This window comes from Spinacia oleracea, chromosome 1 (genome assembly GCF_020520425.1).
Source record: "Spinacia oleracea cultivar Varoflay chromosome 1, BTI_SOV_V1, whole genome shotgun sequence".
NCBI classification, from domain to species: Eukaryota; Viridiplantae; Streptophyta; class Magnoliopsida; order Caryophyllales; family Amaranthaceae; genus Spinacia; species Spinacia oleracea.
The window spans coordinates 71945572-72017660 of NC_079487.1; the positions used below are offsets into that span (position 1 = coordinate 71945572).

At 38.2% G+C, this 72089-nt stretch overlaps 1 protein-coding gene and 1 long non-coding RNA gene across 3 annotated transcripts; both read right to left on the reverse strand.

Moving 5' to 3' along the window:
* Positions 1 to 14422: 14422 nt before the first annotated feature.
* LOC130465941 (uncharacterized) lies at positions 14423 to 17352 on the reverse strand. Its single transcript, XR_008925963.1, has 3 exons — positions 16006 to 17352; positions 14813 to 14887; positions 14423 to 14448 (listed from the first exon to the last, which is right to left on the reverse strand). It is a non-coding gene; the product is annotated as an uncharacterized lncRNA (long non-coding RNA).
* A 10483-nt stretch (positions 17353 to 27835) lies between these two features.
* Positions 27836 to 29821, reverse strand: LOC110779741 (uncharacterized). Of its 2 annotated transcripts, XM_056834218.1 has the most exons (3): positions 29175 to 29821; positions 28803 to 28867; positions 27836 to 28080 (listed from the first exon to the last, which is right to left on the reverse strand). In XM_056834218.1, exons 1-3 carry the CDS (start codon positions 29325 to 29327, stop codon positions 28026 to 28028), a joined length of 273 nt encoding a protein of 90 aa, XP_056690196.1. In that variant the 5' UTR covers positions 29328 to 29821; the 3' UTR covers positions 27836 to 28025. The 2 variants fall into 2 exon arrangements, with proteins under 2 accessions (XP_056690196.1, XP_056690192.1); XM_056834214.1 differs by having other exon boundaries at positions 27836 to 28867.
* Between the last annotated feature and the right edge of the window lie 42268 nt (positions 29822 to 72089).

Consider the following 72089-nt stretch of genomic DNA (forward strand, 5'->3'; position numbering starts at 1 on the left):
GACTAAGTCCAATCATCTTTTTAGATCTATCTCTGTAAATCTTGATGCCCAATATGTACTGTGCTTCTCCTAGATCCTTCATCGAAAAACATTTCCCAAGCCAAATCTTGACAGAGTTCAACATAGGAATGTCATTTCCGATAAGCAATATGTCGTCGACATATAATACTAGGAAAGCAATTTTGCTCCCACTGACCTTCTTGTATACACAAGATTCGTCCGCGTTTTTGATGAAACCAAAGTCACTGACTGCTTCATCAAAACGTATATTCCAGCTCCTGGATGCCTGCTTCAATCCGTAGATTGACTTCTTTAGCTTGCATACCTTTTTAGCATTCTTTGGATCCTCAAAACCTTCAGGCTGTGTCATAAACACAGTTTCTGTTAAAACGCCGTTTAAGAAAGCAGTTTTGACATCCATCTGCCATATTTCGTAATCGTAATATGCAGCGATTGCTAACATTATTCGAATAGACTTTAGCATTGCAACTGGTGAAAAGGTTTCATCGTAATCCACACCGTGGACTTGCCTGTAACCTTTTGCAACCAATCTAGCTTTGAAAACTTCAAGTTTCCCATCCTTGTCCTTTTTCAGTTTGAAAACCCATTTGCTTCCAATGGCTTGGTAGCCATCTGGCAAATCGACCAAATCCCATACTTGGTTTTCAGACATGGAGTCTAATTCAGATTGCATGGCTTCTTGCCATTGCTTGGAGCTAGGGCTCGTCATAGCTTGCTTGTAAGTCGCAGGTTCATCACTTTCAAGTAATAGAACGTCATAGCTCTCGTTCGTCAAAATACCTAAGTACCTTTCCGGTTGAGATCCATATCTTTGCGATCTACGCGGGGTAAAATTTCTAGATTGACCATGATTCTCACCAGATTCTTCTAAAGATCTCTGAGTTTCATCCTGAATGTCATCTTGAGCATTCTCTAGAGTTTGTTGTTCGACTCGAATTTCTTCGAGGTCTACTTTTCTCCCACTTGTCATTTTGGAAATGTGATCCTTCTCCAAAAAGACACCATCTCGAGCAACAAACACTTTGTTCTCAGATGTATTGTAGAAGTAATACCCCTTTGTTTCCTTTGGATAGCCCACAAGGATACATTTGTCAGATTTTGGATGAAGTTTGTCTGAAATTAATCGTTTGACGTATACTTCACATCCCCAAATCTTAAGAAAAGACACATTTGGAGGTTTTCCAAACCATAATTCGTATGGAGTCTTTTCGACAGCTTTAGACGGAGCTCTATTTATAGTGAGTGCAGCTGTATTTAGTGCATGTCCCCAAAATTCTAATGGAAGTTCGGCCTGACCTATCATTGACCTGACCATGTCTAGCAAGGTTCTGTTCCTCCGTTCTGACACACCGTTCCATTGTGGTGTTCCAGGAGGAGTCAATTCTGATAGAATTCCACATTCTTTCAGATGGTCATCAAATTCATAGCTCAGATATTCACCGCCTCTATCAGACCGCAGTGCCTTAATCTTCTTGCCTAATTGATTCTCTACTTCACTCTGAAATTCCTTGAATTTGTCAAAGGATTCAGACTTATGCTTCATTAGGTAGACATAACCATACCTACTGAAGTCATCAGTGAAAGTGATAAAGTAGCTGAAACCACCTCTAGCATTTGTACTCATTGGTCCACATACATCTGTATGGATTAAACCCAATAGTTCATTTGCTCTTTCTCCGACTTTAGAGAAAGGTTGCTTTGTCATTTTGCCAAGTAAACATGATTCGCATTTACCATAATCCTCTAAGTCAAATGGTTCTAGAATTCCTTCCCTTTGAAGTCTTTCTAAGCGTTTCAAGTTTATATGGCCTAATCGACAATGCCACAGATAGGTGAGATCTGAATCATCCTTTTTGGCCTTTTTGGTATTTATGTTATATACTTGTTTGTCGTGATCTAATAAATAAAGTCCATTGACTAATCTAGCAGATCCATAAAACATCTCTTTAAAATAAAACGAACAACTATTGTCTTTTATTATAAAGGAAAATCCCTTAGCATCTAAGCAAGAAACTGAAATGATGTTTTTAGTAAGACTTGGAACATGGAAACATTCTTCCAGTTCCAAAACTAGCCCGGAGGGCAACGACAAATAGTAAGTTCCTACGGCTAATGCAGCAATCCGTGCTCCATTTCCCACTCGTAGGTCGACTTCTCCCTTGCTTAACTTTCTACTTCTTCTTAGTCCCTGTGGATTGGAACATAAGTGTGAGCCACAACCTGTATCTAATACCCAAGAAGTTGAATTAGCAAGTATACAGTCTATAACGAAAATACCTGAAGATGGAACGACTGTTCCGTTCTTCTGATCTTCCTTTAGCTTTGGACATTCTCTTTTGTAATGGCCTATTCCATCACAATAAAGACAGCTTGATGTGGACTTGTCCTGCTTTGATTTAGCATTGCCCTTGGACTTTCCACCTTTCTTGAATGGTCTCTTTCTAGCCTTGAGTAAATCTTTGGCTTCACAGTCCAGTACTATTTCAGCCTTTCTGACAAGGTGAATAAATTCTGCAACTGTTTCTTCTCTTGGTTCACTTAGGTATTGTTGCTTGAAGCGACCAAACCCACTGTGTAGTGAATTGAGCAAGACAGAGACTGCCATCCTTTCGCTTATTGGTGTTCCTAGTAGACTTAGGCGATCAAAATATGAACACATAAGATCCACATGGAACCTCAGTGGGACGCCTACCCTCTGTTTAGTGCGAAGGAGCTGAACATGTGTTTCTTGGACCTCCATCCTATAACACCTGTTGGGAGAACTAACCTTTAGCCCAGACATTGATTCAATCAACTCATGGACGTTCAGGTCCCTGTCCTCCGTACTTCCACGACAGATATCCCTCAGATTCTTGATGAGCGTAAAAGGTTCATAAGCTACAAACCTTCTAGCCCAATCATCAGGGATATTGTTCAGCATGAGACTCATAACCTTTTTGAGATCCGCATCCCAGGCGTAAAATCTCTCAGGGGTCATGTCTCTGGCATAGTAGCTTGGCATGGGATGTGATAGTACATACTCAAGTCCATTGAGTTTGACTATTTCAACTAGCTTAGCTTCCCATTCAAGAAAATTTGTCAGGTTCAGCTTGACCATAAGCTCAGAACCCATGATGATGTTTTGATTGTTGTTTGCCATATTAAAACTACAATTGAAAAGAATAAACAAATAAATAACCATTCACAGTTTCTCTTAATAAACTTAAATTCTAGCATACATGCATAATTCAATGTTTATTAAGCATTTTATTCAAGTTATGTGTTCCGGCAGGTGTGAATAAAATGATTCCAAGATCCTAAAATCATTGAAGAACTAAGCACAGTTTGTCGACTTAATCCTAGAACATCTTAGGTAAGCAAAAGCCTTTTGCTAATAGTCTAGAAACTATTCTTGGTTGATAGGTACGTCTAAGAACTTATTAGGTAAACCTATCGAATTTGCCACGACATAAAAGGACTCCTTACGTATATCGTTGAGTTTCACCAAAACTAACATGTACTCACAATTTTTTGTGTACCTTGCCCCTTTAGGACCAATAAGTAACACCTCGCTGAGCGAAAAACTATTACTAGATTGATGTAAAGGATATCCAAGCAAGTGTATATTTTGGCATGGCACCTTTTAACTCAATTTTTAAGTTTGGAACTTAAGGCTCTTACTATGTTGGTTAGATTTTAAGTGAACTAAAATCCTTAATCATGCAACATAATCAAGCTTTTGATCTCATGCATTTTAAGACATATTTAAAGCAATAAATAACTTAAAACATGCATAAGATATTTGTGATCTAGTATGGCCCGACTTCATCTTGAAGCTTTGACTTCAAAGTCCGTCTTGAAAATCTCCGTGGGAGGCACCATTTTCTTCAAATAGGATAAGCTATAACTAATTACAACTATTTGATGGTACGCAGACCATTTTGAATTGAAAAATAACTTTGGTGCTTTAGACCAATTACATTCAAATTAATGGTACGCAGACCATATTTTCTATCCTATTTGGGCCATACTAGTCACTTCATAACCTGCAAAACAGTACATATACAATATATACCATTCACCCATTCATTATCATGAATGGCCCACATAGCTGGTTAGTAAAACACATTATGCATCACGTAAACATTTGCAGCAATTAATCAAGGGCACCAATAATCTACCAATTATTCAGTCCTTATTAATTCTAATCGAGTTGTTTTAACCTTAAGGATTTGTAGACCTAATCAAGAGTTTATGACTAAAAAGCGCTCCCACTCAAACCAATAAATTCATATGCTTTACTAATTTTAAACATAAAATTGTATTTCTAGTCTAACCGGAAACATACAAATTTAATTAAAATTTAAAGCTCATATAAATTTATAATTGAATCCAAAAATTTAATTTAATTTCAGTCGCATTTAAATTAATTCATGATTTTAATTTTAGTAAAATAATTAGAATAAATTCCATTTATTATAATTATAATATTCAAAATTAAAATCCAAGAAATTAATTCAAATTATTAATTTTAAAATTAATTAAAATTACGTGAACTGAAATTTTCAAATTAAACATTCAAAACGATCTAATCGTGACGCAAACACCCTATGCGTTGCACGCCCATGGGCCGTACGCACGCAGCCATTGCTGGCTATGTGCGCGCAGCTCATGCGCTCGTCGCATAGCTGCTGCTGTCCTATCGCAAGCCTCCGCACAGCGCCCCATCGCACGCGAGCTATCGCTCGCAGTGCGCGCGCGCGAGATCGCTCGCTGGGCGCGCTGGCTCGCTCGCTGTGCGCGCGAGCCATCGCTCGCTGGGGCGCGACATCGCTCGCTGGGCGAGCGACATCGCGCGCTGCGCGCGCGAGCCATCGCTCGCTGGGGCGCGACATCGCTCGCTGGGCGAGCGACATCGCGCGCTGCGCGCGCGAGCAGTGCTGGGCGCAGCGCTCGTGGCACGCGAGCTTGCGCTCGCTGCGCGCGAGGCTGCGCGCACTTGTGCGAGGCAGCGCGCGTTGTGGCGCAGCTCGCTTGCTGCCCACACGCGACTACCTTGGCTCGCCCTTCGCCCATGCCCATTCGTTCATTGCTCGTGGCACACGACACAAGGTAGGGCTGCTGCCTTGTGCTCGTGCACTACGCCCTTGCTCATTGCATTCGTGCCGCACGGGCGACGAGCTCCCTTGCTCGTCGTCGCATGCCCGCATTATACAACACCCCTTAAGGGTAACACGAAGCGTCCATTGCTTCGTGCGTGCAAGTTATTTGAACGAATCGCATAAAAATTTAAAATTTATATTTAAAATTAATGACAAATTAATAAATATTATTAATTTCATAATTTTAGGGCGAAAAAATCGAAAATTTATTATCCAATTGATTTCCGATTGTTATGGATTCAAGTCTAGGTCATAAAAATTTAAAATTTATCGTAAATTTACAATTTTTATGGTGGTTTTTAATCATAGGTTTCTAATTAAATTACAATTAATTATGAAAATCAAATTAATTCTAAATTATTCTAATTTTCAACAAATTAATCATAATTACAAATTAGATTGCATAATTAACAAGACTAGGCATTCAAACTTGTTAAACATATGCAGTAGGTCAATCAAAAATTCAAGATTTATCAACAGGAATCGCAAATATTTAATTTAACATCTTAAATTTACGAAATTTTGCATTCGAAAAACTAAAACCTTCGAAAAGTCATAGCTAGGCTTCGAATTTGAGAATTCTGGGTTCGGCAGAAAAATACTTTTTTGTCAAAATTTTAGAATGCCTTTTACATGCGGAATTGACACAAAAATCACTCAATTCGGATGAGTAATGAAGAAACTGCCGAAAAAACTGCGAACATATAATTAAATAAACGCAATTTGCAATTAATTAACAATTACGAAAATTAATCACCCCTTTTAATTCTTGCAAATTTGTAATATTTAACCATGTTCATGCAATTTAGATTATGAAAATAATAAGGGGCTCGTGATACCACTGTTAGGTTATGATACATATGACATTACATAGATCATGCGGAAACAACCATTAACCCAGGACAACATATTATTTACACATAATCATATAGCATAATTTAGATGCATACTCTTTGTTGCGTGCCCTCCCTAGCTGCGCCCGAACCGAACAAGAACAAGTCTTTTAGGACTCCAAGTGTCGTCCCTCCGTAGATAGTCCACAGCACGTCCGGATCCGCCTTAAGATTGACCAACTAGAATCGCCCTTAAGGTACTAGAAAATTTCGGCACTTTTGGAGCAAGATGTGTTTTAATTTTCTCTCAAAAAACTCACTTTTGAATACTTTGAAACTTGTGTATAAATTATGACCCCTAGGCCTTTATTTATAGAGTTATGGAAAAGGAATCGTAATCCTAGTAGGATGCGAATTAATTGGAATTAGAATCCTACATGAATTCTATTTAATTAATTTATCCAATTAGGAATAGAAATTTAATCATACACTGACTCTTGTAGATTCAGGAATCACGCATGAGCACAAACTCACACACACACGGCAGCCACAAGGGCTGCCCATGCGTGTGCGAGCAGCAGCCCCGCGCAACACGGCCCACGCAGCCGTGGCCCTTGGCGCGCGCTGGGCCTGCCTTGCGGTAGGCCTGGGCGCTGCCTTGGCTGGGCTTGTGGCGCGCATGCTTGCTGGGCGATGGCCCCGGCTTCGTGCTGGGCCTTCGTCCGGCAAGCCTCGTCCGATGCTAATTCGTACGATACGCTTCCGATTAAATTTCCATTTCCGGAATCTATTTCCGATACGAACAATATTTAATATTTCCGATTCCGGAATTAATTTCCGTTTCGAACAAATATTTAATATTTCCGTTTCCGGAATTATTCTCCGATTCCGGCAATATTTCCGATTCTGACAATATTTCCGTTTCCGGCAATATTTCCGATTCTGGTAATATTTCCATTTCCAATAATATTTTCCGATACGTACCATGTTTCCGTTTCCGGCAACATCTACGACTTGGATAATATTCATATTTCCGATACGATCCATATTTCCGTTTCCGGCAATATCATCGTTTCCGGAGTATTCATTTCTTGCCTGTGACGATCTTAGCTCCCACTGAAACCAAGATCCGTCGGTTCCGAATATTCATAGATGGAGTATTTAATGCCATTAAATACTTGATCCGTTTACGTACTATTTGTGTGACCCTACGGGTTCAGTCAAGAGTAAGCTGTGGATTAATATCATTAATTCCACTTGAACTGAAGCGGCCTCTAGCTAGGCATTCAGCTCACTTGATCTCACTGAATTATTAACTTGTTAATTAATACTGAACCGCATTTATTAGACTTAACATAGAATGCATACTTGGACCAAGGGCATTATTTCCTTCACTTTTGTCATGTCGATTCCTCCCTTCTCCCTCCAACGAGCTGTTAGGCGTTGGCTAAGAGCCCTTACTCCTACAGAAAAGGCTTTGTTGAAGGAATACCATTTAGAGGCACTTTTTGGCTTACAACAAATTAATATTGATTATAACTTTCTGTATGCAGCCCTGAGCTTTTGAGATTCCGATCACCATGTTTTTGGCTTTCGGGGCAATGAAATATGTCCTTTGCCAGAGGAATTTGCTGCGATCCTTGGTTATCCTACTAATGCTACTCCTGCCACCCCTGGCACCATTGAAGAGGGTAAAACAACCATAGGGGCTTTCCTAGGACTAGATGCTAACATGCTCGCTGAGATTGTTGTAGGTGATGAGGTTAATTTGGCAAAGCTTGTAAAACATCACTTTAGGCCTAGTAAAAATATGACCGAACAGAAATTGAACATTCGAGCCCTTTTATTTTGCTTGTTGAATCATTATTTGCTGTCGAATAACAATGGTGAGTTCGGTGACATAAGGTTGATCCCTTTGATTAGCCAGATGGAAAGTTGCTATTCTATTATGCCGTTGGTTGTCGCCGAGACTTTTCTGAGTGCGGATGAGTTGAAGAAGAATGCCAAATCTGAATATTTTAAGGGGAGCCCCCTATTGCTGCAGGTAATCGACCTTTCCTTTGCGCACATATATATTTTTTTACATATTTTTACTCGTCCTGCCTGGAGCTGAGTTTCAGCGCCCAGGGCTGGGCGTTAGTATTTTCGGCGCCTGGTCCTGGGCGTTGAAACTGCGCCCCAGGTTTCGTTTGTTTATTTGTTATTTTTTTTTATCTGATCGTACCCATTTTTTGCAGATTTGGCTCATGGAACGACTTAGGCTTTTAGAAACTCCTGGCGATCCTAAGAATTATCGCCCTATAGCCTTGGGTAACCAAAAGTATTTGCACCGAGGCCAGGACGAGGCCGAGTGGGCTTCCTTTTTTACTCATGGTATCTGTTCTATTAAGTGGGTGGTACCGTGGTGGGGTTCGACTACTATGACCGGGGGTTCTGATGTGTCGGTTTATGTTTCTTTGTTGGGGCTATCTCGGCCCATTTATATCTTTCCTTACCGAGTCATGCGTCAATACGGCTTAAGGCAGACTATCCCCTTTTCCGATACAGTACCACCTAAAGTAGCGGCCTTTTCACAAGCACGGGTTCAAGCATGGGCTAAGTATTATGATGGTCTCCCGCGTTGGGCCGTGGCTACAAATGGCTTTGTGGGTCTTTCTGAAAACTACAAGTTGTGGATGAGTTCCGATGATAAAGCTGTGAGGACCGAGGCTCGAAATGGAGAGCCGGCTGAGCTTTTGATACCACGTATTCGGGTTAGGTATGAGGGCCGTGATTCTGCCAATCCTCGCACCCATGGTATTAAGACTGTGAAAGCTCGTCCTGATCGAAAGCGAAAGGAAGTTCCTCCCCGTTCCATTTCTAGGCCTAAGAAGATGCCTAACATGAAGGGGCCTGCTGTTGCTAAAAGAAATGCAAGCTCTCGCGGAGATCGTCGCCGGAACAATGTATGGGTTAGGAAAGCTCAACTGCTAGTAGAACCAGTGACTAATCCAGTTGATGTTGATAATCCTTCCCCCACCATTGTCTGTGCCCTTGAGGCTGAGCAGGCTAAAACTGTTCAAACTGAGAATGTTTCTGAAGCCTCGGCATCTTTGGAAGTTAGTGTCCAGGAGCCGGTTCTTATGGAGATTGATATAGGGGCAGTGCAGAAACCTGTGGAGGTGGACCCCGCGAACATTGCCCTCTACAAGACTTTATTTGATGATCCGGAAGAACTAGAGTAGTGTAGTTCTTGCTAGGGTGTAGGTGCCCTTTATTTATTTCAGTTGCGTTTGTTTTTCATTCCTTAGCACTTTTGTTTTCCTTCTTATCATTTTTTAATAAAGGCGTTTTTTTTTTTATTTTTACTTTCATTTTTTGCTTCTCCTCTTTTTTCATTTTATATATGTCTAACACTTTTGCACAGCGTATATATGTTTTTTACTTGATTGCACCGAATCCATAAATAGGATTGCCTACGTATCTTTGTTAGAATCAGGTCGCGCGTAGTTCTAGCTAGAATAAATTCTAGGATGCCGAATTTTAATAGATATGCCCTGAGGTGGAAACATATTATTTAATTGGTAAAATGAGTGAAGTATTATCATTATTTTAGTCTGATGTTTTTGCCGTAAGCCGCGTATCTGTACATAGAAATGAAATTCCATGTGTTTTTTGTACGGCTATTTTTTGTACGCATATCTGAATTTTTTGTACGCATATTTGAATACGTGTTGTACCCCCCCCCCAAGTGTTCGTTATTTTTCCGTTATGTGCGGATAAAATGACGAGCACTTCTGGAAAAAATTAGGCAGGCAGAGAGTTTCAACGCCCAGGCTGGGGCGTCAAAGATTTCGGCGCCCATCCCTGGGCGCTGAAAATGATTTCTGGGCGGTTCTTTTTTGACGCTTTGCTTCACATGTTCTTGCATTTATTTCTTTTCTCTTTGTTTTGTGTTTTACTTTTTTACTCGTATTAAAATCAATTTTGACGCTATTTCGAAGGCTTTTTTGACTGTTAGCGTGAGACGCATTTTTGTCCGGATTAATTTTTTCTATTCGTGACTCGAAACGGTTTTGAGAATGGGGTTAGTGTGTGGAAGATATGAAGATCTTTGTGTAGGCTTTTTGAGTGGGCTGAGGTGCGTGTTGATGCGGGGGGCGGTGTTTATTTTTTATGAGTTTTTTTCTTGAGCAACATTTGTATTGTTTGAATTTGATTTCCTTTTTGATTTCTTTGGGTTGCATGGCTTAGAACCTCATGTTGTGGCAATATGATAGTGTGGCTTATTTTGGGGATTTTTTTTTGGATGAGTTTTGATGTCACGATTCAAGACCGAGTGGGCCTTGTTTATTGGGCCTAGAGTGGGCCGCCTCTTTGTTTTTGTATTTGCAAGTACGTTTGGTGCTTATTTAGTGTTAGAATAAAAGTTTTTAGGAGAAATCTTACGCCTTTATTAATTTGGAAAGTAAGGAAAACACACTGAAACAAAATTAGCCTATATTCTAAGGGGTCTTAGGACCATCTAAAGCCTTTATTTTTTTTTCAATCTAAAGAACTACTAGGCGCTTTTTTACTAAGGTGCTCTATATGGCTCAAGCCCTGGGTTTAGTCTCGTAAAACTTTGGTCCTTCGCCGGTACTCATCTTGAATTCTATTCCCTTTGTGTTGACCCACTGACATGTCTTCACCCATCCGTTCTCGGCCTCTTCTAGTGTTGATGCAGGAGAGATTAACCGGGTTAGATCGAAACCTTCATCTTGTAAAGCTATGGTAGTCATCATAGTCTCGTCCTCCATAGGCCTCGATTCGTTAAAAAATGTCCATAGAGCCTGGTTGTCCAATATTTCAGCTTTTTTGGTCTTGGTGAGGTGAAGTGCCTCATCCAAGGTGTGGCAGTCATGGAAAATTTCAAATCCGGGTTTTAGCAAGCCATCCTGAACGAAGGGTTCAGGGAAATCACAACATGGGTGTTCTTCTCCTTCCCGAACGAACATTTCGTTAAGGGTTCTTTGATACGGGGGAAGAAGGGTGGTTTGTTTGGCCTTGTTAAGGCGTAGCCCAGACAAGCGGTCAGCAATATCTTCCTCCGTTGGTTCATAGCCTTGGCCAAAGGGAGTAGATTTGTTGGGTAGAGGATGGAACGTGCATTCCTTCTTCCTTATGCCCAATGGGGTTCCTGGGAAATAACCTTGAGCTAACAGCATTTTAGGGATGACTCGGGATGCGTGCGGGTCTAGGAATGCTGGATCATAGTCCTCGATGAACTGGATGGCTTCTTCCATTTGAAAACCGTAAAGGTCGTCTGCGGTTTCGGCCGTTCCAACCATAGTACAACTGATGTCGAGAGGAGGGGCGCGGATTTCCAGAATTACCCCGTTATGGTTAAGTTTAACCATTTGGTGCAAGGTAGAAGCCACACCTCCTAAGTCATGGAGCCAAGGGCGCCCCAAGAGGAGGTTGAAAGTGGGTTTGATGTCGATTATTTGAAACTCCGTGGTGCGTGCCACAGGCCCGGTTTGGATTGTAAGGTTGATTTTTCCCAACACAGGCCTTCGAGAGTTATCATAAGCTCGTACTCCTTGCGTGGAGGTTTGGAAGTCATCGTTTCCTAGCCCCAAGCAATGGGCGGTTCGCAATGGGCAAACATTAACTGCCGAACCGTTATCTACGAGCGCTAGGGGGATGTTTTGTCCCTTGCATCCAACCACTAGATAGAGGGCCTTATTGTGGGCACCTCCCTCTTTGGGCAAGTCTTCGTCAGTAAAAACTATTGCTTTTTCTCCAGCATCTCTTGTGACGTGGTTAATCAATGAGTCAGGTGTGATATCCGTAGGCACTGAGATGAGGTCAAGTGAGCGAATAAGTTTTTCGCGATGTTCCTTTGAAGTACACATGAGATCCCAGATGGTAATCTCGGCCTTAGTTCTTTTCAATTGCTTCAAGAGAGGATTTTCAATGACTTCTGCGACGGTGGCGTACCGTCCATTCTCAGGAGTTTGTTTGACTGGGATATCGTCCACGGGAGGTGGGTGAATATCCGGTTGGTATATCCTTCCGGATCGGGTGAGATTTTCGACTTTGGGTTCCTGAGGGGTGGTGTCAATGAGAGCATACCTGGGCCAAGTTTCGGTAAAGAGGTCCTGGCCCGATACTTGAGATAGGTAGACATCTTCAGCATCATCATCCCACACACCACACACTTCTCTCTCGATTCGATCCATAGGGACCACAGCGAGTGGTGCACCTTGAGGTGTGATGTACACCGTAGGGTTGAAGTTCTCATTTTCTGGTTGGTCGAGAGAGATGTGACAAGAGGCGAGTGGGCTCTTGTTGTTGTTGGGTTTGGCAACGTTAGGGAGAGGTATTACTTCATCCTCTATCATGTCCTGAATCGTGTTTTTTAGATTCCAGCAGTTTTCAGTGTCATGCCCATTTCCTTGATGGAATTTGCAGTAAGTACCTTCGACCTAATATTTTCTCTTGACAGGAGGGTCACGGGTGGGGCCTACAGGCCTCAACTTTCCTTGATTGGTTAGTCTTTCGAAGGCTTGTACCAAAGTTGACCCGAGTGGGGCAAACTTTCGGTCTCGGACCCATCTTCCAGGGCTTCTTTGGGCGGGAGTCTCCTCTACGGCATGGACTTCTTGGGCTTGAGATGTGTTGCCCCTGTTGTAGGTGTTGCTTTTGTATGCGGGCTTGCTTTGTATTGTTTTTGCGAGATCATCCTCGATATTTATTCCCACATCATAAACTCTTTTGAAAGTGTCAAGTCCCAGGTACCTAAGGTGTTGTCTGTAAGCCGGGTCCAGGTTGTCAATGAATTTTTGGACCAATTCTGTTTCGGGAGGCCTATTGATTAGTTGGGCCGCCTGGTCCCTCCATCTAGCAAAGTAGGTTGTGAAACCTTCATTTTTCTTTTGGAAGAGGACTTCCAGCTCGCGCATGGTGACTTGAAAATCCATGTTCGACAAGTATTGCTTGATGAAGACATTGACAAAGTCTTCCCAAGTTGGGAAGAGCTTAGGGTCCTGGTGGTAGTACCATTTGAGCGGCACAGGTTCCAAGGACAAAGGAAAGGCAGGCAAATACATGGACTTGTCCACGCCTTTCAAGTTCATGGCATTCACGAAGCTCAACAGATGATCACGGGGATTGTCCGTGGCTTTCAACTTTGGTAAGTCAGATGAACTAAACTTTTCTGGTAGTTTTCCAGGAAAAGGTTCAGGATCGAGGGAGAAGTACTTGCTCCCCATGGTTTGCTGTAGGACCATTTTTTCAATCATCTTCTCGTTATCGAGGTCATTTTTGGCTTGCGCAGCTGCTAAGGCTTCGTTTTCCATTTTCAGTTGGCTCATAAGTTGGGTCATTTGGGCCATCTGGTCTCGCAATTCTTCGATGGACATGTTTGAGGGTGCGAATCGAGGTTGGGGAAGCGAAGATCCTTGAAATGAGGGATGACGGACGGAGCTTGGAGTCACTAAGCCTGGTGTTGGTGATGTATCTTCGAGACGCCATAACCTTTGATTTTCAGATCGGCACCAAGTGGCAGGACCAGCCCTATTCATAAGATAAGCTAATGTTTAGGCCCCAAAGTTTCGAGCATTACTTAGTCTAGACTTTTGACTCTCTCTATTGGTTTTTTCTCTCTTTCTTTTGTTGGTACACTTTTTGGTTTTTCTTTTGGTCATTCTTTGGATTTTCGAAACACTTGCCCGTGTGACATTCATAGTTATTAGCATGTTCGGTTTTGGTGCCGAGCATTGTCATCGTAGGAGGCCTAACAACGACACAAACACTAGTGGAAAAAACCCCTGTTGAGGGGGGCATTTCGGGCTTGTTGAGGCGAACATGGCCCGCTTCAACAGAGGGGGCTTCAAAAGGTCAGAGATCTGTTGAGGCGGGCTTGGCCCGCCTCAAAAAGATATTTGTTGAGGCGGGCATTTGAAAGCCCCCCTCAACAGACAAGTCTGTTGAGGCGAACAACTAATTGCCCCCCTCAACAGACAAGCCTGTTGAGGCGAACATTAAATTGCCCCCCTCAACAGGCAAGCCTGTTGAGGCGAACATTAAATTGCCCCCCTCAACAGACAAGCCTGTTGAGGCAAACATTGTGTTGCCCGCCCCAACTAGCAGTCTTAAATATTAATCAACATCACATAAGCTGGGCTACTACCACTAATATTCTGCTTTAATTTTCTTTGTTAGGTAATAGAAGAACCATAATACTCATAAAATAGACAATTGTAAACAATAAATACTTCATTCACATTAATATTGAAATAATACTGTTTAATGTAATTTTACAATATAAATTCACACAAAAATAATCTTTGAATCTACAATTCTATTTTTACAAAAGGGAGGGACAACACTTAAGCGGCAACATTTTGTTCCTTGACGCTCTTCCTCTCTTACTACTCGTGAAAATAAGGGTCATCCTCTCTTCCTGGATTGTCCACATCTTCTTTCGCCTGCAAGGAAAGATGAATGACTACAATACCCACAACTTTCCCATGACATTGACAATTTATAAACATTTTAGATTGAGACTCCAACATGAAGAAAGTAAATCATGCACCGAATCAACATATGAAGATTTTAAACTTGTCACTTTATGATACACCTTAACGTGTATCGAAGGTTAAACCACGTCACGTGACAAGTTGGCCTCAATGGGACACAGCACATAAGACATACTTACAAGTCTTTTCTATGAATTCTATTAAAAACGGTTGGTTTACATTTACGTGGCCATATTACAGTAACAAGGTACAGTTCTCAGCCATCAAATAGAAGAAGATCGAAAAATTTCACAAAAACGAAAAGACAACTCACTTGCCGTAGTTGTGCATTGACTTCTGAAAGGAGACCTTCATCTAAAGAGTCTTCTTGCTCTCTTTGATTTAACTCCTGGTGAAACGTACAAAGCAAGTTAAGCAACTCAATATCTTCATACTAATCTCTTGAAAAATGCAAATAGTGGAATAAAAAACATAAAACCTCAAGAAACAAGAATAGCTAGATGAACCAGTCAAAAACATACTATAGATAATGCATAGAGTAAAATAAATAAACCCCAAACTCCCAGAGAAGATCTATGCATTATGTACATTTGATTGCAGATATTATGTAAATATGTTCCTAAATTTGAACAATTGAAAAATAAATTTTAGTCATTTACGCAGCTGTCAACCACACAATTCTATAAGAATACATCTGTTATATATAAGAATACTGTGATTTACAGTTGTGACACAGCCACACAATTCTATAAGAAATGAAGGAGCCTCAAGCAACTGGTTGGTCAAGTACTTGCAACGAAGAACATAGATAAGAAAAAGAGTATAGTGACAGTTGAGCCATTCCTGTGTATCAATTTAGTTACATATGCAGGACTATATATCAGTTGAAATTAGTTTATTACGGGAAAAAGAGAGTTTTGAAATGAACTTTTAATTTCTGCTTAAGCTCACGGATAACCTATAGTGCCTACAATTTATACACATTAAGCTAAGAACACAATTACATAAGCAAAAAGCACAAGACCATTCAAGACTAAGATAAAGCTGCAGTTCAGACTTCGGTAATCAAAAGGAAAAACTAAGGTACAAAACTGAACTAAAAGTTTGACAACAGAACAAGTCAAATTCATAAAACAAGAAAATGAAGCTTGTTCAGAGAGCATAAAATTGGGGCGGGCAAAATCTGAGGACAAAATAACCAAAGTAAATTTACGTAATGAGTACACGATAAATAACCAAAGTAAATTTACGTAATGAGTACATGAAATTCGACTAGATTTGGTCGTTACATGTTAAAAGGGTAAAAAAACAAAAAAAACGAAGACAAACACTGATCTATATCTGATATACTATCACTCGCTCTCTCATTTTTAGTGCACTGATAAAAACTATCTCGAAAGAACGTTATGAGTATATCCTGCATTCTGATTTTACAGCTCAACCAAATACCAAGAACCTAACTTCGAAGGGAAGATAATCAAGGGGGAAAAAGTTCAAGTCTCAAACCTTATCCGGAAAAAACCCATCTTAACTGAATTTGTATAAGGAGATGAAATCCCTGTTATTACCGTGTGCTGAATTTCCATATATGCCGAGATATATAAACGGGGGAATGTATAACTCACAATCTTATCACTTGGTTGGCTGGACCTTTCTGGATATTTCTAGCAATTATCATCTGTTGTTCAAATGACGTTTTCTATGCAGCAATACCAAAAAGAAGAACACCATAAGATTCATGTTTAATATTGCATGTTTAAATTCAGCCAAAAAGGATCAACTTAGGAACATCAGAGCAACTGTCACAATATCAAAATATAACCATGTCAATCACAAACAAGTTCTAATACAAGTTCACAATATCAAACCAACATTTGTTCAAGTGTTTTTAAGGTCTAACATCCAACAATTCACGAAACACTAGTGGAAAAAACATATCTTGCCCATTCAAAATCCTACATCAGCAAGGCCACACTATTTCGTGGTTTGGTGTTGAGAACATTATATACTGTAAAATGTTGGAGGCTAGGAGCTCTAATTCCTAGTTGCGGGACTTTAAGAATGTAATCAAAATTGGAAAGACTGTAAATAACAAAATTTGCATTATCCAAACCCAAAGTCTTTAAACATTAAGAAGTTTTTCCCATGATAAAGTAAGCGAATGTGTGATACATTAGACTTAGGCTCTAGCCTATTAATAAGAGCATAAACATGCATGATACAGCACCAGCACTTATATGGTGACCGGTTCCCAGAACAGTTTCACCATGACACAATCCAGAGTTAAGTTTTCTAAGTTAGAAATGCTAGCAACTAAAGACCAAAACACAGACAAACAGGACCAAACCAGAAGTAGTTACAAATTTTGTTTCACCACATCAATATATCCAGTACACTCTGACTTGAAATGTTCTTGTTGAGATTGAGTGAAGATTCTTAAAATGATTAACTCTAAGTACAGCAATCAACTTGGATTTTCTAATCCACCATAAAATGACTAGCACAGAACTCGTAATGTGTTGTTATATTGCCACTAAACATTGTCATGATCTCCATGTATTGCTAGCTTTTTAACACACACCAGACAAAGCGTAAGGAGAGAATAATCAAAGTACTAATAAGTTTAAAACCAACCCTGACAGCCTCAGAAAACATAATACCAAGTTGGCATTTGAATGATAATTAACTACAACAAGATTACAATATATAAGCTACGCTACTATATAATTTCTCAATACAGCTGAATAGCAGGATTTATCTTATAGGGTACACTAGTTGCAGGAACATCTATATGATAACGGCAAAAATTTCAATGCAATAATTTAAACACACATCTGTTATACATGACTGACAACTTACAGCCACAAGCAATCATATACGTGTTTTCCAAATATATTGGGGCCCAGTCCCCGGCCACCCCCCTTAATTACTTATTTTACTTTAGTACTGGTAATTAACTAATTATCACATTGGGGCCAAATTGTTGGGAAAAATGAGGTAGGCCCCACTTCCGTCAGGACAAAATTCCCGATTGGGCGATTACTGTTATTTCTCTATCACTGTTCCTATATGACCCACATCTATAGCGCTTCAACTTCTCATTTGGGATTTAACATCATTCTTCATTGTGGACACAAAGAACACGTCTTGATAAGTATTGAACGCGGTAAGGGGCACAGAGGCTGTCATAGTCTACTCACGTGGGTATGTACGTGTGAGGTGTTTGCTGCAGTACATGAACTAAGGATGGTTCATTTTACCTATGCAAGAAAACAGATGTCACCAAAGTAGTTTTAGCTTCCTTAAGAAGCCTTGTCCACCATATTATCCCTTGTCATGGCATGTTAGTTCACCTTATTTTAGGTCTTTATGACACAGATAGCTAACAGAGACAGCAGATGTTTACAACTTCTGGGTGCTTGCTTCTGTTAAAGATAGTCAAGGAATGCAAAATAACACGCAAAGAACTGAAGATTACTCTAAAAGCTTAATAGCAAGTGTGAGTTACTGAGTCCCTACTTCTCCTTACAGTCCTAAGCCTGAAAGTACCCAATTCAATTCCAGATACTATGATGTCGACTTATTATATTAATATGAATAACGAAGAAATTCAGTATGCAAATTAGAAGCGTAAAAGAGGAAAATTATTGAAATAAACCTTAATTGCGATTATTGCAAATATCGAAACCCCTAACTTAATAAATTTCAAATACAGATCTTCACATTATGCATCGAGGCATCAAAAATTATATTTAACCAATTAAAAACAACATAACATCATATATCTACACTATATACCGAAATGCGGCATCAAAAGTTCAAATTGAACAAATTCAACACTCATAACATCAATTTTTTGCAATAACAACATAAAATTAAGAAAAAAGAAAGCAGAAACGATAGATCTAGAGAGAAGAAAAGAGGTTATACCTGAATACCATGCTCGAGAGAGTAAAGCTACCAGCAAGAATTTTCGACCTGGATATCAGCTTGACCGGTGTGGATTGAAATTCCTTCATTTTCGCTTGAAATTTTTAGATCTAACACGAAGATAAAATGTTGAAAGAGGAGAGAAAAAGAGACGAAATCGAGGGTGTTTATGAAGACACCTTCTTTGAAATTGTAGAGAATGAGGGAGAGGGAGAGGGAGAGGGAGAGAAGATATACCTCCCATGGAAAGGGGCGGATGGTTTGAGGAGTTTTGAACCGGGAGAGAGGAGAGGAGAGGAGAGAGAGAAATGACTCTTTCACGCTAACAGAAGAAATGAGGAGGAGAGAGAATTAAAAGTTGGAGTATATGCGATTATTATCTGTTGAAGCGAACATTTAATGCCCCCTTCAACAATTGCTTTTGAAGCGAACAAAAAAAATGTTCGCTTCAACAACCCTTTATGATGTTTGACCCGCGTTGACCGATTGGTTATTGAAGCGTATTTTTCTATGCCCCCTTCAACAAGGGGGCTGCAATAAAGGTTTTTTCTACTAGTGAAAGAGTTATTTATTTTTATTTTTTAGTCGCTTTTAGAATCGAGTGCCTTTTCATACGCCCTTGCAGCAATTTTTACGAAAAGTTTTTTTTTGCTACGTATATTTTTTTTACGCGGGCACCGAGGCTGCTGCGCCTGACCAAAAGGCCGGGCAGCAACTTCAGCGCCCAGCGAAGGGCGTGAGAAATATTGGCGCGCAGCCAGGGGCGTTTCTTGTTTGCATATAGTTTTTGTTTATGCGACTTTGATTTTGCGTGCTTGCCTAATAACGTCCTTTACGCGTTGTGCAGCGTTTGTGGGATTCGTTACGGGCCATCCCGAGCGTCGCTTATTTTTGTGGCGATCGTTCGGGTTTGCGGAACACATATCTTGGTATAACTCTTTGGCCAATTGGTTTATGAATGTTTGGGCAATTTTTAAGGTCGTTGGTTTTCTAGCATTATTTGTCACACACAATCACATATTTCGCTACACATAACTAACATTACATCATGAGGCAAAATAATAATATGTCATGTAGTTTATGATAGGCTTCTATGGGTAGTATTTGCGCCGGCTTGGTACCGCTTCTATCGCAGATCCAACACATGCCCCGGTCGAGGTAGTGCCTTCAACAGACGAATTTCGCCCAAGAGGCCAATCACGATGTAAGCCAAGGGGGCATGCACCAATGAGAGGGACCTAGTGGGCGAGCGATTGGGTTTGGGACGGGTGTACTACTAGCGAAAGTGCCGAGTGGACAACATTCGAAGCGTATGCACCCCCCGGTTGGCGATGGGTATCCTTAGTCCCAACTCCCGAGATGAAACATCCCAAGGGAGCCAAGATTCGTTATGCGGTTCTGTCCGTTCACATTAATATGCTGATTTTCAGGTCGTCCCAACTTGATGGGGAAATAAACGCGGGGTAGGATCGTTTCACCCTTCGGCTATTTTGATTACCTACGAGCACGAGTATTTCCTTCACTTTCCCCAGTAGAGTCGCCACTGTGGCGGGGGGTCGAAAAAGCACGAGGCTAATGCGTGACCTCGTCCCTCGTGAGCGTGACGTTTCTTTTTGCCAAATCAAGTGTAATTGGATTTCCTGTGAGTTTACACCCAATTGACTAGTAATATAGGAGTCGCCATTTAGTTTTTAACGACAATGAGAAAAACTGACAAAACCCGGTTATCGTGACATAAAGGGAGTGCAATTATGTTTGACCACGACGGCCATAGGTTCTCTTGTGATCCCTGGTGTGGGGATCTCTCAACGTACACCCGCAAGGTAGAGATTGAGGGTTCGGGGGACTGTAACTACCGAGAGGAGTATTCGCTCTTCGATAACTCCAGAGGCAGGATATCCTTACTAGCTCAGCATAAATAATTGAAGGGACATGCGTTAACTATTAAACTAATCTGAATTGATTTTAACAATATGCAACACATAATACTAGATCGATCGCGATTATCTGATTTAGAGTGTTTTAAGGGACCTAGCATGATAGTTCGATTTCCCAAAATATTATCTTTATTAGGTGTGATAGAACAATCAGATTTAATAGTTTAACAATTTATAAAAGGGCGAGGAAAGCAATTAAATCATGCGAAGGGACACATTACGACGCACCCTTGAGAGGTGCGTCACGGTTCTCAGAAAACTAACCACTTTGGCTTTGCTATTTCTCCTTTTATTTAACGAATCTCAAGTTTTCAGGCTTAATTCTTCAGCTACAAGGGACAGGATACGTTCTGTTCGATTTTTGGATCGATTGCGACAGAACGCGGGATCAATTTCGCAGCGTGAGGCTTAGGCTTAGGGGTTGGAGTCAATACTCAGAATATGAATTGTGTGTCCTTTTCACGTCGAATTTGGGGCTGTATTTATAGGAAAGAGTTCGTGGAAAGATAGAATTGTAGAGCTCTAATCCAAGAAGAATTAGGAGAGAAAACGTACCCATGTAATTTCAGCGCCCAGAGCCAGGCGTTGAAAATAGGGTCCGGGCCGTATTTCCTTGTCAGATTTGGACTCGTGGAATACGGAGTGTTTGAGACTTATCCGAGTCTTTTAGCGCGTATTAACTTTATGACGGAATGCGTCTGGGCCCGTTACAAACTCTAGGCTCGTTAGGATTTTAATTAATACGTAACTCTTGTCTTCGAATCATATTAGGAATAGGATTCCTCTTGCAATTTCTATCTCATTTAGGATTTATGTTGGAGTGCAACACCTAATTCTGACAGGTTTCTATCTTTTATGACTTGCCACTTTTAACAACTACCCATCACGACAGTTACTATTTTTAGCAGGTTTCCATAAATAGCAGGTTTCTATAAATAGCAGGTTTTGGGTGAAATGAAAAGGGTGATTGAGATTCGTTATTATATAGGAGATGTGTTGCCAAGTGGAGATTTTATGTTCTCATCATCGAACCTTCTCTTTCGGGAATGGGGACAAAAGTAGGTGTCTACAACCGCTAACATCCTTATCCTATATAATATATGTATGTGTACATATTATGTCAATTGGAATAAGATCATAACTGTCAGTATCTCTCTTCCACTCTCTCCCTTTTCTCCCTATTTTCATAACAACAATAAATTAAAAGAAAAGGGAGGGTTTGTACACCCTAATTCCCAAACTACTTTAATTCGTAAACCGCGAGTTTAGATTTAGACTTGTAGTTTGGAATTTGATGGATGGCAACCATTCTTGGATTTGGAAATTGAAATCATAGAATTTAAGGTTGTATTTCGAATTGAGACTTGGAATTTGAAACGTGTATGGTAAGGTATTGGATCGGAATTGTATTTGACGTTTTGGAATTTGAAATTGAATTCTTGAAAATTGGACTTGAAGGTATCCGAATTATAAATTTGACATGGAAATCCGGCATTACAATGCCATGGATTAGACTCTTTGAAAATGGAATAGGCAAAAGTTTTTGACGTGGAAACTTGACTTGGAAATCTGGCATTACGACGCCATGGATTGGGCTCTTTGAAAATGGTTTTTGAATCGAAATTTTGACATTATAACACCTTTGTTAGATATTATAAGAGGTTAGGCTCTTTTGCGTGAGGCGTGTTTAAGGGTTTTTAAATTAAACGGAGTGGTGCTCCTAAATGTTTACCCTAAATCGGTGATTTATGCATGAGGTTTGATGATGCTCCTAGGAGGTTTGGTTTTCCTAGTTGGAGGCTAAAGGTTTTTAGCAAAGCTAGAACTCGGGGTTAGTCAGTCACGTGTGCAAAGACGTGCACATAATATTCACAAACATGCACGTTGTCACACTAACACGGATATGAATGCGACATGCAAAGTTCTCAACATAAGATCGGTCTAAGTTTTGGATGATGCAATGGTTGGTTTAGGGTGTCAAAAGGGTCCTTGACTAAGAGGGGAGTCCGGAACAAGGCGCCTCCACCCAAGGGACACGTATGTTTGCGAACACCCTCCATGCACAAAAATTCCAGGACCATAATTGGCAAATGCTAAGGTTTGGTAGGATAAGAAATGGACAAACACTTTGGCCGGGGGCGTATGGAGAATGACCAAATCGTTGCCCCCATGGTTTACCTCGAATGTAGAATACATCCGTATGAGGCGAAGGTATAAAAGTTGGTTTTTATAATTTTCAAAGAATTCATGCAATACCTAAACACAATTGAATGAACAAAAGTTTGAAATCAATCATTTCGGTGCTCGTTCTCGAAGTTTGGAAGCTGCTCTTTCGAAGGACAACGTTCGAACTAACCCCCAATTCGAAAACTTAAAGGAAAAATTTATGCTCGTGCCAGTGCAGGCCACTGCGTCAGAGGGAGGCAGCAGCGCCAGGGGCACTTGAACGTGCACCAGACGCTACCAACGGCGCCAGGCGTTTGAGCCCAATGGAAGTTTGCATAGAATCTGTTTGTGCTCGAAAAGTTTGTATAGGACTCCCCATTGGATTCGCCAGATTGTAGGGGTATTTTTTTTGTACTTTGTATATTTGTATATTTGGATTTTCGTAATGTAAGTTTTAGGCATTGGATGATTCCCGTTTACGAACCGCGAGAGACCCAAACTTGGTCCGATTTATCGAGAAGCATGATCATTAGTTTTGGCTTGATTTTTGACAATCTAACCCCCAAAGAGAGCCAAAATCTAGGTTCAAACTAATGAAGTTAATCGATTTAAACATTGCAAAATCAAAATTTATTCATGCAAAATGCGTAAAATGGCCCTACGACTTAGAACGTTGAATTTTGATGGAGTCACCACCAAAAAAAATTAAAGGTCCGGTTTGGAAAGACCATGACTCGGGATAAGACATAAGAATTGAAACCGTATAGAGATTTCGGGTTTGGGAACAAGGCACTTATGTAGAAAGATTGTCAAGTTTTGTTTATTCAAGACAAGGATCGTTTTCGTGTAAGAAAATCTATTCATGACACTACATATATATGGGTTTGGCATGCATTTTTAGATCATTGAATTGCTAATTTGAATGTGATAACTTCGCTTTAAGTACTTCGCTTTAAGTCAAATTAAAGGAACCTATGCCAGTTGTCTAAGAATTATCTTTGTTAAGTGTGATTGAACTTTTATATTTTGTTGATTTAGCATGTTAGGTGATGAAATCAATAAACATGTAAGGAAAATCGTCATAATAGAAATAGGGTGTAAATAAATTACAGATTATACACAACCTAGAATGGACTAGGTGTAAAAATTGAATGAATGATAAAGGTGCAAAATTGTAAAGGTGCAATATTGAAATAAGCAATTAAATAAGAAATACGGCATAAATAATTGAAATTTCAATAATATAACTTGAAAGATGTGATGTTGTAAATCTAAACGAGAAACACTTGTTCAAGTATGACTTGGTTTCTCATGGATTTAACTTTGTAAGAATCTAACTTTAAAATGAGGATGCTCATTTAAAAAGTATAATCGATCTTGAACTTGAATGTTGAACTTGAATATTGAAATTAGGAGGCTAGATATTCAAAGATTAGAACTTTCATGCTCAAAAGATGTCATCTTTGACATGCTCCTAGACGTGAACCTATTCTAATTGAAAGAGAGCTTTCTCTAATTTAAACATTATTGAACTTTGAATATTGAAATTTAATACTGAACATGAAACTTGAAGTTCACGAGTTCTAGTTTGAAGAAGGAATTTCACTTCTTCAAACATCCTTGAACATTTGCAAAAGTTAGGGTTTTTGTAAAACTTTTATAATGATTGTTGTAAAGAGTAATTTCCAGAGTTAAAACCTCAATTACTAATCATGGTTTTCGAAAATGAACATTAAAGATTAGAACTTTGAACTTGAAATGGAGTATGTAAGATCATTTGAGGGGATATTCAAGGATGAAAACCCCTCAAAGATTACTCCTTTTATACATACCCAAGTTTATGTGAGTTCATTTACATAAACTTGAAAACATAAAATAATAAAGGTAGAAAAATAGATTTGAAGAGTCCTCGAAAATTTTCTTAGACTTAGGTGTTTATTAATTTCCAAGTTTGAACTCCCAAATTTCTTATGACATTAGAACAATGAACTTGTATTTTTGTAGGATTTTTATGATTGTGTTTTTTAGATATTTGAGGAGTGAATATTTAAGGATTTGAAGATTGGATATGGAAGAGTTTCGAAATAGGCAGAGTTTCGCTGCTTGAAATTGTGTGTTGATGCCTCTATTTGTTCAGAACATTAGTGGATATTTATCGTATATTTCTAGGGAAGCTTGGAGTGGCTCCAGGCGCTAATAGGGAGCTGAGCTAGGCGCCAATGTGGCCATGTGCCAGGCGCCAGATATGCTATGCTGCCAGCAAAAGGACAATTGCATTTGTCCGGTTGCGCATTTTGGAGGTTTGCAAAGATGCTCTTTTGTACCCTCCATTCTTTTGCTTGGATGTTAAGGAATTCTTTGAAAGTGAAACTTTTGAGGAGTTTCTCGGGATTTCTGACTTGTACGGGTTTTGCTCGGTTTTGCGGGTCGGCCCCCGGTATGCTTGATTTTGGGGTCGGCGCCCGAATTTGACTTGCCTTATATGATTCTGAGTGGAAACGTGCCTTGGAGAATTATTGTGGCATCCGTTTCTTGAGTATAAACTTGGATTTTGATACAGTATTTTGGAAATGTGTTTGAGCTTGAATTGGAGTCTGTGGTTCGGATTTGGACCCAAGGTGAGTATCTTTGAATTGGATGTTCGGAATAGAAATCGGACTTGGAGATTGAATTTGTATAGCCTTGAATTAGGAATTGGAGTTGGAAGTTTTGATTTAGAATGTGTTTGGATTAGAATTGCATTTGCTTCGCAATTTGTACTTCAGTTTGAACGAAAGTTCGAAATTGAATGGGAATTATGTCATTTGCAATTGGTGGCTTACACTTAGAAATTGTCCACCCAAATCTATTGCCAGCATCGTCATTGGACTCTCGGGGAGGCACAAATTAGATGTCTACATATACAATACTAGATTTTTGCCCGTGCGATGCACGGATTCTATTAAATTGTTATGTTTAAATAAAAATCCTATGTATATACCACTTTTATATATTAGATTAGATTAGTTTTTGATTTTGATTTTGCGTTGAATTTCATTTTAGTTTTTTGTTTTTTTTATTTTTTTTATTTTTTTTATTATGAGAGTGTTTGTTTTTTGATGAAATTGTATGCGTAATATTAATAATGAATTAATATAAAATATCTACGTGACACTTAATCATTTCTTTACGTGGCACTCGACTTTTTTTAATTCAAAATTAATTTTGAAATCTTATTTTTCATTGGCCGAAACCATTAGATTTTTCTACGTGGCGCTCTAATATTGGATTAATGTTTGATTTTAAATTGATTTTTATTTATTTTATTGTAGATTATTGTTTGATTTTTGATGAATTTTATTTTAGATTTAATTTTTAATTATTAGAGTGTTTGATTTTAGACGGAGTTGTATATATTAGTAATTAATTAATTAATTAATTTAAATATTTACGTGGCACCTAATTAATTATCTACGTGGAACTCGATTATTTTTTAATTATTAGAGTGTTTGATTTTCGATGGAGTTGTATATATTAATAATTAATTAATTAAAATATCTACGTGGCACCTAATTAATTATCTACGCGTCACTTGATTTTTTTAATTCAAAAAGAAATTAGAAATCTTATTTTTCATTGACCGAAACCATCAGTAATCCTAGGTGGCTCTCTAATATTTCAGCAAATATTCCTCCATTGGTCGAAGCCATTAGATTTTTCTACGTGGCGCTCTAATATTGGATTAATGTTTGATTTTAAATTGAATTTTATTTATTTTAATTTAGATTATTGTTTGATTTTGGATGAATTTTATTTTAGATTTATTTTTTAGTTATTAGAGTGTTTGATTTTAGAGGAGTTGTATATATTAGTAATTAATTAATTAAAATATCTATGTGGCACCTAATTAATTATCTACGTTGCAATCGATTATTTTTTAATTATTAGAGTGTTTGATTTTCGATGGAGTTGTATATATTAATAATTAATTAATTAAAATATCTACGTGGAACCTAATTAGTTATCTACGTGGCACTTAATTTTTTTAATTCAAAAAAAAGTATAAATCTCATTTTTCATTGGCCGAAACCATTAGTAATCCTAGGTGGCGCTCTAATCTTTCGGCAAATATGCCTCCTTTATATATGTATATTAGATTGATAGTGACTATATTTAAAATGACTATCTAATTTACATAGAAACTATATGATTTATGTAGTTACTATTTCATTATAATAGTTTTTTTTGTCTAATTGAAAATGCTTTATTGTTTAATGATAAAATAAAATTTCCAGTAACTATATGATTTTTTAATTTCCTATATATGTATTTATATTATTGACTATATAGTTTATACATTGAATATATAAATTTTAAACAATGACTATTGTACTTACGTGATCACTATAGAATTATTGAGAATAAATTTGTTTTCCATTTACGTTAATTTTATTATTATTTTTAACAAGAATTATATGGTTCACCAATCTAGCATATTATTTTAGTAGGGATTATATCATTATTAAAGCAGTGCTTATATGATATTTAGGATGACTATATAATCTTAGCAGTACCTATTTTTATTGTTACAGTTGCTATACGGCTAATATAGTCAATACAGAATAGTCAGAAAATTAAAATTTAAGAAAGAAGAATTGGGAAATGAAAATAATGAGAAAGGAAAAGGGAAGAGGAGGACGAGGACGAGGACGAGGACGAGGACTTGAAAGAAGAAAATCAGAGTCAGAGTCAAATAAATATTTGTATATGTTGTTGTTGTAGTTACAAAAATGGGCAAAGAGATCCATCCAAAATGGCCAAAGAGACCCTCTTAGAGGGGGGTCTCTATATAGGGGGGACACTTGAATAAAGAGTCTACATCATAAAGGGGTATGTTTGTTAAAAAAGAGAGATCCAAGAGAGATCCAATATGTAAGAAAAGGGGTCTGTTATGTAAACCATACAAGAAATAAATTAGAAGGGGAAGAGACCCCTTATTGGAGATATGGGGTATGTTTGTTAACAAATTTAGACCCCATATCTTAAATAAGGGGTCTCTTTGAATTTTCTAATATTATTTAATTAAACAAATTCAAACCCTATATATAACATAGGGGGTCTCTTTCTTATTTTTTATTATAAAACAAGAGACCCAACATCTTAGATATGGGGTCTCTTTGTCAACTTTTAATATAAAAATAAGACCTATCATCTTAGATACGGGGTTTCTTTGCCATTTGTTTATATAAAAAATTAAAATTATTCTGAAACACCACAATTATTGCTTAAACTTTTTTTTTTTTTTTTAAAAAAAAAAAACTAACTTCAGTAAAGCACCAACTATTATTATAAATTAATATTCTACCAAAATCTCTACAAAATCGTTCATGATCAAGCAAGAACATAAGTAAAAAACTTTCACATATATGGCTAAAAATTGTAAAGTACAAGAAATATCTACAACTCAATATAGCCTCATATAAACCTTGCATCTTCATCAGTATGCTATGCTAATCATTTCAAGGCCGGCGGGGCAACCACGAGCAATCCTGATGCCTGAATTCGTAAGCTAGACAAACGTAGAGGAATTAGTATGTGAAGAAAAAACAAAACACAAGACATATCACATATGTACGTACATGATTATCTTTGATGCAGAAACAGACCTTATAGACCGAAGAAGTTAACAAATATCTCTAAGAATTATTGGTTTACAAATATTAACGATTTCTAAACTATAGGTACCATAAGAATGCACTACACATCTGCCTGACTCATAGAATGTTGGGAAATATTTATTAGGTTATGTAATACATAACCTTTCTTAGGCCTAAAAAATGTACAGACACCTAAACTAGTCACCCATGCTTAATAGTGAAATGAAAACACTAATCCATAAACTTGTACAAGTATAAAATTTCCTTCATTAGAGAAGTGACAAAAGTGCAAGAATGACCCGAAAACAAAAGACAATGAACAAGGCGAATGACATACATATTTTTCGAAAGAAATAGTAAAAAAATCTTAAAGAGTTATAGGAGAACCGTAAGCTAGAGTTAATTGTTGCACCAATTTTCATTCGTAAGAAGCTCAGCTTGTTTAAGGTAACAAACTTACTTACTTAGCTTCCTCATAAATTATGATTTATGATTTCAATCACCCAAGAAAAAAAAAGGATCCTAATTATAAGTAATTCAAGTCGTATAACTCATAACATCTTTCTCATCATTCACACAAGTTGCTAGACTTGCTTCTGAGAATGGACTAAAAGTCATACAGTTAGAGACATACCATCCAACGCCAAGCCCAACAGCCACATTAGTTGCCCAGTTAATATAGTCTTGTTCTCTTTTACCCTGCTAAGTCCATTCAAATAGATAGTATCTATAAACCTAAAAAAATTCCAAACAAAGAAACACACAAACCCGAAAGATTCTAATAAAAACCTTAGCAAAACTAACAAATTATCATGAAAATCACAAATTAAACGAACACAATGCAAAATTATAATTAAATCCTCGAACAATTATAAATATAATTCACTAGTTATCACAGTTTTGTTGCAATCCAAACAAGAAAACGATAAACCCCCATGCTAAAACAACCTAAAGCACGCATCTGAATAACTTTTTTTTATTAACTTGAGAAACAAATTAAAATTACCTGAACAGCTTGGTAGGCAGAGAGAGTATTATTAGCCGCCTCCTTCCTCTCAGATCTAGAGGTAAACTCAGAATTAGTATCAATGAAAACAAGAATGAATTCAAGCAATTTTAGATACCATCCCAGATGTAATAAATCGAATAAATAAACCATAATTCTCCCAGAAATCGTGAAAAATATTTGAAAAATTCTTCAACTTCACTTTCACATTGCGATTCATCCCTTGTCTGTTAGATTTGTTGTTTAAGCTCAGCGACTAGACTCTCCGTACAAAACCTCCATGGATTATAAGTATTTTAATGATGAAATTTGCATTATTGAAGCTCAAAAATTGAAAATCATATTTTGAAAATTAGGGTTTTCCATTCAAATTCGGTGAGTTGCGGACATGGATGATATTGGGGAGTGGTCGAGTAACACAAATTGGGGATTTTGATTGAGAACAAAGGAGTGAAAATTTTGGGATGAACGATTTCGCTGCGAATTCAATTAGATCTGAAATGAGGAAGTGGGGATTGGTTTTTCGCTGGTAGAAGGAAGGGGGAAAGAAAATTGGGTATTGAATCTTGATTCAGGTTCTACAACAAAAAATTTCCCATATTAATTTAAAAAATTAGGAACAGAGTCAACAGACCCCTCATTGTAGTTAGTGAGCCTTTCCGAGATAATCTCAGTGATTGGAAAAATTTTCCAATCAAATGGCATTTTCGTAAATAATTGATGATTTTATTACGAAAATGCCATTAAATGTGGGTGATATGTCATCAAATATGGATCACATGTACGGTTATAATTGTATTTTCATAATACATCAAAACTATATAATGTACAGTCAACAACTCGCAATGTACAATAAACTTCTACTAATAATCAATCCACAACTATAAATATACAATCAACCACTTATCAATAAACAATATTGCATTTTAGTAATTCATCAACAATCATAAAATATACAGTCAACGATAAGTTGTATACAATCAACACCGAGTAATATGCAATCAATAACTACAAATATACAGTCAACACGTAACATTATACCACCTACAGTTTTCAAGCAAAATATTTACAAAAATGCCATTTGATTGGAAGTTTTTTCCAATCACTGAGATTAACTCGGAATTTCTCGTAGTTAACGACTCTCTTCTTTGTTACCCTCGGTGGACCCTAATTACTTAAGAGACCTCTTACCTATGATAAGAGGTCTGCTTTGTATCTTTTATTGTCTAGTAAGTGGGCTCAAGTTAATAGAAGAGACCCGTTATTTATAGTATGAGGTCTTTTTAACTAAAGAGATATGTTATACTTATGTATTCAAAAGGGTTTGTTTTAAGGGATCTCTGTGGACATTTATTTAGTAGTGTTGGTATATTTTCTTATGTTGATGAATATAATATTTAGCTACCTAAATTGACGAAAGATTCAATAGTTTCTATGAATAAAATAGCATTACGACTCCAATCCCAGCATAGTTTGTGTATTGAAGTTTGAACATATTAGAAAAAATGATGTATTCATATTTTATAGAGTTTTTACCACCGGACCTGAAGGAAATAATGCCCTTGGTCCAAGTATGCATTCAATACTAAGTCTAATAAATGCGGTTCAATATTAATTGATTAAACAAGTTAATAATCCAGTGAGATCAAGTGAGCTGAATGCCTAGCTAGAGGCCGCTTCAGTTCAAGTGGAATTAATAATATTAATCCACAACTTACTCTTGACTGAACCCGTAGGGTCACACAAATAGTACGTGAACGGATCAAGTATTTAGGTGAATTAAATACTCTATTTATGAACATTCGGAAACGACGGATCTCGGTTCCAGTGGGAGCTGAAATCGTCAAAAGGCAAAATATAGAAATGCTCCGGAAATGATGATATTGCCGGAAACGGAAATATGGATCATGACGGGTTTATAAATATTATCCAAGTCGTAGATGTTGCCGGAAACGGAAACATGACACGTAACGGAAAATATTATCGTAAATAGGAATATTTTCTGAAACGAAAATACTTCCGGAAACGGAAATATTACCGGAATCGAAAATATTAAATATTTGTTCGAATGGGAAATAAATTTCGGAATCGGAAATATTAAATATTTGTTCAAATCGGAAATGAATTCCGGAATCGGAAAACAAATCGGAAGCGCGACGTACGAAACGATCGACGAACAAGCTTGCAAGACGCAAGGCCCAACATGAAGCCAGGCCCAGCCCCCAGCAACCCCGCGCTCGTGCAGAGCAGGCCGAGCAGCAGCAGCGCCCAGTGGGCCGCGTGCATGCTGCCAGCGCCCTTGGGCCAGCGAGCAAGCAGCAGCACGACTCGTGGGCCTACGTGCTACGGGCTGTGCAAAGGGGCGAGCTGTGCGTGCAACGGCCATTCGCTTGGCCGGTCAGGATTACTTCCTTGTGAAGTAATCGCGTTTTCCTAATTCTACTCAAATTGGATATTTTATTAAATCTGAAATACTTAGGTGTTTGATTAAACGTAAAATTCTAATGATATAATTTAACTAGAATCCTAATGGATTTAGTTATTGGAATTCTAGTAGAATTCTAACTCCGTTATTTTCACCCTATATTGCAATTTTCATCCTAATGTGATTCATGATCACAATTTATAATGCAATTCAATAAGTATTCACATACATTAAGTTCAAGAGAGAATTTAATAATTTGCCTAAAATTAATAATAAGCTTTCCGAGTGCACATAAAACCTTAGATAATATTCTAGTCAATTGAATCTGAGGCGAATCCGAACGTGCTGTGGACTATCTACGAAGGGCGACATTTGGAGTCCTAAACTTGTTCTTGTTCGGTTCGGGAGCAGCTAGGGAAGGCACGCATCACATTGTATGTATCCTAATTATGTTAATTGACTATATATGTAGCAATTAATTTGGATTACTGGATTTATGGTTTTTCGGCATGAATTATATTGTTTATATTTTTCGTAACCTAACAGTTGTATCACGAGCCTCTAATTAATTCCATAATCAATTCTAGTTAACATGGATTAAATTTTATAAATTTGCAATGAATTAAAGGGGTGATTAATTTCGTGTATGTAATTAATTGCAAATTCGTGCGATTATTTGATTATATGTTCGCATGATTTTTCTGCAGTTTTGTCAATAATGGGCGGAATCTTATAATTTAATAGTGAATTTCGCATGTAAACGACGTTTTAAAATTTTGACAAAAATCAAAAATTTGTTGCCGAAGTCAGAATTCCCAAATTCGACACCTAACTATGACTTTTCGGAGGTTTTAGTTTTTCGAACGCAAAATTTGTAACTTTTATGATGTTAAATTAAATATTTGCGAATCTTGTATGTAAATTTTGAATCTATGATTGACCTAATGTACATGTATAACAATTTTAAAGCCTAATCTTGTTAATTATACAACCTTATTTGTAATTGTAATTAATTTGTTGAATTTCGAATAATTTAGAATTTGCTTTGATTTTCATAATTAATTAGCAATTTAATTAGAATCCTATGATTAAAAACCACCATAAAATTTGTTAAAATTGAAAAGTTTTTAAATTTTATGACCTAGATTTGAATCCCTAAATATACATGTAATCGGAAATTAATTTGAATAATAAATTTACGATTTCTCGCCTAAATTTATGAAATTAATATGGGTTATTAATTTGTCGATAAATTTAATTATAAAAGTTTCGATTTTTATGTAAATCGTTCACAAATCTTGCACGCACGAAGCAATGGAAGCTAAGTGTTACCCTTAAGGGGTGTTGCAATGGTGCGGGCATGCGAAGACGAGCAAGGGAACTCGTCGCCCATGCGATACTAGGCAGCGAGCAAGACACAAGCACGCGCGCGGGGCTACGTTCCTGTGCGGTGTGTGCTGTGTGCATATGAGCGAGAGGCGAGACGAAGGCAACGAGCAACACAGGCCAGGCCACGGCAGCGAGCGCTGGTTCGCCCCAGCGAGCGTTGGCCCGTCCCAGCGAGCGTTGCTTGCTGCGTGTTGTACGTGGCCTGCTCGACGCTTATGCTACGACCATCGACAGTAGCAGGCCATGGGTGCTGCACTCGTGGACGCGGCCTGCTACTACGAGGCATGGGCGTAGGCCTATGGCTTTGTCTTAGCCCGTTGGTTCGTTTTATTTTTTCGGTTGAAAACGATTTTAATTAAATTTAAATTCGTAATTTAATTTTTTCTCTGAATTTAAATTTGATTAATTTAATTATTATAAATTTATTCATACTACTTATTTTACTAAAATTAAAACCTTGATAAAATTTAAATTAATTAATTTTAATCAACTGAAAATAAAATTAAGGGATTTAAATAATATTTTATATGAGCTTTAAATTTTAATTAAATTTGCAAGTTTTCGTTTGGACTAGGAAATACAATTTTATGTTTAAAATTTGTAAAGCATGTAAATTTCTTGGTTTTAGTAGGAGCATTTTAGTCATTAACTCTTAATTAGGTCACATTCCTTTAAGGTTAAAACAACTCGATTAGAACTAATAAGGATTGAATAATTTGTAGATTATTGGTACCCTTGATTAGTTGTTGCAAATGTTTATGTGATGCATAATATGTTCTACTAACTTGCTACGTGGGCCATTTATTGATAAATGAATGGGTGAATGGTATATTGTAAATGTACTGTTTTGCAGGTTATGGAAAGTGACTAGTATGGCCCAAATAGGATAGAAAATATGGTATGCGTACCATAAATTGGAATGTAAAATTGGTCTAATGCACCAAACGTTTTATTTTAAATATGGTCTGCGTACCATGAAATAGTTGTAATTAGTTTCAATTATAGCTTATCCTATTTGAAGAAAATGGCGCCTCCCATGGTGAAATTCAAGACCGGATTTCAAATACATTTTCAAGACGGAGTTTGAAGTTGAAGCTTCAAGATGAAGTCGGGCCATACTAGATCGCATATATATCTTATGCATGCTTTAAGTTATTTATTGCTTTAAATATGTCTTAATTATGCATGAGATTGTGGCTTGATTATGTTGCATGATTAAGGATTTTAGTTCACTTAAAATCTAATCAACATAGTAAGAGCCTTAAGTTCCAAACTTTAAAAATTGAGTTAAAAAGTGCCATGCCAAAATAACACTTACTTGGATAACCTTTACATCAATCTTAGTAATAGTTTTCCGCCATAGCGAGGTGTTACTTATTGATAATAAAGGGGTAAGATACACAAATAATTGTGAGTACATGTTAGTTTTGGTGAAACTCAACGATATAAGTAAGGAGTCCTTTTATGTCGTGACAAACGAGATAGGTTTACCTAATAAGTTCTTAGACGTACCTATCAACCAAGAGTAGTTTCTAGACTATTAGCAAAGGATTTGCTTACCTAAAATATTTTAGAATTAATTCTAAATACATAATGTGCTTAATTCTTCGATGATTTTAGGATCTTGGATTCATTTTATTCACACCTGTCGGAACACATAACTCGAATAAAATGCTTATTAAATATTTAATTATGCATGAATGCTAGAATTTAAGTTTATTAAGAGAAATTATGAATGATTATTTATTTGTTTATTCTTTTCAATTGTAGTTTTAACTTTGGCAAACAACAATCAAAACATCATCAAGGGTTCTGAACTTATGATCAAGTTGAACATAACAAATTTTCTTGAATGGGAAGCTAAGCTGGTTGAAGTAGTGAGACTCAATGGATTTGAGTATGTACTGTTCAATCCCATGCCAAGCTACTATGCTAGAAACATGACCCCTTAAAGATATGCCGCCTGGGATGCGAATCTCAAGAAGGTCATGAGTCTCATGCTGAACAACATCCCTAATGATTGGCATAGGAGGTTTGTATCTTACGAACCTTTTATGCTCATCAAGAATCTGAGGAATATCTGTCATGGAAGCACGAAGGAAAGAGACCTAAATGTCCATGAGTTCATCCAGTCAATGTCAGGCCTGAAGGTTGATTCTCATAACAGATGTTTTAGGATGGAAGTCCAAGAAACACATGTTCAGGTCCTTCTCACTAAACAAAGGGTTGGTGTTCCACTAAGATTTCATGTGAACTTTATGCTTTCATTATTTGAACGCTTAAGTCTACTAGGATCACCAATAAGCGAAAGGATGACAGTCTCGATCTTACTCAATTCAGTCCATAATGGGTTTTGTTGCTTTAAGCAACTTTACATGAGTGAACTGATGAGTGACATTTATGTCACTCATAGGGTAGTAATTTAGGCATTAATGGAGTCGGTTTTATTATATTTTTGGTGTTTTTAATTTTTATTTTCCTTAATTTCCCGTTTTAATTATTTATAGCTTAGTTTAGTATAATTGGCTATTTTTATTATTTTTTAGGTCTTATTTTCTTAACTTATTTCTTTTTCTTCGTTTCAATAATTTTTATAGTTTAATTATTTAGCTTTCGTTATGAATTTTCCATTTTTATTTCTATTTCTATTTCCATTCCCATTTCCCTTTCTTTTTCTTTATATTTAGTCATTATTATTATTATTTATTTATTTATTTTATTTGCTTATTTTTATTTTTCTATTCTTGTTTCTCTCCTATTTTCCTTTTTTATTTTATGTAGGTACATGTTGCTCGGGAATCGAAATACAAGCTTAAAGGCCGATCAAGAAAAGTCAACGTCTCAAAGAACAACAACTACTCTCCATCACCTTCTCCATCTTATCCTACACCACCATTTCTCTTTTCCTACACCACACCATGGCAGCCACCTCCATCCTAAGATCTGTTTATGCCAAATTTCGTATGGACGACCTTTGGTTGGGACATAGACGACTAGATAAAATAAAGTATGCAAATGACAGGAAATAAATGACAGAAAATAAAGAGAGACGAGACAAGAGATGGTGACGCGGAAAACCCGAAAGGGACAAAAACCGCGGGTGGCAATGAGTCCACCAATCCACTATGTTATCGGCGTAAATAGCCTAGGTGAGTACAAGTATAATGTATATTTGTGAGCATGTGAATAAAGCTAATAACGGAATACAAGTGAAAGCATGTATAATAGGGTTATTTCGGCAGAAGGCTATTTAGTGAGGTAAGTAACATTAGGAGAATGGTCTTTTGTCTAAGGTAATATGAACATACGTAGATAATGGTATTTGGGTGTTTAGTGGAATGTCTAGGTGGAGTTTAGGAGAGGAAGGTTTATTCTTCCTTCCTTCTTAATGGGCTACGTGGAGTAGGAGTAATTGCAGTAGGTGTTTAGCTTACAACAGACGATTATACGGAGGAGATGGATAATGGGTAGTAAGGGTTTCCTTGTGGGTGTCGATCGGAAGTCCCAGGTTGGGTTTTATGTAGGTCTTGAAATGTATTTATATAAGAGTTTAGGTGTGGCATCTGTTGAGAGACTAAGGGTGGTGGTGCTCCTTGAATTACTCAACTGACTCCTTGATCTCCTCTAACTGCTTGCTTGACCTTTGCTAGCCTCTTTGACCTTTCTCAACAAGCATATAGTGGAGATGATGGCTCCTTGAATATAGGAACCAACCTTGACTGCTTCCTTAATAGGATCCGAGGACGGACTGACTTGCGATGACTTGTTCCCGCGTCGACCTCACGTCGTACAAAACGACCAATAACAATAGCCCCCATTTTCCTAATTGTACGGAGTCGAAAGTTAGGAAAATAATCTTCAAAGTCTGTCACCGCGTTCATTTGATGTCGATGCTAATCTGTCATTGTCTTCGTCTTGTCCGTCGTCTTCCATACTTAATCTTGATCAGTGGCGTCGCAACTTGGTGTCATCCATGATTTTTGACAGCACTTGATGTCATCATGCGTATATTGGCGTCTTCATGTCGGCATAGGTGTCCTTAGCTTAATTAGATGTAAACCTGACATCTTGTGAAAGAATCGTTCCTCTTAACGAGCGTAAGACAACAGAATGTAATTCTCAAAAAACCTGTGCGAAAACATATATGTTAAGACACAACGTTAGTTAGGTATCTAGCGTCATGGCCAACTTTTGTATCTTCGTCTGTCGTTTCATATTTGCGGGCGTCACGGCCAACTGTTGTACCTTAGTCCTTCGTTTGATGTTTACAGGCGTCATGGCCAACTGTTGTATCTTAGTCTGTCTTCTGATGTTTACAGGCGTCATGGCCAACTGTTGTATCTTTGTCTGTCGTCTGATGTTTACGGGCGTCATGGCCAACGATTGTATCTTAGTATGTCGTTTGATGTTTACATGCGTCATGGCCAACTGTTGTATCTCAGTCGTTCATCTGATGTTTACAAGCGTGCCTCTATTGTCGCTGTTGTGTGACATCTATCGTATGCAGGCGATATAAGCCTCTTCTTTTGTTCGTAGTCATGCGAAGAATTTAGAGAAGGAAGTTGCGTCGATTGGGCACAAGGTCGAATTATTTTAGTCGGATGTAATGTCGTGTGAGGGTAGGTAGCAGGAGACTAAGTTGAAGTTACAGGTGAATGAAGTGAATGATTCGAAGCAACCTTATGACGAATGTCAAGAAGATTCGAAGGGTTGTGAGGTTTCCTATAACATGAGGACAAGGGATAAGATGTTTTGATGGTGTAGTCTATGGCAGAAGACTTTAGCCTATGGGATTTTTAGAACAGCAATTTAAGTAGGTTTTGAGCATTCTGGGCTTGCTTTGTTTTTCGTCAGTGTTGAGGGGGAAAGACATGTGTTTTTCTATTTTGTATTTGGCGATTGGTTAGGCGTTTGGACAAGCGTCGGGGGCGCATACATGTCGGTAGCTTTTACACTGTCTCTGTTGTTCGCTGTGGAATAGATGTCACCTGTGAGGTACTCAAAGAACGAAGTTATGTGCGCATAAATAGTACCTGGGTTGTCTGTAGTAGTCGCGCTTAGAAGCGACATGTCATCGTTGGGATCCAATTAGTTTAAGGGTCGTGACCTTGGAGGCTTCGTCGCTTGTATTTTATGGCGTCGTTCGTTGATGTCGTCTTCTGATGACGTCGTTCGCTGCTGTTGCCGTTGGTGATATCGTTAAGAAGTGATCCGTAGAAAATACAAAAGGTAGAGGTGGACGTTTGCTTGATGCGATGTTAGTGTTGGTTTTCAAACAAATAAGATGAAACGTAAATATAATATAATTGAGTTTGGAAAGAGATATTCAAAGCGACAGATGACAAAAACTGAAATTGAACTTTAATCGCAGTGTAGTGAAAAATGTAATAAATTAATTAACGCACGAAGTAAGTGTTAGATATTACTTAATATGGGCTCGTGTAACGAAATTACGTCGTGTCGCTGACTGTCCCTTGATGACGATTCTACAATCAACAACATTCTCCTGATGTCGTGGCACCTCTCGTCGCCGATCTTGTTTTCGTTCCTGAGATCATTGTCATCGCTTGTATCATCGTCGTCACATCTGGCGTCGTCCCGTCACGTTGAATGAGATTGACGCATCGCTGGTCTTGACACTATCCATTCCAACGTTGGTCGACTTTCTTGTTAATCAGTTGACGTCTTATCACTTGTCGTCTTTGGGAAACCCAATGACTTTTCTTTATCCGCCTATTTCGACATGTGATAGTGGTTGAGCCCCCAGTGTTCGTACATTTGTCTTAGCGTCGTACCTGTTACCAAAATCTTACGACAAGATCATCATGAAAATAAATTGTATCACATCGTTAGTTAAATTTCAAAGTTGTAACAAGTATATTAAACTGAATGGGAGTATGTACTATCTTGCCCCCCCTGTGGCGGCTTTAGGAAGATATCATGACTGAAGTCGACCACATATATGATGACGTTCGTTTATATTTGACGCCGTACATGCGTGCCAGCATGATGCAACCTCTAAACGTCCTGTCAAGTCAAATTACCTCAAAACGATTTGATAAAATGGTTTAGTCATTAGAGAAATTAAGATATTCATGGTGCGATGCAAAAATTTATTAGTTAACTTGTTGAACGTTGAATACGAGACATATTAATACAAGAGAACAACAATGAATGAATTGAAATGAGAAAGTGTGTGAAAAATAGTTTAGAAGTTACTCATGTGTCATCATGGTCATTGATGATGATTATTCGACATTCCGATTTCCTTAGCTTTCTCGGTAGTCTGGTGGCGTCGTGTCATCGGTCATTGCCATTTCGTGGCGTCGGGGCATACCGTCATGATCAAGGTAATCTGTTGTCATTAATATACATACTAACGCGTATAGTCGCGGCATGTCGTTAGTGTTAGGTTATGATACATATGACAATTCATAAATCATGCGGAAAACCATAAAGCCAGGAAAGCATATTATATTTGTTAGGTTATGATACATATGACATTACATAGATCATGCGGAAACAACCATTAACCCAGGACAACATATTATTTACACATAATCATATAGCATAATTTAGATGCATACTCTTTGTTGCGTGCCCTCCCTAGCTGCGCCCGAACCGAACAAGAACAAGTCTTTTAGGACTCCAAGTGTCGTCCCTCCGTAGATAGTCCACAGCACGTCCGGATCCGCCTTAAGATTGACCAACTAGAATCGCCCTTAAGGTACTAGAAAATTTCGGCACTTTATGAGCAAGATGTGTTTTAATTTTCTCTCAAAAACTCACTTTTGAATACTTTGAAACTTATGTATAAATTATGACCCCTAGGCCTTTATTTATAGAGTTATGGAAAAGGAATCGTAATCCTAGTAGGATGCGAATTAATTGGAATTAGAATCCTACATGAATTCTATTTAATTAATTTATCCAATTAGGAATAGAAATTTAATCATACACTGACTCTTGTAGATTCAGGAATCACGCATGAGCACAAACTCACACACACACGGCAGCCACAAGGGCTGCCCATGCGCGTGCGAGCAGCAGCCCGCGCAGCACGGCCCACGCAGCCGTGGCCCTTGGCGCGCGCTGGGCCTGCCTTGCGGTAGGCCTGGGCGCTGCCTTGGCTGGGCTTGTGGCGCGCATGCTTGCTGGGCGATGGCCCCAGCTTCGTGCTGGGCCTTCGTCCGGCAAGCCTCGTCCGATGCTAATTCGTACGATACGCTTCCGATTAAATTTCCATTTCCGGAATCTATTTCCGATACGAACAATATTTAATATTTCCGATTCCGGAATTAATTTCCGTTTCGAACAAATATTTAATATTTCCGTTTCCGGAATTATTTTCCGATTCCGGCAATATTTCCGATTCTGACAATATTTCCGTTTCCGGCAATATTTCCGATTCTGGTAATATTTCCATTTCCAATAATATTTTCCGATACGTACCATGTTTCCGTTTCCGGCAACATCTACGACTTGGATAATATTCATATTTCCGATACGATCCATATTTCCGTTTCCAGCAATATCATCGTTTCCGGAGTATTCATTTCTTGCCTGTGACGATCTTAGCTCCCACTGAAACCAAGATCCGTCGGTTCCGAATATTCATAGATGGAGTATTTAATGCCATTAAATACTTGATCCGTTTACGTACTATTTGTGTGACCCTACGGGTTCAGTCAAGAGTAAGCTGTGGATTAATATCATTAATTCCACTTGAACTGAAGCGGCCTCTAGCTAGGCATTCAGCTCACTTGATCTCACTGAATTATTAACTTGTTAATTAATACTGAACCGCATTTATTAGACTTAACATAGAATGCATACTTGGACCAAGGGCATTATTTCCTTCAGTCTCCCACTTGTCCTTAGGGACAAGTGTGCATTTCCTAATTCCTTTGTCGCTCGATGCTTGCTCTTGAACATAAGGTAAGAGTTGTCATCCTTATTATGTCCAGAGGTGTTCCTCGGTTTCAGAGTTCAACTGATCAAATAAACAGATAATCATAGCCTATGATTCATCCGAGCACGGCCATGCATTTCACAGTTTCTAGCTCTCCGAGTGGCCTTGTACAACTTTTAAGCATCTCATCCCGATTTATGGGAGGACAATCCCAATCTTGCGATCTTGAGATTAGACTTCGTTTGATAGGTGATTACCTGAGCGTTGCCTTTATAGCCTCCTTTTACGGTGCGACGGTTGGTCAACGTCAAAGCAACCAGTTCTCAAACAAGTAATCTCAAATCACTCAGGTATTGAGGATTTAGTGTCTAATAATTTAATGAAATTTACTTATGACAGACTTTCATCTCTTACAGTAAAGTTTCATAGGTCTTGTCCGATACTAGTCTTCCCAAAGTAAGTATCTATGCAAATGATTATGACATTGCCATGTCCACATAGTTCAAGAAACAGAACTACTAGTCATCTTGCACTCTAATCGTCTAACGTTTTCTATGCGTCCAATTTTATAGAAAACTCCAATTAGGGACCATTTTCAACCTTTGACATTCAAGTTCACTTGATAGACATTTCTTAGTCACAGGACTGGTCCTGACAGTCTATCTTGAATATATCGTCAAATTGAAGGGACTCATCATTTAATAAACCACAAATTAAATGGAAAAATGAATTTCTTTCATTTATTGTGAATGATTAACCAATAATGTTTTACAAAGATTTAAACTCTAAAACTTTAAAACATTAAACAGAGACATCAAAGCCATTCTCCAATATGCTTGATTCCCATAGCTGCAGTGTGCGAGTTGTGCTTCGCTTGCGGCAGAGGTTTAGTTAATGGATCTGATATGTTGTCATCAGTTCCAATTTTGCTTATCTCGACTTCTTTTCTTTCAACGAACTCTCGTAGAAGGTGAAATCTACGAAGTACATGCTTGACTCTCTGGTGGTGTCTAGGCTCTTTTGCCTGTGCAATAGCTCCGTTATTATCACAATACAGGGCTATTGGTCCTTTAATGGAGGGGACTACACCAAGTTCTCCTATGAACTTCCTTAGCCATATAGCTTCCTTTGCTGCTTCATGTGCAGCAATGTACTCCGCTTCAGTTGTAGAATCCGCAATGGTGCTTTGCTTAGCACTTTTCCAGCTTACTGCTCCTCCGTTGAGGCAGAAGACAAACCCAGACTGTGATCTGAAATCATCTTTGTCGGTTTGGAAACTTGCGTCCGTATAGCCTTTAACAATTAATTCATCATCTCCACCATAGACCAGGAAGTCATCTTTGTGCCTTTTCAGGTACTTCAGAATGTTCTTGGCAGCAGTCCAATGCGCCTCTCCTGGGTCTGACTGGTATCTGCTCGTAGCACTGAGTGCGTACGCAACATCCGGGCGTGTACATATCATAGCATACATTATTGAACCAATCAATGATGCATATGGAATCCCATTCATTCGTCTACGCTCATCAAGTGTTTTTGGGCACTGAGTCTTGCTTAGAGTCATTCCATGAGACATGGGTAGGTAGCCTCGCTTGGAGTCCGCCATCTTGAACCTATCAAGCACCTTATTGATATAAGTGCTTTGACTAAGTCCAATCATCTTTTTAGATCTATCTCTGTAAATCTTGATGCCCAATATGTACTGTGCTTCTCCTAGATCCTTCATCGAAAAACATTTCCCAAGCCAAATCTTGACAGAGTTCAACATAGGAATGTCATTTCCGATAAGCAATATGTCGTCGACATATAATACTAGGAAAGCAATTTTGCTCCCACTGACCTTCTTGTATACACAAGATTCGTCCGCGTTTTTGATGAAACCAAAGTCACTGACTGCTTCATCAAAACGTATATTCCAGCTCCTGGATGCCTGCTTCAATCCGTAGATTGACTTCTTTAGCTTGCATACCTTTTTAGCATTCTTTGGATCCTCAAAACCTTCAGGCTGTGTCATAAACACAGTTTCTGTTAAAACGCCGTTTAAGAAAGCAGTTTTGACATCCATCTGCCATATTTCGTAATCGTAATATGCAGCGATTGCTAACATTATTCGAATAGACTTTAGCATTGCAACTGGTGAAAAGGTTTCATCGTAATCCACACCGTGGACTTGCCTGTAACCTTTTGCAACCAATCTAGCTTTGAAAACTTCAAGTTTCCCATCCTTGTCCTTTTTCAGTTTGAAAACCCATTTGCTTCCAATGGCTTGGTAGCCATCTGGCAAATCGACCAAATCCCATACTTGGTTTTCAGACATGGAGTCTAATTCAGATTGCATGGCTTCTTGCCATTGCTTGGAGCTAGGGCTCGTCATAGCTTGCTTGTAAGTCGCAGGTTCATCACTTTCAAGTAATAGAACGTCATAGCTCTCGTTCGTCAAAATACCTAAGTACCTTTCCGGTTGAGATCTATATCTTTGCGATCTACGCGGGGTAACATTTCTAGATTGACCATGATTCTCACCAGATTCTTCTAAAGATCTCTGAGTTTCATCCTGAATGTCATCTTGAGCATTCTCTAGAGTTTGTTGTTCGACTCGAATTTCTTCGAGGTCTACTTTTCTCCCACTTGTCATTTTGGAAATGTGATCCTTCTCCAAAAAGACACCATCTCGAGCAACAAACACTTTGTTCTCAGATGTATTGTAGAAGTAATACCCCTTTGTTTCCTTTGGATAGCCCACAAGGATACATTTGTCAGATTTTGGATGAAGTTTGTCTGAAATTAATCGTTTGACGTATACTTCACATCCCCAAATCTTAAGAAAAGACACATTTGGAGGTTTTCCAAACCATAATTCGTATGGAGTCTTTTCGACAGCTTTAGACGGAGCTCTATTTATAGTGAGTGCAGCTGTATTTAGTGCATGTCCCCAAAATTCTAATGGAAGTTCGGCCTGACCCATCATTGACCTGACCATGTCTAGCAAGGTTCTGTTCCTCCGTTCTGACACACCGTTCCATTGTGGTGTTCCAGGAGGAGTCAATTCTGATAGAATTCCACATTCTTTCAGATGGTCATCAAATTCATAGCTCAGATATTCACCGCCTCTATCAGACCGCAGTGCCTTAATCTTCTTGCCTAATTGATTCTCTACTTCACTCTGAAATTCCTTGAATTTGTCAAAGGATTCAGACTTATGCTTCATTAGGTAGACATAACCATACCTACTGAAGTCATCAGTGAAAGTGATAAAGTAGCTGAAACCACCTCTAGCATTTGTACTCATTGGTCCACATACATCTGTATGGATTAAACCCAATAGTTCATTTGCTCTTTCTCCGACTTTAGAGAAAGGTTGCTTTGTCATTTTGCCAAGTAAACATGATTCGCATTTACCATAATCCTCTAAGTCAAATGGTTCTAGAATTCCTTCCCTTTGAAGTCTTTCTAAGCGTTTCAAGTTTATATGGCCTAATCGACAATGCCACAGATAGGTGAGATCTGAATCATCCTTTTTGGCCTTTTTGGTATTTATGTTATATACTTGTTTGTCGTGATCTAATAAATAAAGTCCATTGACTAATCTAGCAGATCCATAAAACATCTCTTTAAAATAAAACGAACAACTATTGTCTTTTATTATAAAGGAAAATCCCTTAGCATCTAAGCAAGAAACTGAAATGATGTTTTTAGTAAGACTTGGAACATGGAAACATTCTTCCAGTTCCAAAACTAGCCCGGAGGGCAACGACAAATAGTAAGTTCCTACGGCTAATGCAGCAATCCGTGCTCCATTTCCCACTCGTAGGTCGACTTCTCCCTTGCTTAACTTTCTACTTCTTCTTAGTCCCTGTGGATTGGAACATAAGTGTGAGCCACAACCTGTATCTAATACCCAAGAAGTTGAATTAGCAAGTATACAGTCTATAACGAAAATACCTGAAGATGGAACGACTGTTCCGTTCTTCTGATCTTCCTTTAGCTTCAAGCAATCTCTCTTCCAATGCCCCTTCTTCTTGCAGTAGAAGCATTCGGATTCAGAAGTGGGTTGACTGACCTTCCTCTTTGCAGATTTGGCGCCAGTTTGCTTAGTTGGGCTGGCCTTGTTGCCACCTTTCTTAGCATTCCTCTTCTTTCCAGATTTCTTGAACTTGCCCCCACGCACCATAAGCACATCCTGCTTATCACTTTTGAGCGTCTTTTCAGCGGTCTTCAGCATACCGTGAAGCTCAGTGAGCGTTTTGTCCAGACTATTCATACTGTAGTTCAGTTTGAACTGATCATACCCGCTATGAAGAGAATGGAGGATGGTGTCTATAGCCATTTCCTGAGAAAATTGCTGATCCAGCCGACTCATATTCTCAATGAGTCCAATCATTTTGAGAACATGTGGACTTACGGGCTCGCCTTTCTTAAGCTTGGTCTCAAGAATTTGCCTATGAGTCTCGAATCTTTCGACTCGAGCCAGATCTTGGAACATGTTCTTCAACTCACTGATGATTGTGAAAGCATCTGAGTTGATGAACGTTTTCTGCAGATCCGCACTCATGGTGGCGAGCATTAGACATTTCACATCCTTGTTGGCATCAATCCAACGATTGAGGGCAGCCTGAGTGACCCCGTCGCCAGGAGCTTCGGGCATCGCCTCATCTAGGACATACTCCTTTTCTTCCTGCATAAGAACTATTTGCAAGTTCCTTTGCCAGTCAAGGAAGTTTTTCCCGTTCAACTTCTCCTTTTCGAGAATTGATCGAATGTTGAATGAATTGTTGTTTGCCATATTAAAAACTACAATTGAAAAGAATAAACAAATAAATAACCATTCACAGTTTCTCTTAATAAACTTAAATTCTAGCATACATGCATAATTCAATGTCTATTAAGCATTTTATTCAAGTTATGTGTTCCGGCAGGTGTGAATAAAATGATTCCAAGATCCTAAAATCATTGAAGAACTAAGCACAGTTTGTCGACTTAATCCTAGAACATCTTAGGTAAGCAAAAGCCTTTTGCTAATAGTCTAGAAACTATTCTTGGTTGATAGGTACGTCTAAGAACTTATTAGGTAAACCTATCGAATTTGCCACGACATAAAAGGACTCCTTACTTATATCGTTGAGTTTCACCAAAACTAACATGTACTCACAATTATTTGTGTACCTTGCCCCTTTAGGACCAATAAGTAACACCTCGCTGAGCGAAAAACTATTACTAGATTGATGTAAAGGATATCCAAGCAAGTGTATATTTTGGCATGGCACCTTTTAACTCAATTTTTAAGTTTGGAACTTAAGGCTCTTACTATGTTGGTTAGATTTTAAGTGAACTAAAATCCTTAATCATGCAACATAATCAAGCTTTTGATCTCATGCATTTTAAGACATATTTAAAGCAATAAATAACTTAAAACATGCATAAGATATTTGTGATCTAGTATGGCCCGACTTCATCTTGAAGCTTTGACTTCAAAGTCCGTCTTGAAAATCTCCGTGGGAGGCACCATTTTCTTCAAATAGGATAAGCTATAACTAATTACAACTATTTGATGGTACGCAGACCATTTTGAATTGAAAAATAACTTTGGTGCTTTAGACCAATTACATTCAAATTAATGGTACGCAGACCATATTTTCTATCCTATTTGGGCCATACTAGTCACTTCATAACCTGCAAAACAGTACATATACAATATATACCATTCACCCATTCATTATCATGAATGGCCCACATAGCTGGTTAGTAAAACACATTATGCATCACGTAAACATTTGCAGCAATTAATCAAGGGCACCAATAATCTACCAATTATTCAGTCCTTATTAATTCTAATCGAGTTGTTTTAACCTTAAGGATTTGTAGACCTAATCAAGAGTTTATGACTAAAAAGCGCTCCCACTCAAACCAATAAATTCATATGCTTTACTAATTTTAAACATAAAATTGTATTTCTAGTCTAACCGGAAACATACAAATTTAATTAAAATTTAAAGCTCATATAAATTTATAATTGAATCCAAAAATTTAATTTAATTTCAGTCGCATTTAAATTAATTCATGATTTTAATTTTAGTAAAATAATTAGAATAAATTCCATTTATTATAATTATAATATTCAAAATTAAAATCCAAGAAATTAATTCAAATTATTAATTTTAAAATTAATTAAAATTACGTGAACTGAAATTTTCAAATTAAACATTCAAAACGATCTAATCGTAACGCAAACACCCTACGCGTTGCACGCCCATGGGCCGCACGCACACAGCCATTGCTGGCTATGTGCGCGCAGCTCATGCGCTCGTCGCATAGCTGCTGCTGTCCTATCGCAAGCCTCCGCACAGCGCCCCATCGCACGCGAGCTATCGCTCGCAGTGCGCGCGCGCGAGATCGCTCGCTGGGCGCGCTGGCTCGCTCGCTGTGCGCGCGAGCCATCGCTCGCTGGGGCGCGACATCGCTCGCTGGGCGAGCGACATCGCTCGCTGGGCGAGCGACATCGCGCGCTGCGCGCGCGAGCCATCGCTCGCTGGGGCGCGACATCGCTCGCTGGGCGAGCGACATCGCGCGCTGCGCGCGCGAGCACTGCTGGGCGCAGCGCTCGTGGCACGCGAGCTTGCGCTCGCTGCGCGCGAGGCTGCGCGCGTTGTGGCGCAGCTCGCTTGCTGCCCACACGCGACTGCCTTGGCTCGCCCTTCGCCCATGCCCATTCGTTCATTGCTCGTGGCACACGACACAAGGCAGGGCTGCTGCCTTGTGCTCGTGCACTACGCCCTTGCTCATTGCATTCGTGCCGCACGGGCGACGAGCTCCCTTGCTCGTCGTCGCATGCCCGCATTATACAACACCCCTTAAGGGTAACACGAAGCGTCCATTGCTTCGTGCGTGCAAGTTATTTGAACGAATCGCATAAAATTTTAAAATTTATATTTAAAATTAATGACAAATTAATAAATATTATTAATTTCATAATTTTAGGGCGAAAAAATCGAAAATTTATTATCCAATTGATTTCCGATTGTTATGGATTCAAGTCTAGGTCATAAAAATTTAAAATTTATCGTAAATTTACAATTTTTATGGTTGTTTTTAATCATAGGTTTCTAATTAAATTACAATTAATTATGAAAATCAAATTAATTCTAAATTATTCTAATTTTCAACAAATTAATCATAATTACAAATTAGATTGCATAATTAACAAGACTAGGCATTCAAACTTGTTAAACATATGCAGTAGGTCAATCAAAAATTCAAGATTTATCAACAGGAATCGCAAATATTTAATTTAACATCTTAAATTTACGAAATTTTGCATTCGAAAAACTAAAACCTTCGAAAAGTCATAGCTAGGCTTCGAATTTGAGAATTCTGGGTTCGGCAGAAAAATACTATTTTTGTCAAAATTTTAGAATGCCTTTTACATGCGGAATTGACACAAAAATCACTCAATTCGGATGAGTAATGAAGAAACTGCCGAAAAACTGCGTACATATAATTAAATAAACGCAATTTGCAATTAATTAACAATTACGAAAATTAATCACCCCTTTTAATTCTTGCAAATTTGTAATATTTAACCATGTTCATGCAATTTAGATTATGAAAATAATAAGGGGCTCTGATACCACTGTTAGGTTATGATACATATGACATTACATAGATCATGCGGAAACAACCATTAACCCAGGACAACATATTATTTACACATAATCATATAGCATAATTTAGATGCATACTCTTTGTTGCGTGCCCTCCCTAGCTGCGCCCGAACCGAACAAGAACAAGTCTTTTAGGACTCCAAGTGTCGTCCCTCCGTAGATAGTCCACAGCACGTCCGGATCCGCCTTAAGATTGACCAACTAGAATCGCCCTTAAGGTACTAGAAAATTTCGGCACTTTATGAGCAAGATGTGTTTTAATTTTCTCTCAAAAACTCACTTTTGAATACTTTGAAACTTATGTATAAATTATGACCCCTAGGCCTTTATTTATAGAGTTATGGAAAAGGAATCGTAATCCTAGTAGGATGCGAATTAATTGGAATTAGAATCCTACATGAATTCTATTTAATTAATTTATCCAATTAGGAATAGAAATTTAATCATACACTGACTCTTGTAGATTCAGGAATCACGCATGAGCACAAACTCACACACACACGGCAGCCACAAGGGCTGCCCATGCGCGTGCGAGCAGCAGCCCGCGCAGCACGGCCCACGCAGCCGTGGCCCTTGGCGCGCGCTGGGCCTGCCTTGCGGTAGGCCTGGGCGCTGCCTTGGCTGGGCTTGTGGCGCGCATGCTTGCTGGGCGATGGCCCCGGCTTCGTGCTGGGCCTTCGTCCGGCAAGCCTCGTCCGATGCTAATTCGTACGATACGCTTCCGATTAAATTTCCATTTCCGGAATCTATTTCCGATACGAACAATATTTAATATTTCCGATTCCGGAATTAATTTCCGTTTCGAACAAATATTTAATATTTCCGTTTCCGGAATTATTTTCCGATTCCGGCAATATTTCCGATTCTGACAATATTTCCGTTTCCGGCAATATTTCCGATTCTGGTAATATTTCCATTTCCAATAATATTTTCCGATACGTACCATGTTTCCGTTTCCGGCAACATCTACGACTTGGATAATATTCATATTTCCGATACGATCCATATTTCCGTTTCCGGCAATATCATCGTTTCCGGAGTATTCATTTCTTGCCTGTGACGATCTTAGCTCCCACTGAAACCAAGATCCGTCGGTTCCGAATATTCATAGATGGAGTATTTAATGCCATTAAATACTTGATCCGTTTACGTACTATTTGTGTGACCCTACGGGTTCAGTCAAGAGTAAGCTGTGGATTAATATCATTAATTCCACTTGAACTGAAGCGGCCTCTAGCTAGGCATTCAGCTCACTTGATCTCACTGAATTATTAACTTGTTAATTAATACTGAACCGCATTTATTAGACTTAACATAGAATGCATACTTGGACCAAGGGCATTATTTCCTTCAATATTCACATAATCATTTAGCATAGTATTGATGCATACATGTTGTAGCGTGCCTTCCCTAGCTGCGCCCGAACCGAACAAGAACAAGTCTTTAGGACTCCAAATGTCGTCCCTCCGTAGATAGTCCACAGTACATCCGGATCCGCCTCAAGTTAGACCAACTAGAATCGCCCTTAAGGTTGCTAGGATTTTCGGCTAGTGTTTGCAAGTGTATGGCTAATTTTATTTCAAAAACTTACCCTTTGAATACTTCAATCGTCCTGCAAATAATGACCCTAGGCCCTTATTTATAGAGGTATGGAAAAGGAACTGGAATCCTATTAGGATACTAATTAGTTAAACTAGAATCCTAATAGGACTCTAATTAATTAATATTTATCCTTTTAGGATTAGGAATTTAATCATCAAACAAATCCTATACAATTTAGGTTTCGTATGTGAACACAAACTCTACACGAGCATGACCTACGAGCGTGCAGGCCATGCCCGCGCATAGCCCACACGGCTGCTCGGCCCACGCGAGCCGCAAGCCCACGCGAGCAGCAGCACAGATCGCAGCCCATTGCTGCGCGCGCTGTGCGCGCTGCCACGGCTGCTGGGCCTGGCCTTGCGCTGGGCCTGGCGTGGCCTTGGCTGTTTGTGTGGCGCGCTTGGCTTGCTGGGCGATGGCCTGGCTTCGTGCTGGGCCTTCGTCCGGCAGGCCTCGTCCGATGCTTATTCGTACGATACGCTTCCGATTAAATTCCCGGTTCCGGAATTCATTTCCGATACGAACAATATTTAATATTTCCGATTCCGGAATTAATTTCCGTTTCGAACAAATATTTAATATTTCCGTTTCCGGAACTATTTTCCGATTCCGATAATATTTCCGATTCTGACAATATTTCCGTTTCCGCAATATTTCCGATTCCGGCAATATTTCCATTTCCGATAATATTTTCCGATACGTACCATGTTTCCGTTTCCGGCAACATCTACGACTTGGATAATATTTATATTTCCGATACGATCCATATTTCCGTTTCCGGCAATATCATCGTTTCCGGAGTATTCATTTCTTGCCTGTGACGATCTCAGCTCCCACTGAAACCAAGATCCGTCGATTCCGAATATCCATAGATGGAGTATTTAATGCCATTAAATACTTGATCCGTTTACGTACTATTTGTGTGACCCTACGGGTTCAGTCAAGAGTAAGCTGTGGATTAATATCATTAATTCCACTTGAACTGAAGCGGCCTCTAGCTAGGCATTCAGCTCACTTGATCTCACTGAATTTATTAACTTGTTAATGAATACTGAACCGCACTTATTAGACTTAACATAGGATGCATACTTGGACCAAGGGCATTATTTCCTTCAGTCTCCCACTTGTCCTTAGGGACAAGTGTGCATTTCCTAATTCCTTTGTCACTCGATGCTTGCTCTTGAACATAAGGTAAGAGTTGTCATCCTTATTATGTCCAGAGGTGTTCCTCGGTTTCAGAGTTCAACTGATCAAATAAACAGATAATCATAGCCTATGATTCATCCGAGCACGGCCATGCATTTCACAGTTTCTAGCTCTCCGAGTGGCCTTGTACAACTTTTAAGCATCTCATCCCGATTTATGGGAGGACAATCCCAATCTTGCGATCTTGAGATTAGACTTCGTTTGATAGGTGATTACCTAAGCGTTGCCTTTATAGCCTCCTTTTACGGTGCGACGGTTGGTCAACGTCAAAGCAACCAGTTCTCAAACAAGTAATCTCAAATCACTCAGGTATTGAGGATTTAGTGTCTAATAATTTTAATGAAATTTACTTATGACAGATTTTCATCTCTTACTGTAAAGTTTCATAGGTCTGTCCGATACTAGTCTTCCCAAAGTAAGTATCTATGCAAATGATTATGACATTGCCATGTCCACATACTTCAAGAAACAGAACTACTAGTCATCTTGCATTCTAGTCGTCTAACGTTTTCTATGCGTCCAATTTTATAGAAAACTCCGACCAGGGACCATTTTCAACTTTTGACATTCAAGTTCACTTGATAGACATTTCTTAGTCACAGGACTGGTCCTAACAGTCTATCTTGAATATTTCGTCAAATTGAAGGGACTCATCATTTAATACTAAACCAAGATTAAATGGAATATGAAAATACATTTCATATATGATAAATGTTCAACCCCATTGTTTAAGAACCATGGGCCTCAAAACCCATCTTTAAAACAGTTCATGGAATTCAAAGCTATGCTTGATTTCCAGTGCTACAATGTGAGTGTTGCTTCTCACTTGTTGCATAGGTTTAGTTATCATGCTTTGACAATCTTAATATCCTTTTCATAGAATGTTCTTCGAGATAGATGATATGATCTTTTGAGTATGTTTATTTTGTGATCTAGTCTTTCTTGCTACAATAGTGGTTCTACGCATTTTGCAATGAAGAACCATTAAGTCAACAAACATGTGATCTTCCCAAGTTCAATGAAGAACTCTTTAATATAAACAACTCTATTTTATTGCTTCTTAGGCAATAAGTACTTTTACTTCAACTGTATAGGTTGCTAGTGATGCTTTGTTTGGATTTACTTATCCAAGCAGTTCACAGATATGCGGAAGACTTTCCAACTATATCTTAGAACTTAGAAATTTAATTTCCACGCAACAACTCATGGTCTCCAATCCATGTTGCCATTTTAAAACACGATGCTCTATAGCTTGTTTTTGTCAATGGTTAACTCCATAGGGTCTTGCTTGATCCTTTGCCAGTGTTTATGCGTGTAGCATCAATATTTAACACATCTTTATTTCCTTGAATCAAGAACTATTCCTATGTACCCTTTTAAGTACCATAAGTATTCTTGATCTCAATCTAGTTGATCTTCACTTAGATCAATAGAGATTGGTATATGTTCGTCATGCCTAAAGTCATACGATACATTTTTGGCGATCCTCATATTATATCATACATGATAAATTCTTTTGCATAATAATTCTCAATTGAATTGTATTCATGTAACTTTAGCTCATTCAATTTCAGTAGATACTGAATCCAGCTAAATTCTTTGACATATAATATAGGTTAAGAATCTCACTTAGATCCTTTGATGTTTTAACTTAGTAAATGCTTATACATAGTTCAAACATTCTTTACTTAGATTTATTCATATGGGTCGAATATCTCCAATGGAGTCTTTCGTGTTTGATTTAGTAAATGCCATTACTTAATCCAAAACAATATCATAAGATCTTTGTAAATAGATCTTAATACCCAGTATGTACTAAGTTTCGCCATAGTCCATCATTGATGAATAATTTCAAATCTAAGTCATTAGCATTTGAATGTTATTTCACAATAGAGATATATGTGTGATACACATAGGACCAATTAAGTTTTACGTACTCCCACTAAACTTCTTATATATCTATAAGAATCATGTACATTTTATGAAACTAAAATGCTTATTAGCTTCACTAAAATACAGTTCCAATTCCCAATTGCTTGCTTAAATCTGTACTTAGATTTCATAAGTTAGCATTCCTTTTCAAGCATTTATTTGGATCCACAAATCCTATGACATGCCATGTACATAGTTTTCTTCCAACATTTGATTGAGGAATACGTTTTGTCATCCAATTGTCATATGTACCAATATGCAATCATTGCTTGAATTATAGACTTGAGCATTACGATTATGCACGAGGTTTCAACACAATCCATGCCATGAATTTTCTTGTAACCTTTAGCAACTAATCTAGCTTTGTGTGTGAACACAATTCCATGTTTGATGGTTTTTATCCTTAAAACAAACTTGCAACCAATAGGTGTGAAACTATTCTTGCAAATCAACAAAATTTCAATTTTGTCATCAAAACATTGGTTATGTTTTATGGCCTTTAACCATCTAAAACATTTGAGTCTATATATGGCCTCTAACCATTTTAGGGAATCTGGGTTTCGTCATAGCTTTCTTACAAGTCACAAACTCATTAATCTACATGATAATAGTTTGACTGCAAGTTGTAGGTTTCTTCACTATCTAATAGAAGAATCTTATAGTGACTTGAACTCTATGCCTACATGGGATTAGAACATCAAACAACAGAATATCAATAGCCACTTGAAAATCCTTTGAATATTCTGTTCTCCTTGAAGCACTTATAAAGTCTTCTAAGAGATGTCTATTCTTTAAAGCCACTTCTAAAGTCCTCAAAGAATAAGTGTTCGGATTTTCTAAAGAACTTCGAAAAGCCTCCAGAATGTCCGTTTATGTTTGTTGTTCGCCTCGAAGACTTTCGAGGTCTATTTTCTCCCACTTGTCATTTTGGAAATGAATCTCCAAAAGGACATTATTTCGAGCAAACAAACATTATGTTCTCAAAAATTCGTGGTAGAAACTATACCCTTGTGTCTTATTTGAATAAATCACAATGAAACATATATCTATACTTGGGCTTTAGTTTGTTGAATAACAAACACTAAGCTCCCACTGAGTTTAGGAACTCTTTAGATATATTATGAAAAGATATTCTGAAATTACTTTTCAATAGCTTTGACGAATTTGGTTCAGTTTGGTGGTAGTTGAGCATTTTGTTTTAGAAATTATAGGAAAAGTCTTTATGATTCATCATTAATCGAATCAAGTACTAATTGACTTCGATTATTCCAACTAAGATATGCCATATCTTATGGACCTAGATTGTGAAATTACAACACACAATCATTGATGATCATATTTGGTCTCAAGTAATCATCAACACGATCTAACCTAGATCTTTATGATTTCTTGCCAAGTGGATTTTATACTTCTGAATCTTTGAACTAGCCAAACAGATTCAACTTATATCACATTTGAGTAAATAAACTTATATTTACTCAAATCCATGTGAAATAATAAAGTTATAAAATCTTTCTTTAGCTTTGAACTCTATTGTCTAGGCGTTCTAACAATAGTTCATATCTTTTGTTACTTTCAACAAGTAAGACTAGTCGTCTTAAATTGATCTAGAAATCAATGAACTTTCAAAAGTCCATCGAAATAGAGCTTATGAATGTTAACTTGTTGATATGGTCTAAGCAACAATGCCAAAGATTAGTGGAACTCAAATCAAGGGGTTGATTTGAACCTAGTAAAGTTTTTATTTAAAGAGTTGTTTGTTTTAATCAAACATATTGACTCAACCCGTAAATGACCATTTTATTCAAATAAACAAACAAACATTGTTTTTGTTCTTCTAAATGTGAGTCTTTCTGTGTTTGAAACAGAAATTTAGGTATGCTGATTATGGAACAAAACAGCCATTAAGTTCCAGCCTTTGAAAGGACTTAAAACAAACTAGATGACCCTACAACTAATGTAGCATTGCCATGCTTCATTTCCCACTTGTAGGTCATTAGTGTATCCTAGCTTCCATTGTTTGAGTTATTACCGAAGTAAGAACCTCAAGCGGTATATGATACCAAGGAAGTTTGATTCCTAGGTCACTTCTCTTTAAACATAAACTTATAGGTAGAAACGGAATCGTAAATTCCTTTCATTTGTTCCTTGTTTTCCTATTTCTTGTACCCTTTCTTATAGTCTTAAGAATTGAATTCTATAGTGTTGACTTTTATACTTTGTTAGACATGTCCGATGTCATTCCAACAGAGTTCTTACCATTTTATTTATGTTGAATATTCTGTTTCAACTAGATGATCTTACCAGAAGCTTCTAAGGTTCTCTAAGCATCAATCTATTCGAATGTCTAGGGACTAGACTCATTCGAGAAATAATTGGACAAAGATATTAGGTTGTTAACCATTGGTAAAGCTGAGGGTTTAAACTCAATGCTTTGCGATCTCAAAACTACATTGTAATTTGAATTTACAAGCACCAATTGGTTTGCCATTCGATTTTGATATTCGAAAACAACCATAAAAGTCGCGAAAAGAAACGTACATTTTAAATTGCTCATTTTCTCTTATTTCCGTGAATCGTTCTTGGATTCACTACCAATCGAGGAAATTTACTGTTACCTTTCTAAAAGGGTTTACTGCAGTGCAAGATATTTAATTATAAACAATAATTAAAACATACATTGAAGCATGCAAAGTCTAAACATTTATCATGAGTAATAACTTGAAAATTAAAGCATTCATGCAACTTAAACAAGTTATTAGCATTTTATTCGAATTTAATGTTCCGGCAGGTGTGAATAAAATGATTCCAAGATCCTAAAACCATTGAAGAATTAAGCACAGTTTGTCGACTTAATCCTAAAACATCTTAGGTAAGCAAAAGCCTTTTGCTAATAGTCTAGAAACTATTCTTGGTTGATAGGTACGTCTAAGAACTTATTAGGTAAACCTATCGATTTTGCCACGACATAAAAGGACTCCTTACTTATATCGTTGAGTTTCACCAAAACTAACATGTACTCACAATTATTTGTGTACCTTGCCCCCTTAGGACCAATAAGTAACACCTCACTGAGCGAAAACTATTACTAGATTGATGTAAAGGATATCCAAGCAAGTGTATATTTTGGCATGGCACCTTTTAACTCAATTTTTAAGTTTGGAACTTAAGGCTCTTACTATGTTGGTTAGATTTTAAGTGAACTAAAATCCTTAATCATGCAACATAATCAAGCTTTGATCTCATGCATATTTAAGACATATTTAAAGCAATAAATAACTTAAAGCATGCATAAGTTAAATGTGATCTAGTATGGCCCGACTTCATCTTGAAGTTTTAACTTCAAAGTCCGTCTTGAAAATCTCCGTGGGAGGCACCATTTTATTCAAATAGAATAAGCTATAATTAAAACTAATCACAACTATTTGATGGTACGCAGACCATATTTGAATTGAAAAACAACTTTGGTACTTTAGACCAATTACATTCAAATTAATGGTACGCAGACCATATTTTCTATCCTATTTGGGCCATACTAGTCACTTCATAACCTGCAAAACAGTACATATACAATATATACCATTCACCCATTCATTATCATGAATGGCCCACATAGCTGGTTAGTAAAACACATTATGCATCACATAAACATTTGCATTAATTAATCAAGGGCACCAATAATCTACAAATTATTCAGTCCTTATTAATTCTAATCAAGTTGTTTTAACCTTAAGGATTTGTAGACCTAATCAAGAGTATATGACTAAAAGGGCTCCCACTTAAACCAATAAATTCATATGCTTTACTAATTTTAAACATAAAAATGTATTTCTAGTCTAACCGGAAACATACAAATTTAATTAAAATTTAAAGCTCATATAAATTTATAATTGAATCCATAAATTTAATTTAATTTCAGTCGTATTTAAATTAATTCATGATTTTAATTTTAGTAAAATAATTAGAATAAATAAAATTTATTATAATTACAATATTCAAAATTAAAATCCAAGAAAATAATTTAAATTATTAATTTTAAAATTAATTAAAATTACGAAAACTGAAAATTTCAAATTAAAATTTTAAAACGATCTAATCGTAACGCAACAACCCCACGCAACGCACGCCCATGGGCCACATGCACACAACCATCGCTGGCCATGTGCGCGTAGCCCATGCGCTGCGTCGCATCGCTGCTGCTCCCCATCGCAAGGCGCGCGCCAGCGCTCGTCGCACGTCGCAACAAGCACGCTGCTCGCCATCGCTGGGCGCAGCGCTCGTTGCTCGCGAGCTTGCGCTCGCTGCGCACGAGGCTCCGCACGCTTACGCGAGGCAGTGCGCGCTGTGGCGCAGCTCGCTTGCTGCTCACACGCGACTGCTCGTGCCTTGCTCTCGCCCTTGCCCATGCGCCCATTGCTCACAGCCCACGACACAAGGCTGGGCTGCTGCCTTGTGCTCGTGCACTATGCCCTTGCTCGCTGCATTCGTACCGCATGGGCGACGAGCTCCCTTGCTCGTCGTCGCATGCCCGCACTATACAACACCCCTTAAGGGTAACACGTAGCGTCCATTGCTTTGTGCGTGCAAGTTATATGAGCGAATCGCATAAAAATTAAGAAGTTATTTTCAAAATTAATGACAAATTAATAAATAATATTAATTTCATAATTTTAGGGCGAAAAATCGAAAATTTATTATTTAATTGATTTCCGATTAACATGGATTCAAGTCTAGGTGATAAAAAATTTAAAATTTAACATAAATTTACAATTTTTATGGTGGTTTATAATCATAGGTCTCTAATTAAATTATAACTAATTATGAAAATCAAATTAATTCTAAATTATTTCAATTTTCAACAAATTAATCATCATTACAAATTAGATTGCACAATTAACAAGGCTAGGCATTCAAACTTGTTAAACATATACAGTAGGTCAATCAAAAATTCAAGATTTATCAACAAGAATCGCAAATATTTAATTTAACATCTTAAATTTACGAAATTTTGCATTCGAAAAACTAAAACCTCCGAAAAGTCATAGTTAGGCATCGAATTTGACAATTCCGGGTTCGGCCGAAAAGTACTATTTTTGTCAAAATTTTAGAATGCCTTTTACATGCGGAATTGACACAAAAATCTCTAGATTTGGATGAGTAACGAAGAAACTGCCGAAAAACTGCGTACGTATAATTAAATAAACGCAATTTGCAATTAATTAACAATTACGAAAATTAATCACCCCTTTTAATTCTTGCAAATTTGTAATATTTAACCATGTTTATGCAATTTAGATTATGAAAATAATGAGAGGCTCGTTATACCACTGTTAGGTTATGATACATATGACAATTCATAAATCATGCGGAAAAACCATAAAGCCAGGAAAGCATATTATATTCACATAATCATTTAGCATAGTATTGATGCATACATGTTGTAGCGTGCCTTCCCTAGCTGCGCCCGAACCGAACAAGAACAAGTCTTTAGGACTCCAAATGTCGTCCCTCCGTAGATAGTCCACAGTACGTCCGGATCCGCCTCAAGTTAGACCAACTAGAATCGCCCTTAAGGTTGCTAGGATTTTTGGCTAGTGTTTGCAAGTGTATGGCTAATTTTATTTCAAAAACTTACCCTTTGAATACTTCAATCGTCCTGCAAATAATGACCCTAGGCCCTTATTTATAGAGGTATGGAAAAGGAACTGGAATCCTATTAGGATACTAATTAGTTAAACTAGAATCCTAGTAGGACTCTAATTAATTAATATTTATCCTTTTAGGATTAGGAATTTAATCATCAAACAAATCCTATACAATTTAGGTTTCGTATGTGAACACAAACTCTACACGAGCATGACCTACGAGCGTGCAGGCCATGCCCGCGCACAGCCCACACGGCTGCTCGGCCCACGCGAGCCGCAAGCCCACGCGAGCAGCAGCACAGCTCGCAGCCCATTGCTGCGCGCGCTGTGCGCGCTGCCACGGCCTGCTGGGCCTGGCCTTGCGCTGGGCCTGGCGTGGCCTTGGCTGTTTGTGTGGCGCGCTTGGCTTGCTGGGCGATGGCCTGGCTTCGTGCTGGGCCTTCGTCCGGTAGGCCTCGTCCGATGCTTATTCGTACGATACGCTTCCGATTAAATTCCCGGTTCCGGAATTCATTTCCGATACGAACAATATTTAATATTTCCGATTCCGGAATTAATTTCCGTTTCGAACAAATATTTAATATTTCCGTTTTCGGAACTATTTTCCGATTCCGATAATATTTCCGATTCTGACAATATTTCCGTTTCCGGCAATATTTCCGATTCCGGCAATATTTCCATTTCCGATAATATTTTCCGATACGTACCATGTTTCCGTTTCCGGCAACATCTACGACTTGGATAATATTTATATTTCCGATACGATCCATATTTCCGTTTCCGGCAATATCATCGTTTTCGGAGTATTCATTTCTTGCTTGTGACGATCTCAGCTCCCACTGAAACCAAGATCCGTCGATTCCGAATATCCATAGATGGAGTATTTAATGCCATTAAATACTTGATCCGTTTACGTACTATTTGTGTGACCCTACGGGTTCAGTCAAGAGTAAGCTGTGGATTAATATCATTAATTCCACTTGAACTGAAGCGGCCTCTAGCTAGGCATTCAGTTCACTTGATCTCACTGAATTTATTAACTTGTTAATTAATACTGAACCGCACTTATTATACTTAACATAGAATGCATACTTGGACCAAGGGCATTATTTCCTTCAGTTAGTAAATAAAAAATAGTTATCACGGATGATATATGAGAAAATTTCAATAGGGTATGAGGTGTTAGTTTATAAAATTTTGACGTCACTAATAAATGAATTGAGTCACTCATACCATTCGATTGTGTTGATGACCCTTACGATCTGCGGTGTACGTGGCAGCGATAATACGTGTATATTATAAATAAAAGATAACTTACTTCGAAAGTATGTTCGTACCTTTAGCCCCATGTTTAACGCCAAGAAATTTCTTGTCGTCATAGGGGTAACCAGAATGGTCGCGTCCTGCTGTCGTGACTTGCTGTCGTGGCGTCATGTTGTGTCGTCGTGACCTCATGTTGTGTCGTGACCTCGTGTAACACTATCACCAAATAAATTAAAAAATGTTAGATATTTATTTCTATGTGTCATACTTGGCGCCAAATGATTTCTTATCTTCTTATGTGGCTGATCGCGTCCTGCTGTCGCGACATGTTGTCATAACAACGCGTTATGATGTGCTGGTGAAGAACTTGGTGATGAGGACATGGGAAAAGGACACGACGTTGGGTTTATGATGTCAAGTGGTTTGATGTTGGTGGGGGGTGAAAATATGATGACATGGAAAGTGTGATGGCGAAAGGTTAATTTTTTGAGAGGTGATTGTGTTGTAGGCTTGGCAATGTTGATGTGGGAAGTCACTTTGAGGCGTTACGTTTTTTGGGTCCGGTTGTGTGAATAGTCATTTGATGTCGAGCCCCCGATGTTACGTACCTGGCTAACATCTTGTTTACAACCACATTCTCATATGAAAAGTTTACTTTTAACTAAACTTGAAATCATAACAAGCGACATGCATCAACATGGTAATAATATTTCAGATACTTTCGAAAATTAAATCGCATCAAAAATATCGTATAAAATTTAAATCAAATAAAGTATATATACTATATGCTCACGGCCTTCTAACGTTGGTCGACTGCTTTACTCATGACCTTGCCAAGCGACACGTCAGTACCTGTAGACAAGACAGTACCTTGTCACCTGCATTCTAACGTCGGTCGCCTGACGTACTCATGACCTAGCCAAGCGACACGTCAATACCTGTAGACAAGACAATACTTGGCGACACGACATGATCAAACGACAAGTAGTGACGACGTTAGTAGAAAAAGTAGGATAACAAAGTATAGCATATATTTCAAAGTGCTTTTGGAAATTAAAACAAGCAAAATATACTATATAAAAAGCAAATCAAGTATACTATATGAAAATTAAATGAGATAGAGTATACTATATGCTCCCCTGTGGCGACTTCAGGACAACTACAAATTCTCCTATTTGATACTTGGACTGAAGTTAGCCACAAAATCTAGTATTGCCGACAATTTGTTGTTGAATCTCCATTTGTCGCCTTCGTTTTTGGAGACGTCGTCGACTGATGTGGAGGTGACGTCGGACGAAACTATGTTGACGTCAAGTCATTGGTGGATGACGTCACGTGTTCGCATCTGTTTTAGTGACAACAAGGACTAGAAACAATATTAGTTTAAATTAAAATCACTGGGGTTGAGTTTTATACCATACTTCTCGCGACGTCAAGTGATCAAATCGTCTCGAGATCTTATCAAGGTACGAGACAACTCATATTGTATCTTGTTTGTGGTGACATCTGCATGATGGTTCGTGATGTCTAGACCGAAACCTGTCACGTATTAAAAAACGAGGCCAAACGATTAGAGTTGAATATTATAAATATTAGTACCTATTTTCGATGCCATCAAACGTTGGTGTCGTTGTTGTCACGATATGCATCATCTAGGTTGAATTCGACCACTCAGACGCGTCACTTCTAGCGATGACACTTGCTGATGTCGACACCTGATCTGGCGACGACATGTACCCTGACGTCATTCCATATTCCATCGACCAACGAGCCTGGCGACGACACCTGACCCGTCGACGATACCTGACCCGCCGACGACGCCTGACCGTCGACAACACCTGACCCGTTGACGGCACCTGACCGTCGACGACACCTGACCGGTCGACGACACCTGACCGGTCGACGACACCTGACCGGTCGACGACACCTGACCGGTCGACGACACCTGACCCGTCGACGACACCTGACCGTCGACGACACCTGACCGTCGACGACGCGTGACCCGTCGACGACACCTGACCCGTCGACGACACCTGTCATGTTGACGACATATGCCCTGACGTAGCTCCATCTCATGGTGGCGACAAAGTATGACAACAATCCATAGCCTGGCGACAACTTTATTGGTGAACCCAAGTGGGTCGGATATTGTGTTTGAGAGGATATTTGTGGATATGTGTTTGAAGATAAATCTAGCCATCTCCCCACAGACGGCGCCAAACTGTTTATGCCAAATTTCGTATGGACGACCTTTGGTTGGGACATAAACGACTAGATAAAATAAAGTATGCAAATGACAGGAAATAAATGACAGAAAATAAAGAGAGACGAGACAAGACATGGTGACGCGGAAAACCCGAAAGGGATAAAAACCGCGGGTGGCAATGAGTCCACCAATCCACTATGTTATCGGCGTAAATAGCCTAGGTGAGTACAAGTATAATGTATATTTGTGAGCATGTGAATAAAGCTAATAACGGAATACAAGTGAAAGCATGTATAATAGGGTTATTTCGGCAGAAGGCTATTTAGTGAGGTAAGTAACATTAGGAGAATGGTCTTTTGTCTAAGGTAATATGAACATACGTAGATAATGGTATTTGGGTGTTTAGTGGAATGTCTAGGTGGAGTTTAGGAGAGGAAGGTTTATTCTTCCTTCCTTCTTAATGTGCTACGTGGAGTAGGAGTAATTGCAGTAGGTGTTTAGCTTACAACAGACGATTATACGGAGGAGATGGATAATGGGTAGTAAGGGTTTCCTTGTGGGTGTCGATCGGAAGTCCCAGGTTGGGTTTTATGTAGGTCTTGAAATGTATTTATATAAGAGTTTAGGTGTGGCATCTGTTGAGAGACTAAGGGTGGTGGTGCTCCTTGAATTACTCAACTGACTCCTTGATCTCCTCTAACTGCTTGCTTGACCTTTGCTAGCCTCTTTGACCTTTCTCAACAAGCATATAGTGGAGATGATGGCTCCTTGAATATAGGAACCAACCTTGACTGCTTCCTTAATAGGATCCGAGGACGGACTGACTTGCGATGACTTGTTCCCGCGTCGACCTCACGTCGTACAAAACGACCAATAACAAGATCCTAACCTCAGCCCCTGCATCACCCATCTCCACACCAATTCATCCACACTCTCCTCTCCAAACCACCATCCTACACCGCATTCACACCACCACTCCAACTCCCTCAGAGAAACCGCCGAGCACAACTAGTATCAAAACCATAACAAAATCGGCCCAAAAAGTCACGCAAAACAGAGAAAAAAACAGAGCAAAAACAGAGCAAAAACAGAGAAATTAGTTTGGTCGAACCCGAATTAAGTTCGACCGAACCCGAAATTTAGAGTTTCTGCAAGTCTGAGGTCCGGCCGAACTTCCCTTGAGTTCGTCCGAACATTAGAGCGCTCAAATTTGGTACGGAATTAATGAAAGTCACGTGCCTGCCTTGGTGTTTGTTGGTGACCTCGATACACCGCCGTACTGTTCGAAACTGACGGCTGCGATTGATTGATGGGCGTGAAGCAATTGGGCCATTTGATTGAGGGCTGGGATTATATGTTGATGATTGATGATGAACGGTTATGATCGAGATGATGATTAACGTTGATAGTGGAGGATTGATGATGATTGACGGTTAGATGGTGAAGAGTTGCGAGGGAGGAGAGCGCAGCAGCGAAAGAGGGGATTGAAACCCCATTTTAGCGGAGCACGAAGAAGATGACCAGAAGGAGACAAAGGAAATTAGGAGGTCTGATTGGTTTTGAATAAAAAGAAAGCCATGGTGGGCTTTTTGGTTGGGTTTTCTTTTGTTTTACTCTTTTTTTTTTCTTTACTTTTTACTTTCCTCTTTTTAATTAATTCTCTTTTCTTTGTTTTATTCTCTTGGATGAATATATTTCTCCCTTTTTAATTTCTTAGTATTAGTTTTTGAGTATATTTATTCCCTTTTTTTTTAGTTTTGGGGGGGACAATGTACATAATTAGTTTATTTTTCTCTCCTTTTCTCTTAGGGTTTAGGGTTTTAGTTAGTTTTTGGAGAGAGAAAGTGAGAGAAACAATGGGTTAAAGATGGATTTTGATGAATCAAAGATGGGAATTGATGATTTGGAGATTTCCACCATTTAATCAATAAGATTTTCTTTACTCCTCTCTCTTCATTTATTTCTTTAATTATTGTTTTATTTATTTATCGTTTTAATTAGTTTAATTATTTTTGTTTAGTTTAATGATTCATGTTTAGATTAGTTGTTATTAATGTTTAGAATCATTTTTTAGTTGTTAATTTCTATAAATTTCATATTTTTATGTTGATGGAGTAGTTTATTGGTTAGGGTTTGGGTGAAAACCCAACATTGATTGGTTTGGGCATTTGTGATTGGATTTTGGGATTTTTCGTGATTAAATTATTACATGTTTGAACATTCTCAATACTTGTTGCATTCAAATTAGCTACTTGGGTGTTGCATGATTTCTTGAGGTAGTCTTGTTGGGTTGGAAAGGGATTAAAGACCTAGCCTTGACTATTTGGTTGAATTGGACTTTGACTTACCCCGGGATGATAGTGTAGAACGGGAGTTCATGCTTAATGCTTAGGGAAATTGCTAGATACCGGGAGGTGGATGTAGCTACTCGTGAATTCAACGTTCATACATGTGGTGTTCATGTTCTATCCGCTATTTCATGTCTTTTATGTCCATTCCATGATTTGTTGTTGTTTGACCCATTCCCTAATCTCGTTTACTTTTGATTTCTTAGTTTAGTTGATTTAGTTTTAGTTGGTTAGTTGACTTTACAAAACCCCTGTTCCGATCTAGCTTGTTGTTCGATAAGCATAAATTAGCGCACCTTAGTCCTTGTGGATTCCGACCCTTGCTTACCCCTTTACTTGTGTTTAGTGGTTAGTTTAGGTAATTTGTTTGATTAGGAGAGACTAGTAAACGACCTAGTTTTCCCCTCGATCATGAACCAAGAGAAGAAACAATTGAAGAGTTTGTTCGTCTGGTAAAAAAGGCTGAAATAGTACTTCAAGAAAAGTGGAAAGTCCAAGGGCAATGCTGAGTCAGTTCCCAGAAAGAAGACAAAGCAGGACAAGTCCACATTAAGATGTCTTTATTGTGATGGAATTGGCCATTACAAGAGAGAATGTCCAATATATAAGGAAGATCAGAAGAACGGAACGGTCGTTCCATCTTCAGGTATTTCGTTTTAGACTGTATACTTGCAAATTCAACTTCTTGGTTATTAGATATAAGTTGTGGCTCACACTTATGTTCTAATTCACATGGACTAAGAAGAAGTAGAAGGTTAAGCAAGGGTGAAGTCGACCTACGAGTGGGAAATGGAGCAAGGATTGCTGCATTAGCTGTAGGAACTTATTATTTGTCGTTGCCCTCTGGGCTAGTTTTGGAATTGCAAGAATGTTTCCATGTTCCAAGTCTTACTAAAAACATCATTTCTGTTTCTTGCTTAGATGCTAAGGGATTTACCTTTTTAATAAAAGACAATAGTTGCTCATTTTATTTTAAAGAGATGTTTTATGGATCTGCTAGATTAGTCAATGGACTTTATTTAGTAGATCACGACAAATAAGTTTATAACATAAATACCAAAAATTCCAAAAAGAATGATTCAGATCTCACCTATCTGTGGCATTGTCGATTAGGCCATATTAACATGAAGCGCATAGAAAAACTTCAAAATGAAGGAATTCTAGAACCATTTGACTTAGAGGATTATGGTAAATGCGAATCATGCTTACTTGGAAAAATGACAAAGCAACCTTTCTCTAAAGTTGGAGAAAGTGCAACTGACCTATTGGGTTTAATCCATACAGATGTATGTGGACCAATGAGTTCAAATGCTAGAGGGGGTTTCAGCTACTTTATCACTTTCACTGATGACTTCAGTAGATATGGTTATGTCTACCTAATGAAGCATAAGTCTGAATCCTTTGAAAAATTCAAGGAACTTCAGAGTGAAATAGAGAATCAGTTAGGCAAGAAGATTAAGTCACTACGGTCTGATAGAGGCGGTGAATATCTGAGCTATGAATTTGATGACCATCTGAAAGAATGTGGAATTCTATCAGAATTGACTCCTCCCGGAACACCTCAATGGAACGGTGTGTCAGAACGGAGGAACATGACCTTGCTAGACATGGTTCGATCAATGATGGGTCAGGCTGAACTTCCAATAGAATTTTGGGGACATGCACTAAACACAGTTGCACTCACACTAAATACAGCTCCGTCTAAAGCTGTCGAAAAGACTTCATATGAGTTATGGTTTGGAAAGCCTCCAAATGTGTTTTTTCTTAAGATTTGGGGTTGTGAAGTATACGTCAAACGATTAATTTCAGACAAACTTCAACCAAAATCTGACAAATGTATCCTTGTGGGCTACCCAAAGGAAACCAAGGGGTATTACTTCTACAATACATATGAGAACAAGGTGTTTGTTGCTTGAGATGGTATCTTTTTGGAAAGAGATCACATTTCCAAAATGACAAGTGGGAGAAAAGTAGACCTCGAAGAAATTCGAGTTGAACAACAAACTCTAGAGAATGCTCAAGATGACATTTAGGTTGAAACTCAAAGATCTTTAGAAGTATCAAGTGAGAATCAAGAACCAACTAGAAATGTAACCCCGCGTAGATCGCAGAGATATAGGTCTCAAACGGAAAGATACTTAGGTATTTTGACGAACGAGAGCCACGAAGTTCTATTGCTGGAAAGCGATGAACCTGCGACTTACAAACAAACTCTAGAGAATGCTCAAGATGACATTCAGGATGAAACTCAGAGATCTTTAGAAGAATCTGGTGAGGATCATGGTCAATCTAGAAATGTTACCCCGCGTAGATCGCAAAGATATAGATCTCAACCGGAAAGGTACTTAGGTATTTTGACGAAAGAGAGCTATGATGTTCTATTACTTGAAAGTGATGAACCTGCGACTTACAAACAAACTATGACGAGCCCTAGCTCCAAGCAATGGCAAGAAGCCATGCAACCTGAATTAGACTCCATGTCTGAAAACCAAGTTTGGGATTTGGTCCATTTGCTAGATGGCTACCAAGCCATAGGAAGCAAATGGATTTTCAAACTGAAAAAGGACAAGGATGGGAAACTAGAAGTTTTCAAAGCTAGATTGGTTGCAAAAGGATACAAGCAAGTCCACGGTGTGGATTACGATGAAACTTTTTCACCAGTTGCAATGCTAAAGTCTATTCGGATAATGTTAGCAATCGCTGCATATTACGATTACGAAATATGGCAGATGGATGTCAAAACCGCTTTCTTAAACAGGCGTTTTAACTGAAACTGTGTTTATGACACATCCTGAGAGTTTTGAGTATCCAAAGAATGCTAAAAAGGTATGCAAGCTTAAGAAATCCATTTACGGATTGAAGCAAACATCGAGGAGCTGGAATATACGTTTTGATGAAGCAGTCAGTGACTTTGGCTTCGTCAAGAACGCAGACGAATCTTGCGTTTACAAGAAGGTCAGTGGGAGAAAAATTTCTTTTCTAGTATTATATGTCGACGACATACTACTTATCGGAAATGACATTCCTATGTTGAACTCTGTCAAGATTTGGCTTGGGAAATGTTTTTCGATGAAGGATCTAGGAGAAGCACAGTATATACTGGGCATCAAGATTTAAAGAGATAGATCTAAAAAGATTATTGGACTTAGTCAAAGCACTTATATCAATAAGGTACTTGAAAGGTTCAAGATGGTAGACACCAAGCGAGGCTACCTACCCATGTCTCATGGAATGACTCTAAGCAAGACTCAGTGCCCAAAAACACTTGATGAGCATAGACGAATGAGTGGGACTCCATATGCATCATTGATTGGTTCAATAATATATGTATGCTATGATATGTACACGCCCGGATGTTGCGTATGCACTCAGTACTACGAGCAGATACTGTTAGGTTATGATACATATGAACAACATAAATCATGCGGAAAAACCTTAATGCCAGGAATCATATTAATTGCACATAATCATATAATTAGTCTAGGATGCATACACTTTGTAGCGTGCCCTCCCTAGCTGCGCCCGAACCGAACAAGAACAAGTCTTTAGGACTCCAAGTGTCGTCCCTCCGTAGAAAGTCCACAGCACGTCCGGATCCGCCTTAAGATTGAACAACTAGAATCGCCCTTAAGGTACTATTATTGTCAGCTAAATAAGGCAAGAGTTTTGACTGATTTTTCTGCTTAAAAATCCTAGCTTTGAATACTTGAAATCTCGTGTATAAATTTGTGACCCTAGGCACATATTTATAGAGTATGGAAAAGGATTTAGAATCCTATTAGAATACCAATTAGTTTAATTAGAATCCCTTTAGGACTTTATTAAATAAATTCTATCTACTAGGATTAGGATTTAATCATAGAACGAATTCCAATAGCTTTAGGAATCGTATCGCATACAACCGCAAATGAGCACGAGCACCGCACAGCCCGCGCAAGCCTCGCGGCCCACGCGAGCTGCACAGGTCGCAGCCCATTTGCTCGCAGCCCACATAGCTCGCGCGCGCGCCATGCCTTGCTGGGCCTGGCCTTGCGCTGGGCCTGGCGAGGCTTTGGCGTGTGTGTTGGGCGCTTGGCTTGCTGGGCGCGGGCCTGGCTTCGTGCTGGGCCTTCGTCTAGCAAGTCTCGTCCAATGCTAATTCGTACGATGCGCTTCCGATTAAATTCTCGATTCCGGAATTCATTTCCGATAATATTTTCTGATACGTCCCATGTTTCCGTTTCCGGCAACATCTACGACTTGGATAATATTTATATTTCCGATACGATCCATATTTTCGTTTCCGGCAATATCATCGTTTCCGGAGTATTAATTTACTTGCCTTTGACGATCTCAGCTCCCACTAAAACCAAGATCCGTCGATTCCGAATATCCATAGATGGAGTATTTAATGCAATTAAATACTTGATCCGTTTACGTACTATTTGTGTGACCCTACGGGTTCAGTCAAGAGTAAGCTGTGGATTAATATAATTAATTCCACTTAAACTGAAGCGACCTCTAGCTAGGCATTCATCTCACTTGATCTCACTGAATTATTAACTTGTTAATTAATACTGAACCGCATTTATTAGACTTAATATTAAATGCATACTTGGACCAAGGGCATTATTTCCTTCAGTCTCCCACTTGTCCTTAGGGACAAGTGTGCATTTCCTAATTCCTTTGTCGCTCGATGCTTGCTCTTGAACATAAGGTAAGAGTTGTCATCCTTATTATGTCCAGAGGTGTTTCTCGGTTTCAGAGTTCAACTGATCAAATAAATAGATAATCATAGCCTATGATTCATCTGAGCACGGCCATGCATTTTACAGTTTCTAGCTCTCCGAGTGGCCTTGTACAACTTTCAGCATCTCATCCCGATTTATGGGAGGACAATCCCAATCTTGCGATCTTGAGATTAGACTTCGTTTGATAGGTGATTACCTGAGCGTTGCCTTTATAGCCTCCTTTTACGGTGCGACGGTTGACAACGTCAAAGTAAGCAGTTCTCAAACAAGTAATCTCAAATCACTCAGGTATTGAGGATTAGTGTCTAATAATTTTAATGAAATTTACTTATGACAGATTTGCATCTCTTACAATAAAGTTTCATAGGTCTGTCCGATACTAGTCTTCTCAAAGTAAGTATCTATGCAAATGATTACGACATTGCCATGCCCACATAGTTCAAGAAACAGAACTACTAGTCATCTTGCATTCTAGTCGTCTAACGTTTTCTATGAGTCCATCTTTATAGAAAACTCCGACCAGGGACCTTTTTCAACTTTTGACATTCAAGTTCACTTGATAGACATTTCTTAGTCACAGGACTGGTCCTGACAGTCCATCTTGAATATATCGTCAATTTGAAGGACTCATCATTAATACTAAACCAAGATTAAATGGAATATGAAAATACATTTCATATATGATAAATGTTCAACCCCAATGTTTTACAACCATGGGCCTCGAACCCATCTTTAAAACAATTAATGGATTTCAAAGCTATGCTTGATTTCCAGTGCCACAATGTGAGTGTTGTTTCTCACTTGTTGCATAGGTTTAGTTATCATGCTTTGCCAATCTTAATATCCTTTTCATCTAATGTTCTTCGAGATAGATGATTAGATTTTTTGAGTTTGTTTATTATGTGATCTAGTCTTTCTTACTTCGATAGTGGTTCTACGCATTTTGCAATGAAGAACCATCAAGTCAGCAGACATGTGATCCACCCAAGTTCAGTGAAGAACTCTTTAAATTAAACAACCCTGTTTCATTGCTTCTTAGGCAATAATTACTTTTACTTCAACTGTATAGGTTGCTAGTGATGCTTTGTTTGGATTTACTTATCCAAGCAGTTCATAGATATGTGGAAGATTTTCCATCTGTATCTCAGAAAATAGAAATTAATATTTAATTTCCCATGCAACAACTCATGGTCTCTAATCCATGTTGCCATTTCAAAACGCGATGCTCTATAGCTCGTCCTTGCCAATGGTTAACTCCAAAGGGATCTTGCTTGATCCTTTGCAAGTGTTTATGCGTGTAGCATCAATATTCAACATATCTTTATTTCCTTGAATCAAGAATTATTCCTATGTACTTTTCATGTACCATAAGTTTTTCTTGATCTCAATCTAGTTGATCTTCACTTAGATCAATAGAGATTGGTATATGTTCGTCATGCCCAAAGTCATACGATATATTCTTGGCGATCCTCATATAATATTATACATGATAAATTCTTTAGCAGAATAATTCCCAATTGAATTCTGTTCATGTAACTTTAGCTTATCTAGCTTCAGTAGATACTAAATCCAGCTAAATTCTTTGACATATAATATAGGTTAAGAATCTCATTAGATTCTTTGATGTTTAACTTAGTAAATGCTTATACATAGTTCAAACACTCATTACTTAGATTTATTCATATGGGTCGAATATCTCCCATGGAGTCTTTCGTGTTTGATTTAGTAAATGCCATTACTTAATATAAAATAATATTATAAGATCTTTGTAAATAGATCTTAATACCCAGTATGTACTAAGTTTCTCCATGGTCCATCATTGATGAATAACTTCAAATCTAAGTCATTAGCATTTGAAGGTTATTTCACAATAATTAAGTTTTTACGTACTCCCACTAAACTTCTTATATATCTATAAGAATCATGTACTTTTTATGAAACTAAAATACTTATTAGCTTCACTAAAATACAATTTCCAATTCCCAATTGCTTGCTTAAATCTGTACTTAGATTTCATAAGATAGCTTTCCTGTTCAAGCATTTATTTGGATCCACAAATCCTATGACATACCATGTACATAATTATTCCAACATTTGATTGAGGAATACGTTTTGTCATCCAATTGCCATATGTACCAATATGCAATCATTGCTTGATTTATAGACTTGAGCATTACGATTATGCATGAGGTTTCAACACAATCCACACCGTGAATTTGCTTGTAACCTTTAGCAACTAATCTAGCTTTGTGTGTGAACACAATTCCATGTTTGATGGTTTTTATCCTTAAAACCAATTTGCAACCAATAGTTGTAAAACCATTCTTGCAAATCAACAAAATTTCAATTTTGTCATCAGAACATTGGTTATGTTTTATGGCCTTTAATCATGTAAAACATTTGAGTCTATATATAGCCTCTAACCATTTTAGGGAATCTGAGTTTCGTCATAGATTTCTTACAAGTCACAAACTCATTAATCTATGTGATAATAGTTTGACTGCAAGTTATAGGTTTCTTCACTATCTAATAGAAGAATCTCATAGTTTCATTGACCTGAACTCTATGTTTCTTTACTATCTAATGGAAGAATCTCATAGTT

Excerpts from the sequence above, each read along its gene's own strand:
- LOC110779741 (XM_056834214.1), bottom strand. The coding sequence starts at position 29,327 with ATGGTTTATTTATTCGATTTATTACATCTGGGATGGTATCTAAAATTG. Across the intron at positions 28,868-29,174 it reads CTGCCTACCAAGCTGTTCAG|GGTAAAAGAGAACAAGACTA; the intron begins GTAATTTTAATT and ends TGGACTTAGCAG.